Raw genomic sequence first — 72,089 nt, 5'->3', positions numbered from 1 at the left:
TTTACTTTTAACTGCGTGTAAGTTACCCTTGACTATAATGAGGTATATTAAGGATGTAAATATTACATAGGCACGCATTTATAAGCGAGTCTGTGCAGCACGTAAAGGGTATGTATAGGTTATCCACGGTTTTTCAGGGCTGCTTCTGCTGCTATGCAGGCATAAAATTGAACTGGTAGCTGAGGTGCTGTCAGACATCTTTGGAAATGTACATAAGGGGAATGTACAGGGTATATACAGGCGGCGCATCGTATAGCTGAGCTGGTGCAGGCAGCCTTGAAGGCATCTTGCTGCAGATCCAGAAAGCTGATTCAAGCGTGAACCCCAGGCTCACTCTGAAGCCAGCCCCACCTCTTAACACCCCATCTACAAAGAGTTTGGGGTCATTTTGACTTTAAACCAAAAATCGCCCAGCTGGGAGCCTCTGTGTGCCCCTTCTTTGCACATCGACTTTAAAGAGACCTCAGAAAGTATCCAAGGGCGCTTAGCCTCAGGTGGGACTTTGTTTAAATACAATGATGCTGAACACATTCTTACACATTATGGGAGGGATATTTGCAACACAAGAACATCTCATGGGACAATCCATTCCAGGACAGGTTGCTGTAAGAGGGGGATATTTTTCTTACCTGCAAAGGGCTTGGTTTGCTTTGATAGCAAATTCACGGTGCACATCAGAGCTCACCCAGAAACAGGGGTCCCCAGGCAAACTCCCTCTCTTTGCTCTCCTTCACAGAACTGGCCCCAGAGATATACAATACATGTATTTCTCCCGTGACCTGGCAGCTAGATGGAGCGTATAGGATTAGCCATAAAAGCAGCATGGTGAATCCCAGCGATATCTGGTACATGGAGCTACCTAAAATGTCTCAGATAGTTTGAACTGCGACGATGAGATCGGGCATTAACCAGCTATTGAGGAAGATCTTCCCTGTCTAGGAAATGCTGCCAGAAATGCAGTCAGCAGAAACTAAATGGTAGATGAGAAGAAGCCAGCACAGAAGCTACAGCATCCTGCTCCCAAAGGCTGCAGTTTGGGTCCCTTCAACTTGTTTTTCCTCCTCGAACGAGGCCCGGCTAATAAAGTGCTGTATATTCAGATTCCTGTGGTAACAGTGGATCTTTCTTTTTTGCATGACTTCTTTTTTTTTTTTTCAAAGTCAGCTTTATGTATATGATTCCCGCCTGCCAAATATCTGCCCCATTTGAAATCTATATCTAGCCTGAAACATTGTGTTTTGCCCTCTGGTTGACCGTCTGCGCCAGTGAAAGACATCCTTGTGAAGAAGTGCCCCTTTGCTCCTGTGGTTACCAATACTGTTCCACACAGTTTCCAAGGGTGATGCTATTATATTGCTCCAGCCACTGTATGCACCCTATTGAGTAATTTATTGGCCAAGATCCTAACAGAGGAAAAGCCTGTCTAGAATCCTGCTGAATTTTAAAAGGTAGGAATATTGCACTTCATAACAAGCAGCCATTAATGATAACCAACAATATAATTCTTATGGAATTATGCCTCGCATCTGCATCAAATTCCCAAGCATAATAAAAAGCAAACCAAAGAAGTTAACCTCTTGTGTGCTGCGCTTCCTGGAGCGTAATTACGGAATAGTGGAAAGAGCGTGACCCCGTAGCTCTCCAACATTATAATTAGCATTCCCCATACTGAAAGCCTATTGTCTGGAGGACAGTTTTGTCTCTCCTCTGTTCTGACTTGTGCAAAATTACACCCCTAAATGTGAGTTCATGGCCCTTTCTCAAAGCCAGCCTTTTGTTTTCAGTGTAGTCCCAAAATCAATGGACTGGCAGGATGTGCAGCATACACCCACAGGGTCAGTTTGATGCTCATTCACTAGATACATACGGTGCATTGTAAGGATCTATATGAGATAACAATGATTTTCCACTTTTCAAATGTAGCCACATGAGATTAGGGTATTCGGCAGAAAAAATGCTGCCAACTCTTTATGTCATCCTATTAATGGTGAGTAGCAGAGTCTGTACGTTTTCCTTGGATTACAGAGCAAAACCTGTTCAAAAAATCTTTCTGTTTCTCTTCTCATGTATAAATGAAGCTGTGCATTGTACCTCATTAAAACAAACTAAGGTACCTCATTAACACCCGCCAAGAAGTAGTTTGAATGTCAGAATTGGAAGTCTGTATAATTCTGACACGAAAAGTTTTACTGAAGAAAAGCTCTGTTTAATTAAGGAGATACTGACAGGTTTTAGGAAAAGATTAACAATCAGAAGTTCAGAATTTTGCCCAGACTGAGGTCTGGTGAATTATCACGATCCTTACCTCAGTCTAGGGGTTTTTTTTCTCCTTGAAAATTTCTGTCTGTGTTAATGAAGGGGTTTGATTTGTATTTTTTTTTTTTAAATTTTGTATTTTACTGTTATATCCTTCATCTCTCCAAGGATAATGAATGGACCTGTGCAGGTAAAAATGTAACCGTGGGGCAAGTTTTCCCAATTTTAGCACCAAAATAAGTAGTCTGATTTTCAAAAGCAATGCTCATGCAAAGTTCTTACAGAGCTCAAGTGAAGGAAATCAGCCAGGTAGCAATTCAGACAGATTCACTGTTTATAAAGCTGTTTCCACGCTGGACCCCATTCAGTGTGCTGGTTGATCATCACTGCCAAAAACCAGGCATTTACTGAAGAATCTTACACAGATTTAGGAACAAAAGCTAAGGCTCCTGCTCTTGAACATCTTGTGTGAGATGTTCATGGAGATATCATCTATAAAAACATATTAAAGAACTTCAGCTTTTTCTTATGTCTTTTATTGCCCCTGCAAAGGTGTTTTAAGAAAATATAAAACAAACACCATGTTCTCAGGTCTGCATGACTCCTTGTACTTTCATAAATTCCCAGATAAGTAGGAATACTGCAGCCCAGACAAGAGCAGCCTTCTGAAATGGAGACACGACGGCTGCCTGCTCAGAAACACAGGTGTTACATGTGCTACCACACAACTTTACACTCAGCCTGCCTGAGCTGCCTAGAATAGAAAAAAATCCAAGCTTAATCTAGTGTGAGTACTGTGAGTACCCATCAGTTTAACTTGTCTTCAATGATCTTTTTGTCCTTAGGAAGACTGAAGAGCCAGCAGCACTGGAAACTGACACTTACCAATTATTGTATCAGGGAATTAATGACAATTTACAACATGATTGTGCTCCAGAGGATGGTGAGATGGTGCACATCGTGTTAATCTAGTCCAGGGTCAGATCACTGGACCGTGCCAAAACCATCCAACCTCTTTGTGTCACGGGTATGGCACACGTCAGGAGCACCTCTCCTATGAAGCCAGGCTGAGAGAGTTGGGGTTGTTCAGCCTGGAGAAGAGAAGGCTCTGGGGAGATCCTGAAGGGGCCTATAAGGAACCTGGGGAGGGACTTTTTAGAAGGGCACAGAGTGATAGGATGAGGGGGGATAATTTTAAATTAGAAGGGGGTAGATTTAGATTGGATATTAGGAAGAAATTCTTCACTCTGAGGGTGGTGAGGCCCTGGCTCAGGCTGCCCAGGGAAGCAGTGGCTGCCCCCGACCTGAAGGCCTTGATCTGGTGAGAGGTGTCCCTGCCCATGGCAGGGGGGTTGGAACTTGATGATCTTTAAGGTCCCTTCCAACCCAAATCATTCTATGATTGTATGATTCTGGGAAATAAGCCTCATTTTTGCCTGGGATTTCCAAGTAGACATAGGGAATGTGTTAGAGGTAAAAAGCCAGCATCTGAGTGCTGAAGCTTTACCCTTATATGGTGTTTTTTGACTCATTACACGTCTTACTCATAGCCAGAGCTGAGTGAAAAATTTGCGGTAAATAATTAACACAACTAATTTAGCCTTCTTTTCCTCCTCTGCCGGAAAATGGTGAATTTTTTTCCATCCAACCTCAAATTTGACAGATGCATGCTGTGCAGTTCTTTGGTTACTTCATGGCTGAACACAGATAGGTTTAGTGGCATCTTAGATGATCAACTCCATAAAGGTGACATATGCTGCTTAATTGCCAGTTAACCAGGAGTTTTAGCCTTGCTTGCTGAGTGAAGGATCAGGAACAAGTTGTACAACCAGTTTCCTCATTTTTTTCTGAAACAGGTTCATTAATTGCAGCCCAAGGAGGTACAGTGAAATGAATTTCTCCGGGTCTTATTTTAGTATTTGCTCTGAAAAGAGAACTAGTCATTGCGTTCTAATTTTTTTCCTTATTCTGATTGAAATAAGTAATTTTCTTTTAGTATTCTTATGCAGCTAGCAGCTTTTTCTGTTGTCCTTTTCCATAAGGATGAGGGAACCCATGGTACATGCCACACTGACGTACAACCTTTCTGGCTGGCAGTAGACAAGAACTTCCATTATAAATTTATATTAAAAAATTACCTGCTCAGCTAATCACAAAAACAATTTCCAATAAATTGACCCCCATATTTCAATTTCCTCTTGATCTGGAATCCAAGATTTTTTTTTTCTGAATGGTTTCTTTATCTTCTAACAATCAGTTCTACTTTTGTATAGTTAGAGAAGTTATATTCCTTTATCAATGACAAGAAAGTTAGCATTGTGAGCTTTTCATAATTTTCTAATAACTGTATAAATAGTCTCAGGTTGTGAGAATTTTTAGCTATTGTATGCAGGGGCTTTTGAGTTACACAGCTAACTCCTCCCAGACTTGCTCCCTTTATACAGATGTATTCAAAGAAAACTGATATTAAGTTTGTTTCCATTATTGAGTGCCAAATGGAAAAAAAAAAAAAAGAGACCTTGAAAAAAAAACAAAAAAAAGACCTGTTTTTTAGCATCTGAAGTTCCCAGTCCAGTGCAGAAGTTAAACGTCTTTGCTTTTCCACTGTGCAATGCAGAGAATGTGGTGGGAACAGAATAGCAAGGCAACTCAGCTGGAAAATATCTCAGATAGATGAAATATTTGTCAAGCAGCTTTCTCATGTGAATATGCCTCTAGTTGGTATATGCCAGTCACTAGAGCATGGCATTTGTTTTATCTTCTGTCCCAAGGATTTATTTTAAAGGAAAAACTGCTGTGTAAGGCATCAGAACTGTTGAGACAACAAAGAAACACAAGTTTAACAAGAGCTCTGTCTTTCATGGGGCTAACAGAAAGAGAGTCAAGTTTTAATATCCTCAAAGGTCCTTTTTTCAGATAAGAATTTTATAACAAAGGAACCTTAAGGCAGGTTCCCTTTCTTCTTCTCTGTTAGACTCTTATTCATTATTGCCAACAAGGCATCATTTTGCATTTTTTAAAGATGCAGACATCAAATATGATGGTGCTGAATTTAAAATGAATAACAACAACTATAATATTAAAAAACATGTTTTCCCCAGATGTGCTGATGTCTCAATAGAATCTTTATGCAGAAAAGGAAACAAGGCACATATAAGTGTTTATCAGTTTTGCAGCTTACAAAACCAATGTCCTGAACAAAGACAGCAACATATCCAGTGGGTGTTATCTGATCAAAAACATTCCACATGTACAAATCAAAGCTGGAGGGGGGAAAAAAAAGCCGTATAAAGATGAGATAGCTGAGAAAGCAGCCACATTAGGAAAGGGTCTACTATTTAAACAGTTAGGCTTTAAAAAAAGGCAAAATGAGAGCTAAGCGAATCCCCCCTCGGGGTTCATGTTCTCACAAATGGGTCTCTGAATTGGATAAAGATACATAATGATTCTGTTTTCCAGCGTGATGTGGACACTAACCTCTCTACAGGGTATATTTGAAGATGTGTGTGTGGACAAAGAAGAGCGAGTTAACCCCCCCCCCAAAAAAGCACACAGGCAGCAATTCAATTCAATTAATATTACAATTAGTATTACAAAAGGAAATAATATAAAACATTATGAAAAGAAAGAGCCCTGTGGTTTGCTAATGCGTAATACCTGCACTATCCTAATTTACTGCTGACCCACATTGAGTAAAACCAGCACCTGTCTATTACTCATCTCCTGGATGAGGCAGCCAAGCAATGTAAAAGAGAGTAGGGGTCTTTTCCACGCACTGGTAACATTCCTGTGGAAAAGTTGCCCAGTTACAGGCACTTTCCTCTCTTACATGACCAACCTGGAGATTGCCCCAGTTCTTACTTGTGAGGTGCTTGTGTCTCTGGCCGGAGGGGTTCAATAAATAGTTCAATCAGTACTGAAACAGCTCATCTGCATGTCTTCTTTGAGTTGCTTTCACTGTGGAGGTGTGAATTCCTCATAAAGGTTTTCCCCCCGGGGGGGGCATACACAGATGAGCTCTCTCCCACCAATGTTCTTCAAGGGGTCCAAAGGATGTCCGCTTATGCTTATGTCCCCCCATCACCCTGGCAGCATATTTAGATGGTTTGTTGTGTATTTTCAAAAAATACACAGGTATTTGAAGGCCTTTTTGATGCCTATTCATTTTTAAGCTTTACATTTTAAGATTTTATATCCAACTATTTGGTCCTGAAAATAATTTACAGACAAGTAAAAAAAATTACGATTAATTGAATGGTAAAAAAAAAAAAAAAAAAAAGAAAATTATTTGCTATCATCACATGACTTCTGAGTTTAGGGCCTTTAAAATTAACAGAATTAATATTTGTACAAGTTTTTATTTAAAATTCAATACAGCTCCAGTGCTTTCAACACCAAGATAGTTCCCAAATTTCACTTGACGAAGGAATCTTCCAGGAGCTATTTCTACATAACAACAACCATCACCACAAAAACAACCAAACCAAAAACACACACACACCCCCCCAAAAAAAATCCGAACCCAAAAAACCCACCCCTTGCTGAGAGTATGAAGAGGGGAAATTGATAAATGTGGGAATTGAGATCAGCCCTAAGTTTTCTTTAGCCCTATTTCTTTCATCTGCCCAATATACTTTTGTTTTATGCTTTTAAAGAGTAATGGTTAGCAAATTGTTGAAGCACTTAAGGAGAGGAGCAGAAATGCATCAAATATGCTGGGAAGACCAAAAGGCTTGGGCCAGCCATTATACTGAACTCATCCATGGTCTTAAGCATGATAGCAGTTACCTGCCTCCTTGGGAAAATATAGAAGATTGTTGAGTATAGGTATGTGACTTGCAGGTGCAGCATCCTCATCAGCTGCAGAACATAAATTGTCCTTCCACAGATGGTATGGAAGTACCAAGGCTGATATCTCACATTAAAAACCTGTAGCAAATGGGATGCTTTGAATGCACACTGTGTCTGGAAAAGCCTCAGAGTTGAGACCTTTCTTTTAACAATGTCATCACCTGAAAGCAAACTAGCTTGTGCCTTAAGCAGATACCTGTGAAGGATGGGAGTTGTCAGAGGCAGGCTAATGCAGTGTGGGATAATGTAGGCGTCTCTACAGTGTTGTCAGCAACGTTGAAGAACTGGACACGGGATGTGATGGGTAGGTCTAAGGGAATCTTCTTTTGCATCTATCTCTGTAGATAGGTGCCAGATGATGGTAAACAGCCTGAGCCAAAACTTCAATTAAGCAATTACATATCCTAAACCTCGTACTGTGTCTCCAAATGCTGTACGAACTTAACACTATGTCTCCTCTAGCTCCTCTTTCCAGGACTTCTACTTTTCTAGTAATTCCACACTCAGAAAATGAGTGTGGAATGATAACGATAGAGGCTAACTCTTAAATTATTGTCTGGGGGGTTGCTAGGGACAAAATAACTTTGAATAACTTGGAGAGCAACAGAGGGCAAAGGGACCTGCTGGACAGCAGTATGACCATGACCAGCAATGTGTCTCATGGTCAAGGCAGTCAATGGCAGCCTGGGGGTTATTAGAAGTGAGGGGTTAGTAGGTCAAGAGAGGCCCTTGTCCCTCTCTCCTCTGCTCTGGTGAGACCACACCAGGAATATTGTGTCCAGTTCTGGGTCTCTCAGTTCAAGGAGGACATAGAACTCCTTGAAAGAGTCCAGCACAGGGCCACCAATGTGATGAAGGGAGTGAAACATCTTCCTTATGAAATAGGATGAGGGAGCTGGCCCTCTTTAGCTTGGAGGAGACTGAGGGGTGACCTTATTAATGTTTATAAATACGTAAAGGATGAGAGTCAGGAAGATGGCCAGCAATAGGACAAGGGGCAATAAGAGCAAACTGGAGCACAGGAGTTTCCATGTGAACATAAGGAAAAACTTTTTCACCATGAGGGTGGCAGAGCCCTGGGACAGGCTTCCCAGAGACGTTGTGGAGTCTCGTACTCTGGAGACATTCAGACCCCGCCTGGACATGTTCCTATGTGATGTAATCTAGCTGATTAGGCTCTAGCAGGGGGAGGTTGAAATACATGCTTTTTCGAGTTCCCTTCCAACCCCTAACATTCTGATTTTGTGATTCAGTTTAATTATTTATTCAGCTCAGAACATATTTGCTTTGTGTATCCCTGGTAGCAGGACAGCGTAACTACAGCCCACCACACTGGATTTGTTCTCCTGGAGGCAATTAAGGAAGGAAGAGGTATCATAAGGGGAAAAAAGAGAGGAAAACAGGGCAGGGATGAACATTCAGTGCGCAACAGGGCAATGGTAGGAGGCTCCAGCTCTGAGCTTTTATCCTTCTTCACAAAGCATTCTGCTTCGCTTGCTGACCATGACACTGTGACATCACAGGCCTGGGATCCCTTACTCTAGACCATCAGGAGGGTGGGGTGCTTATCAGGGGATAGTCTCTCTTCCAGGAGTTCAGCTCATGCCGGTTCCTCCTTCGGCTCATTCCGGTCTGGAACTGGGCAGGAGTTTTATTTCACAGCAACATTTGAACGATCACGGGTTTGATGTCCCCTCTCACTTGCCTTTGTTCCTTTGTTCTCTCACACAACGCAAAGCATGGGTAACTTGGCATTCTAACAGATCGTTTGCAGAGGGCCGTGTGATCTGATGCCACCCGCCTTCCTTTAACTGGCAGCGCCTGCCGCCTGTGTCAGACGCCTCATTTGCTGCAGGTAGGGCAGGCAGCACAGCCTAGAGCTAAGGTTCCCCAAGCCTCTGCAGCGCGAGACCTTGTTTTCAACTGTTTATAGCTCTGCCGGGTTACCTTTGCATTAAACTTTCCACTGTGAAGGAGGCTCTGTTTTATTTTCCTTGCCCGTGGTGTCAGATGAGTTGTCTGTTTGCATCTGGAAATCTTAATCAGTCCAGCCACCTTTCATAAAAGAACAAAGAAAACCGAGTTTTAGCAAATGAGAAATGTGAAGGAAGTACAATAATTGGCATCTCTTGGCTCCCAGAGGCAGCTATTACCTCTTTCTGTAGGTCCTCCCACAGCTGTAACCCCAGCCGACTCTTGTTGAACTTGGCTTGCAGTCAGTGCTGTGATACTCAATAGCTTTGAATCAGTGCTGATGACTGAGATAAGGCAAACTAAATGAAATGCTGGGTATTAAAGACAGAACTTCTCTTGCTACGAACGCGCCAAATATTGCTGATGCACCTGTTTTATGTTCAGAGTGGGAAGACGGTCAAAAAGGAAGTGGCCAGCCTTAAAAGAGAAGCAGTGCTTTCAATTTCTGAAAATAGCCCAGATACAGAACTGGGTAATAAGAATACGTTAGTGAGTAAATGCTGTGTTTGAAAAGTGCTTGGGCACTTTTGGTTTGGGGTTTTTTTCCCTTCCATCATCACACACAAACACTATACACGATGTTTTCACCCCATAGACTCGTTCTCTCTACCCCGGAGGGCTTCTCAATCTCCGTCCACCACTGTCAGGGTTAAGGTGATGCTCGGTGACAGCGGGCAAAGGTTTGAGAGAAAGTCTGCAGTGAAACCCATTATATGAATCGATTTGCCCTTTTTCCCTGATTTTTCACTGCGGTTCTCACACGGGCATAACGCTGGCGGCTCGAGACGTCAGTGTACACAAGTTAGCATCCGCTGGCATGCGGGTTTTCTAAACCTGAGGACGATTTTTCTAGGCAACGTATTAATTTCCTCAGTACTCGACAGGAACGCCGGGCGAAACTGCACTGCAGGCAGGGAAATTATAGCAGGTCAGAAACTTGTAGGAGCGTTAGAGAGCAGAGGAAAATGTTGGTCATTGGTAAAAGAAACCTCCATTAGAACATGAAAGTGCTCAATATCCTAGGATGTCAGGGACGAGGAAAAAAGCATTCGGCATATGACATATCTGCTCTCCTTTGCTGGCTGAATCCAGTTAGATGGTACACAAAAGTGTCTTATAATGAAGTGAACAAAGATTTTCCACACCTACTAGGGTGGTAACCCTGGAGCTATGAAAGAAAAAAAAAAAGAATCTCTTAGAAACCGCAGAACACTTGTTAGTAGTTTAAAAGATTGTACAAGCCGGGAGAAAAGGTTTTTATGTTGGCTAGTTGAAAGAAACAAGAGAACTTACTAAGAAGTATGGTATGAATTTTTTTATTTTTTTTTTCCCCCTTTTCAGCTTGACCACGAGTCCCTCTGAGCAAAGCAGAATCCCTGCAACCTGGGAGCTTGGTTATGGGGATAGAAAAAGAGCCCAGAATGCATGTCGCTCATACTTGAAAGGAAATCTTGATTCACTCCCACACACGTACAAAATATCTATACTACACAGTAGTACATAACGGAATCACACCGTTTTATCTGCGGGTAAATACAGATCTATAAGGTAAATGTGGCGATTCCTCTGCCTCATAGAGCAAAAAAACAGCCGTAGGGACTGATTACTGTGGCGGGTGGATGGCTTGGTGCAGGGCTTTCAAGCCCACTAAGCAGGCAGGTTTCTGAGCCTCCACACAGCACATGAGAATCAAGCAAGGGAGTGATTGTGAAGGGGAAAAGGACAAACCCCCGGGGACAGCTCTTGAATCATTAGAGCTGTTGATCCAGCATACCATTCACAGGGTAACGTCAGCCCCGTTGGGACCCCGGGAGAAGGAAAGGGCTGCTGGTTGGTAAGACTTCACCGCAGCCATTGAGTTCTGATGAGGAGTTGAGTCCAGAGATTAACACGCCAAAACAGTGTGTGTCAAACAATTGCCTCTTGAAAAACCTTATTTTTCCCTTCAAGTTAAAAAAACCCTGTCCAATTTGATATGTTAATAAACATCCATCCCACATATGGAATTTAAAAGCAAGGATCTGCTTTCAAAAATACACGCGGCATCTGGACATGCTGCATATAGAAAATCAAATAAATAGCTTTGGAGAAAAAAAAATGTTGAATTTAGAGCAGAGATATATCTCCTGTTTAGAGTACCAGGTTTCATTCTGGACTGCCTTGACTCCACAATCTGCCATCTGAGGATTCCCCTGAAGAACAAAAAGGACCAAGGGCCAAATTCAGGACCAATTCCCTCTGAGAATTTGGATGCTTAAATGCTATTCCCCATCATGCACTTAATTTCCTACAGGTACACTAACAAGTTGTGACACCATGAAGGCCAGAAGACATTCACCACCTCACCTTTGGGAGGTGCTGGGCTGTGTGCAGAGAAGGTACAACACACACACACACCCCCCAAACAGTCCAAACCGCCAACTCCCAGCACCCCTTTTTTATAACAGGACAAACTCACACTTTGAAAGGTCTTTTGTGTGCTTAACCTAAGCTCCTCAGCTTGTTCTTCCATGGATGGTGTTTTGCTAAAAGCTGTGAGCAGCTGTCAGAGATGCAGAAAGTAAGGATCACGGTGAAACTGTCTCGCCCGCATCCTCCAGCCCATATCCTCCATTCCTAGTGCCGAGTGTTGCTCCCAGCTTGGCCCTCAATGCTGTCTGCCTGCAGTATGCTAGCTCAAAAGCACGTATTCGCTGTGTCCAGGCAGCTGGAAACAGCAAGTAAAATCTCATAACTGTGCCCTTGAATAAGGTTTCATTTTTGGCTATTTTTGCTAACATGGACAAGAGGAAATATAATTAATATATACATATATATTTAAGTTTCATGATGTTTGCATTCTTTGATTTCAGGATACTTTTGAGCCTTCTGTAGTGCATGCTAAAGTGTGAGACCAAAGGCAAGATTGGCTTTCAGGGATGGTACTCACCTACAGGCAGCAAGGAAATTGCACAAAGCGACAGATCACCCATGCCCATACATCAGCTGCTTGGTACCTACAGGGAAAATTGACCCACGTTATCTAAGAATTCTGTTCCAAAATCCCCAAGGTGTCCAGCGACACTGAGAATCTGAGGTTCTGCAACATTCAGGTTTCGGCTCTAATTAACCTTTCCCCAAGGTTTTCTAACTTTCAGATATGAAGCTCCTCTGCACTACTACCTCCACCACTCAAACATTTATTTAGGACAGTCACCTGGAAAAGAATTAAGCTGCCTTTACAGAAACCTGAAACATTAGGAAGATGCTCAGTGGACTCGTTGTTGCAGTTAAAACCCAACCGCAGTAAAACCAAATATTGCCTCACTTAAAAAACAGCAACAAACATGTTGATACAAGAATCTCTGCATGAGTTTTCAACTTAAAAGTCTACAACAGGCTAGGAAAAAAGTTTCTGTCCCCTTTGAGCAGCGCAGTCTCCTCTGAGCCTCGAGAGCCTACAGAGTGCTGTACAATTTACCGACAGCCATGGCCAGCTCAGCAGATTATTGGGATTAGCTGCCTTTCTTTAAAAGCACATCGTAACCCGTCTGGATCACACCAATCACTGGCTGTGCCATGGCTTCGCACGCCAGTGTGATGAATAATTCACCCTCCGCTTTGCAGAAGACCCTTTGAAGGAGCAAGAAAAGGGAGATGATGAGGCTGGCACAGAGGGAACAAGGGGCAAGGTTTGTTCCACAGAACATGCCAGGAGTCACTGGCAGGTTCTGGCATTTTGGTGTGGCAGGGATCACACAGACCGACGCTGCACGGAAGAATAATCTTTATTAAAGATGATAGGTGGTTAACAGCTATGCAGAGTGCGGTGCAAGGGAGAGTGGAGTGGGAAAAGGCTCCCTGTCTGCCTCAGATTATTTATTTCTGGAAGCTACATTATTTTTATTACGTCTACGTATAAAATTCCTCATGAAGAGCAAGTTTAATCCTCCCCGGATCTGTGAACAGTGGCAAGCATCAAGACACTACTCCAGAAAACTCCCGTGGTACTGCTTGTTATTTCAACTGGGAAGATTTCTTTTACATTTACACTGCAAGGGTAGAATTAGCAGGGTCAGAGGAGGTAGCATGAGAGATGAGAAACAAGCATATGTGACAACCTCCAGGAGACGATTTACATGCGCGAAGCAAAATGTTTCCAAAACTAAGAGCCTTGTGAGCTTGAGGAGGGAGGATTGTGAGCGCAGTCCTTTTGGAAGCTGGGCTGCCTTAAACAGACGGGCGGCTGCCGAACAGGAGCATGGGGTTTATCTGCTGGTGAAGGTCAGAAGTTAGGCTTCTGTGGGCACTAACGGAGAGCAGAACCTGAGAGGGCATCTTTTCAGGTTGGGGGGTCATTCCCAGTCCCCCAAGTTTTTGGCCAGTTCACGTGAAGGGGGGAGTTAATTGCTGTAGTTGGCATTAGCATTAAAATGATGTTGGTACACATAGCTGTCTCTGACCTTGACACGGTCGCAGCCCCTGGCACAGCCTCTAATTCCATGGCCAGTTTTCCCAAGCAGGAGTCACCGCGAGTGGTTGTGTTCAAAGAGGATTGAAGGTTCAGACTGAAAAAAACCCCAACAACCCAGCTTTAAGGCAGTCTAATCTCATAAAGCATTACAATGTACAAGGGCAGCGAGAGTAGGTGTTCACCTGTCAGTCTGCTTCATCGAAGACAAGAGCCTATCTCCACTCTCCCATGCACTGACATTAAGAAAAAAAAAAAAGAAAAAAAAATCACATGGGGAAAGAAAAAAAAAAAAAGGAAAAAAAAAAAAACACAAAAAACCCAACATCTTTGCTACAGAGACATTTTTAACAAGTATTCCAGAAAGAGCACCAGCTATCAAAAAGGCTGCCAGGACCAGAAGGAGCCATCAATCGAACAAGTTTACATTTCAAAGTTTTTTGAGAACAGTGAAAATGTCTTTACCCTCCTTGATGGGAAAACTGCAGTGCTATAGGAAAGTAGCTATTTGCTGCTTCTCACTGAAACGCGTTTCTCTGAAGTGGCCCTTTAACCCTGCGAAGGGTGCTAGAATATATAGACACACACACACATATATATATATTAAGTAGCTCTCCTGAGAGTTCTGCTCAGAGCTGCTTTAAGACCGCAGAGTCAGTCTGTTCTCTCCTTTCCCTTTGTACATGCCATTGTTCAGCTCGAGAGCTTCTCTCTGATATTAGAGATGAACTGGTTAATTTTTTAAAACCCTTTCCTGATAGTATTTAAGAGGCAGCAGAATGCATCTGTCTAATTTTGACATTTATCAGATAATTCAGTCAAGTTCCCTCATGTGACATAGCTTTGTTCCTTCAAAAAGAACCTGCTGCAAACAAAAGGCCATAATATATTGTACGGCATCGCTGCTCCCAGATGTTACAAAATTAAACTACTAAGCCTCCCTGGCCCTGTGAAACCTGGAGGAGTAAGAAAAAAAAACAGAGTGACACTTAACAGGCTGCATTTTCTGTCTCTGTGTTCCTTATTTCATCTCTGTGCTTGATTTTTCTGATCGTTTGAAAATGATTAGGCAGCTCAAATAATTGTTTCCTGGGTATATTAGCAGCACTATAATTGTCATGTTTAGAGCTAAAGTTGGTAAAGACTGTAGTCTGCTCTGGAATATTCCAACTTCCAACACACAACGGCTCAGGGGTAAATATTTTGAAACTTTTATTACTAGTTTCCCTCCCAATTTTTCCCTTTGTTTCTTTGACGGGACCCCATGTGGATTCGGTCTGACACTGTTCTTCATTACCCAACGGCGCTGCCTGAACTCTGGATGGAAAGGTTGTCGTCTAGCCTTTGGCCAGCATCTTGCAGTCACTACCAAACGCCGGCTGTTGCGTACTTCTGGGTGGGAAGGGTAAATGACAGGCCTTTACTTCTTTGTAGATTCAAGGAGGGAAAAAAAAAAAAGGAGAAGAAACAAATGCCGTCTACCACGATATATAATTTATTTGAGCGCATTAACAGCCTCAGAATGACTTATTGAAATAAATTAGACAGGGTATAATTCATTTGGGGGGGGGCAAAAAAAAAGAAGAAAAAAGTTATCAGTTGCCATGCCAACACTCTTTGTAAATACCATTGGTTCTCAATGAACTCCTTTTGACCCACTGGTCTGAGGTTGTTGCTGCGTGATGTACATAATTCTCTCAACACTGGTCCATTACTTCTGCTCAGGGTTGGGGGTCAAGCCTGTAGTGTAAAGTCAAAGAGAATTAGCAGCCCTATCAATAACCAGCTGCAGGACTGCAGCCCAAATGATAGACCAGAAAAATCCAAGGAAAGATGAATAAAAAGTGGAGGAACATGCGTGTATATTCTATAGTTGGAGCAGCTGCTGTGGACTATCAACATCATCAGGAGACCTCGGTGCATTAGCATAAATTCAAATGACAAATGCACAGTGCTATTCAGAGACTCATTAATTTGCAATGGGTGCAGTGCTCATGACATATTAGTGAAAAATTCAAATGTCTTTGTAGCATCATGAGTTTAGTTGCGGGACCTAAGTTGCTAAAACGAAAACGTGTGCAATTTTTTAGCAGTTTATTAAATTATGAAGTGTGATGACTATATCTGTGTGCAGCTTTTTAAGCAGATGAGGTCCAGTGTGCTCCAGCACCAAATTGCACGGTTTGTGTTGAAATCTCCCTGTCAGACAAATCCCGAGCAGGATCCGACACGCAGGCAGGCGCGCTCGCTGCCGCAGGATGCAGGCTGATATCTCCCCCTTCTGGGAGAATCGCATTGCCACCGATAAAGAAGGAAAAATAAGGATGTTTCCTGGCTCGTGCTTTTTGTTACGCCTGACTCCTCTACCACTTGAGCCACCGACTTCGTTGCACCTATAGAGGAGTGGGCAGCAGCGTAAATACAAATGGCGTGGCGTGGTTACGCGCGAGTGCAAGTGGCATGTTGCGTCACTCCCTTGTCCCTCATCACCCTTACGTACACGTGTGGGACATGAGAAGCCTTCACAACGACTGCCTCCTCTTTCCAAGCAGTGGCCTCATTCATCTGGACCAAAAACGAAGAGAGGAAAGGCTTGCATTTTACACAGAGAAGGACCAGACTGGCGTCCTGTTTCGTAGCGCTGGCATCAAGCGGTACGCAGTTACAGCTGAAATGCAGAGTGTTTATTCTTAGTGCCTGGGCTCTGCCCTGCGTGTGCGGCTCCGACGTGCTGCTATGTCTTTCCAACCTCAATGAACACTCTGAGCTCCACCTTGTATTTCTGCTTCCTCTTGGACCTCTAAGTATACCGCCGCCTGGCTCCAAGTTCAGATGTTGTTCTGTCCACCTGGCTGTCATGTCTAATGTGGGTTGCCTTTACCGGGATAATATACTGTAAGATAATTGTTGGTGCTTTTTTTGAGGGATGGAAACCTTCAAGTGTAGGAGCCACAATACCTAGGTAGTAAAAAATAGCTTGTGTTTTCAAAGGCACCCGTGGTTTTAGCTGTATAGCCTCTGAAAAAAAAACCTCCAAGAAACCCGATTTTTAAAGGCAGGGGAATCAGCTGCCAGTTGCATGTCCAAAACCATTAGTTGCTTTTGAACATTTGGATGTCTCTGTAAAACACAATAATATTTTATATATACACTAGTCATTAGGTAGCACAATAACAAGAGCCTTAATAAGGTTTGCAGCATCTCCCAGCATATGTCACGCCTTGGAGTGAAAGGAAAGCCATTTCTCACTCTGCCTTCTCATCTGTGTCATGCCACCTGCCACATAGGATATGGTATGTCACAGCTCAAAAACATAAAAAACAAAAAAAAAAAAAAAGAAAAAGAAAAAAAAAGAAGGGAGGGTGGGGAAAAAAAGAGCAGAAGAGAAAAGGATGGCATGGCTTTTGCATCCCTGCAAGGAGTAGCGCTTTCCACCATGCCCCCCAGTATTCGGGCAACCATGTCACTCACCAGCTGACCTGGGATGCTGGTGAGATGGGCAGAAAGTGCTTTGCTCTCTCCATAAAAGGGGAAAGAAAAAAAAAGCAGTCAGCACATCGCTAAACTAAGACTATAAATCACTGTGAACTGGCTTAAAGCCGTAGTTTCCAAATTACACAAATGGATTAGGATGCTCAACTGCCCTCAGCTTCCGCCTCCTCCAAAGGCTTTCCAGGACGACATCTGGGGCGAGGCCATAAAAATTCCTTGTTAAGTTCAGTTGAAGCTGTGTCACACAGTAACATCATTTATTTTCGTGAACCTAGCCCCAACCTGGCAGGAACCTCCGCATCGCTTCCGATCTGAGTCCCTGCAGGCAGGAGGAAGGGGTTTGGGAAGGAGAGAGGGCAGATGCAGTGGCAAGGTGCGATGCAAGCAAAGGGTGAGTCTGGGGGTGCACGTTAGGATCAGCTTGGGGCCATGACGCTCCTTCCCTCTCCAGGTTTCAGCCGTGGGAAACACTAAAAATCTGGAGCAGCGGTCAAGACAGGACCCTCAGTTATTTTAGACACAGAAGGGCAAACATTCAGCCACGGAGGCTGCTCCAGGGGATTACAAGGAAGGAAGAGCCAAGAGCAAGCAGAGCCGTGCCTCCATGGCCCTGGCTGATGGAGAAGAGCAGCAACCACCGCCCTTGTTTCCCCTTTGCTGCTGAAATCCCAGGGTTAAGGAACAGAGTGGAGCCTTCACACAGGTCTGTCAAACATTTTGACTACAGGGTCCCTGGGCCTGACTGGGGCTGACAAGGCAGCTGAATGTCATCCTCCATCAATAAAAGCCTTTGGTGCTCCTCAGCTGGTTCTGGCTCTCCAACATTTCCTTCCTGCCCCTTTGCCCGGGAAAAGGCTGGAGCGAACAGCACAGTGCTGTGGATGATTGCCTGATGTAACTGTCGATGCCAGCAGGACCCTAAAGCTTAAATGACAGCCACAGGACCAGAGGAGCCTGGAAATGATCGAATAGCCCTTCTCCTCCCACCACACACATCAGAAGTGCTGAGCCGGGTCTCTCTGCAGCTGACGACTCAGACCGTTAGCTAAGTGTCACTTACCCTGACTTCTGAGGAGAGATTAAAGTTTATTTTGTGAGTATGTCTCAAAAGCCTTGTCAAAGGAAACAGGCACAGGCTGTTTGGTTTGGGTTATTTTTAAAGTATTCTCTGTTTCTTATGAGGAACAACTTTCCTTCGAGAGCCAGCCGCACCGGACAAAGGGGTTCGGTTTAAAATACAGTGGCTTAATCTCTGCAACCAACTGCAGAGTTTTCCTTGTATTTACCACAAATGTACTTGAGGTTTTGAGGAGAAAATGGAGAAAGCATTTTGCGAAGCATGGTGAAGGAGTTCTTTCTCATTGCTGCTAAAAGCAGGGTTTTGATTTTGCTTCAGAAGAACCCCAGCCTGTTTTTCACCTTGGGTTCAGTCAGGCCTTTTACATCACACCACCAGAGGTGAGATGCCATGGACACTGCATTTCCAGGGATGATGCTGACTTAGGGAACATGTTCCAAGAAGAGGTATCTCGGGGTAGATGCCGGGCAGCTGCCTTGGATAGTGCCAATGGGCTTGAATGGAGGAGTATCCCACCTGAAAATCCCACAGTGCTATTATCACCTGCTGAGGGGCTGCAACAAGACCAATGGAAAACCAGGTTGTGTCTATAAGCTGCCAGAACCAGTAACCTCCCCCTCAAAAAACCCCCCATAGCCAGTGGGGAAAACTGCAGTCTGAACTACACCAGTGAAAACCCCGTCAGTCTAACGGCTTCAAAAGTAAAACTTAGTCCAAAGTGGTTAGGAAGAAAAAGGTGACAATATTATTAAGCTTGTGACACTGTTTGTGTTAACATCTTTTTTTTCTTTCTTTTTTTTTTTTTTTTTTTTGTGCAGAACATGTTTGTATTTCAATTGGCAAAGTATTTACAATGAGACTAGATATACTCGCCACCAAGGGCAATTAATTCAGGGTTATACAGCTTGTGTTTCAGAACAGGCATGAATAATTCAGTGTTAGGTTGTTTAAGTGTGTTTTGTAAAATAGAGCTGCAGCTTTTGTTTTTCTTGAAAGCTTCTGGAAAAAAAAAAAAAAGAAAGAAAATAAAATCCCACAACGGTGATTTTTTTAAAATTTTTTTTCTTTTTTCTTTTTTCCTCTTCACCCCTGGGGAGAGCAGTGGCCTTTTGATGTTCTACACTGACCTGCATTCCTTGCTTCTTTCCCACTAACTTGAAGAAAACATGGCTTAAAATGGGAGGCTTGCATGTAAGGAGCAAGGAGTAGTACAGCACTAGCCATGGGTGTCAGAGCCTGTCAAACGGGCTGTGGTGCTTCAGACTGCTTTAATCATTACCAGCCTTGCCAGATTGTGAACTTTTACAATGCTGATAAGAGGAAGTGCATGCACACACACACATCCTCACTTTCCAGTGCAAGCCTAACCTGATACATGGATTTAGAGTGCTGAGAGGAAGGTGCCCGTACCCTGCTTCAGGCACACCACATATTATCATCACAGCACTCCATGGGCTACACGTGCAAACCTAAAAACCAGGCCTGGGTATTGGCTGGCTGACAGCTAAATTTCTTTCCCCCAAATGGTCTTTAGCACCCAGACTCGAGACACAGCAAAAGGGAGGAATTTTTTTACAGCCTTTGCAAACTGTTGCCATGGTTTAGTGTACATAGAAACCTCTTGCAAGCCCTGTTAGGGTGGTCAGAGTTGTACCAGGGGGAGTAAGTGTGACTTTTGTGATGGGTCCATCATGTTCCTTGGAAGTGCCACATTTGAAAGCCCTCACTGGGAAGTATTTATAATCAAGAAATAGCAGAAAGCCAGAAACTATATGCCTGTGAGGTGTAGACTGCCTCAGAAGAGCAGTAATGCATTAGCTCAAATAATTGATGTTCATATTGTAAACCTAGCTGGCCTTCTGTGTCCTGGCAGAGCCTAGGGAACTTGAGGGACTCACCAAAAATGTTCTTACACAACAGAGAAGGTACAGTTAATCGCATCATTCTTGGTAATCATCATGTGCTGAAAAGCAAACCACCTCAAAAGGTTAGTAAGGGAGGCAGCTTTGGCTTATTCACTGACTACTTAAACTCTCTTCAAAGGATGAAACCTCATGGTACTTATGGAGCAGCTGAGCTGAGTCTTTTCAGGATAATAACCACTGCTGGCTGCAGGTAAAGCTGCACCTGCCTCCACAGCCAGAGAAAAAGCGATGCCACAGCTGAAATGCTGGGCTTTTGCAGTTTTCTGCCCAAACTCCTTTGCAACAAGCAAGCCACAAGACTTTGGAGAAGGAAGGAGAGTATGTGCCCATGCTTACCATCACTCAGACTGTGTCATGCTCACCTACAGCTATTCTTGGGGATCTCCACAAGAGGGATGATGTTTGCTCCCACAAGAGCACAGCACAGGAAGATTACAAAGAAGTACTGAACCTGCCAACTCAAGTGTTTTCAAGGTGGTCTTTCGTGTTACTGTAATTAATAAGATGACATGGTAGGAGATGGGGCAAACACTGCATCAGTTCTTCCCCTGTGGGAAAAAGGACGAATGGGAAAGTCAATATCAAATATTTGCAGTAAATTTTGTAGCTTATACAGGTTGTCTGCAGGGTTGGTGTGATTAAAGATTATTATTTAAAGGGAAACAAATGCGTGCCCCAAACCAGCATTTCTCTTCAGAAAAAAAAAATTAAAAATAAATGAAATTACATCTTTACTTCGTACCTCTACGGAGCTCGTTATAAGGTCGATTTATTGTTTTCCCCAGAGTGATGAATCTTGAACAAATACTTGGATGCCAATCGTGCATGGCAGTGCATCACAGATTTATTCTCCAGTTAGCATTCTGTATTTCCCTCTGCTTGTGGAGTGGCACAGAGTGGCTGAGTGACACGTCCAGACCTTGTGCATCCGAGGCGGCTGGATTAAGGAGGAATACACCCAGCCCTGGAGAGTGTGGGAAGGAAACAAATTGACAAACAGCCAATGGGAAACAGAGAAGAAGGCATTTTTTACTGCGCTATGTTTACAACTTGTACTTTCTCAGATCCTAAAAAAAAAAATGCTGTTTTGCCTACATGTCTGCAAGACATTATAGCTCAACTTGGTAAAAAACCATGCGTGTCAGTGCACAGTTATTAAAGTAATAGCTTCCCCAAGCTAATGCGTGCTGAAATTCAGGTTTAGAATTGCCTGTATATTCTGCCAAAATGGAAGGTTTAATGAAAGGATCTTCAAATTACCAAACCTGCACAGCGAATTTGCAGCCTACCCCTTCGTACCGCTTTTATTTCTGTCTGACAGTACTTTAGCCTCTCAAGTTGCATTAAAGATCTCTAATCTGGGAGTGAGCTAACATAAAAGGGAGGATACCCTTGTGAGCAAATGCACATGTATGTGTGTGTGTGTGTGTGTGTGCTGCACCCGCTTCTCAAGCTTGGGAAAGAGCTGCTGTACAAAGCAGCCAGCAACTTGCAGCAGAGGCAGTTCCAGATATGCCTGGGTACACATGTTTTGGGGGGAAATAGGATTTACAGGAGTCCCTGCCGTGCTCCCATAGCTCATCAGGGATCACCGGCCATTGGCATTCATCACCAGGGACATGCAGCCAGTTTCAAACAGTGGCACCCTTGCTCTCTCACATCTTTAGACTAATTTTTAATGTTGGGGTAAGTTAAGGCCCAAGCCTCGATGGCAACAAAGTGCATTCAGAGAGGTTAACTTACACCCATCACATTTTCCAAAGACTTGTGATGGATGATTTGTTAGACGTGTTCAAAAATACCAACCCTGGGCTTCCTTAAGGCCCTTTTATTACGTAATAGCACGTTTTCATCTGTCTTATGTAGCCTTCTCAGCCCTTGCTTCACCAGCAAAACCACTGCCTTTGTTTTCATCATGCCTGCTTTCTGCGTGAATTATTTCCTGACATCCTTTACCTGTCTTCTGCTGTTAAGAAACTCCTCTGTTCTTTGCAGTGTGACAGAATTGTCAGAAGTTCTGCATATTTGGCTTGCTGTTGCCTTGTTTAGTCAACATGAACTCCTAGACAGTTCGCAATATTGCATGTCCTGGGCTCTAAAGCATATATGGTGAAAGAAGTTGTGTTAAAAAAAAAAATCAGACCAAACACTATATTTGCAATATCTTGAATAAAAAACCCAGTACAGAGCTCACATGAGAGCCAATCTAAACATTACAACACTTAAAACCTGAAACACAAAACATAATCAGCCCAAAGTATACTGCATTACGAAATGTTTGGGATATTTACCATTTTCTGTAGCCCTGCTGCTACCAACTGAATTATGGCTGAAAATGTTGAAATCTGTTACGGATTTAATCAAATAAATTCCATAAAATAAATTTAAGGATGCAACTGTACCTTTAGTTTGATGTGATCAGTCATGTCTCTTGTCTTTTGGGGTATAAGTAATTATAAATCTAACAGTACTAATATAACCTAATAAATCAAAAGGTATTGAGAGAGAATAGACAACTGTGTTCTTAGGCTTGGTGTAGGTAAGATTTTTGTCAAGACCCAAAGGCATGAGCCCAACAGAGTTTAGCCAGAAGGTGAGTCTGGGTTTGAACTGAAAACACATCAGCTCTTCCATAGGCGCTGCCCATGTCCAGCATCTTACCCTCCCCACCACCATGTGTGCAGGAAGGCTTAATGCTTTCAAGGAAAGCTTCACCCTCACCAATCATCTTTGCTTTCGGACGTGAGGCAGGAGGATGACATGATGTCACCAGGCAAAATCCTCAGCAGATGTCTTTTGGGAACTGCATGCTGTTGCACTATTCCAGCTGCCTCCAGTCTTTCCAAGCAGACGATACACCTTCTTCCACTGGATGAAAGATGATGAATGCTGCATCTGCTCATCCAGTGTGGATGACAGGTAGCCTGAACAGCCTAGGGCTCCTTGCCAGGGGTTTTGCATGACCAGGATAGAGATGGCCTGGAGACATTGCTTGTGCTCAAAATTTGAGAATCACTGCTCTTGCCTGTGCCAGGATGCTTGAGATCATGGTCCTGTGAGAGCAGGAGTGGACAGCCTTCACCTTCTATCACAGATGAAAGAGACAACCTAGTCAGACCCAAAGACTGAGTGAGGTCAGGAGGGGGACACTTTTGTTTTTTAAGAGAATCTTCAGTGCCATGGGTAATTTTTATCTCCCTTCCCATCCAATTCTTTTTGTCTGTCATCTTCAGGACTGCACAAAGACTGTGAGAAGGCTGCATTTCTTGCTCTTAAGACAGTCCTTGATAAACAAACGCAGAAGGTGATGAAGATAAAGGTGATAGAAAATTTATCTTTTAACTTCATAGGGAGATATTGCCTAAATTGGTCACATTTTCTCATAAAAGTCTTTACTAAGTAGTTCACCAAGCCTAGTGAAAGCATTTCAAATTATGTATGAAGAGTTTATTGGTCTTTTATTATTATTATTATTATTTTCCATGCATTGTAACTGAGGTGCTTTGTTTCAGAGAGAGAGAAACAGAGATCACAGAGACACAAAGCTTCCCGATCCTCTTCTCTATTATATAGTGGAGTCCATAATTGTTCAGAGCTGCAAAATAGTCTAAAGGGACCTGATTATGCAAATACATTAAGCATCTCTTAAAATCTTCTGAAATTATACCATATTAGTCACACAATTAAAGAAAGGAAAAAAAGATCATCTTGTTTGAGTGAGTCTGCGTGTTCTTTCCTATTTGCAAAAAAAAAAAATACATTTTTCAAAATGAGAGAATGGAAAAGGATCATGATATAAGCTGAAATCCAGGTTACAAAGCTGGACTGCTAGTTGTCTCATGAGATCTAACCCAGTGACAATTGACATTTTGTCCTCTAACCTTACCTCAGCCTTCACACACTTGCCTGTTCCCCTTGAGCCAGGCAGATCTAAGCTGTCAATTAATAGATAATGTAAGTTTACTTAGATGTCATGTAATGCTGTTATCCATGTGGAAATACATCAAATGTCCTAGTTTGCTCTAAAGGCTATGGCGCTTAGTAAAAATCTTCTCCCATGGGAAGCCTAGGCTTGACAAATGCCTGAGGATTAGTCATAGTCAGCCATCTCTTTGTGATGCAAAATGACATAATCATTGACTTTTTCAAATAGTATTACACTTCTACTTTCTCTAAATAAAGAACTCAATTCCAGGTTTGCAAACAGTTTACACTGTATAAATTTGTTATTGAATAAAGACGTCTTGCTAAATCTCAGGAAAAGAAGAAATACAATAGCTGAAAGACCTGCTTAAGTTTTCAATAAATTCAAGGCTGTCTAAGAAATCAATGTTTCCCTTCAATATTTGGCATGCTTTTGTATCGCGCTGCCGCAGCACCAGACGACCAGTAACTTAGAACACTCTTTCCGAAACCACCCCGATTGTGCACCAAAAAGTTTGCACGACACAGGTGGATATTCCACGATAATAGCTGCCAACTTTACTTATGCTATCCATCTTGAAGTAGGGCGTCATCTTTAAACTAAAATTTTACGTTTTAACTAGGACCGAAAAATCCATTAAAATGCTTATTTTTCCTAAACCCCAACATCCAAAACATATGGAAAAAATTGCCTCTAGGTATTGAAAGTTGTTGCCTTTATCACACTGTGCATCTAAATTCCCAAGGATGATTGATTTAACGAGGTTTGCACATTAAAAATCTTTTTCTTTGTTACAATAGAGGAAACCACAAGAAAGATTAATGCCCTCTGCATGGTGCCACCGAATTAAAATGTCTTTCAAATGTCTTCACTCCAGGAACACTTTGCTATCCAGGCCTGTACTTAGTAAAGCTTTTCTCAGTGTAAAGAATGTATTAGTCATGGCTGATGATGCTGGTGTGCTATAACCTAGATACCTGGAATATGCATACATTAGGACAAACTGGGCACTTCAGAAGGCTTTAAAGAAGCATTCCTTTTTCAGGTCGGTATAATGGGTTTGGCATCAGAAATTCACTAGGCTACCCAAAGGTGTGACATTCAGTCTTGACATAGTTTCCCATTGCCCTGGTGTTACCTGACACGAAACAGATCAATCGCTCCACCATCGCTTCAAGACTTCCTTACACACAAACCCTCAGTGGTATTTTCTTTGCCTGACATGATAGGTCACCCTAGTACTGCTCTAATGTCCATGGCAGGGGAGTTGGAACTAGATGGTCTTTAAGGTCCCTTTCAAGCCAAACCAACCTGTGATTCTGTGATCGGAATGTTGTACAAACCAAACCCTTTATATATATATATATCTCATCTTACAATCACTAGGAGTATGATGCTGATGCAAATATTTTATCTATAGTTGTATTTTCATACACTCCTTGCTTTAGAGGAAGAAGTTGTATCCATACTGTGTCTTGACCTTTCATGGAGCCAGAGCTCTCCTATGGTTCGACACTTTCTAGCACAGCCCCAACTTTTGACTTTAGTTAGAGGGGTAGGGAGGAAGGGTGGAGGAAGAAGCAAGACCACTGAGGTGGCCTCAGAGAATCAGACAATGTGTGCTGGATCTGATGCCCATGCTGGGTACAGCAAGTGTCGTTCTTCGTGTCTGACCAGAAGACTGCCTACTGCAGAGACTGGGGTACAGATGACGTTGATGCAACATGGATGACTGAAGAGCATACCTCTGTGCAAACCAAGGAGGTAATCAGCAAACACAAAAGAATCAGCACAGAATACTAACTGTTCAGATTTACACCTTCCTCAAGAAAAGGATAGGTGCTATTGCATTAATTCCTTCTGGAGAAAGGGATTAATTCATTAGTTCCTTCAAGGAGAGTGCTTGTAAAGGCAGTATATTTTAAAAACCATAGCTCTGTCTAGGGTATAGTTGTGTTTACAGTGGGGATAATAGAAGAAATGCAGAATCACACAACCAAAGAAAACTTCAGGTCAAAAATAAATCTCCGTGGTAGATCAGATCCAACCTTTCACTGAGAGTAGTGCCTTAGGTTATCCAAGGCCCCATCAGGTCAAATCTTCAAAGTAACGATCAGGTGAGATTGCAGTACTTCACTGGGTAAAATATCCAATGCCTGAGTCTTCTCACTGTGGTGAAGTTTTTCACTATCCAGGCAGAAATTTACTTCAAGAAACTTGTGCTTGTTGCCTTCTGTCTTGGCACCATGCAGCCTTGCCAAGTGAGCATAACCTATAACCATAACAACCTTTAAGGCACTGTAAGACTGTGATTAGAACCTCCTAAACCACCTTCTCCCCAGGCTGAGCAAACCCAATTTCTCCAGCCTGTCTCCATACATTGAGTTCTCCAATACATTTGCCATCCTGGTGGTCCTCTTCTGGATCTGGTGGCCTTTGTCTCTGGAACAAGACAAGTTTTCCAACATGTGGCCTACAAAACGCCACACAGGGTGGGTAAGCACATCCCCTAATCTGCTGTTGTTTGCTTGCTGATGGAACCCAGGACACAGTTGGACTTCACTGCTGAAAAGCTGCACCTCTGTCCAGCTTGCTATGCACCCAGCCAGTCCTTTGTATTTCTGACAGAGACAGGTGAAAGAGGCATTGATGCAACACATGTCATGACCTTGGGGCTACACAGTCGTCTGAGATGTATTATAGGACTTGGTTCTGCAGATCTAGCCAACAGGTCAACAGGAACCAGGTGTCTACCATAAATTTAGGCTACCTTTCATCCACAATAAAGAATGAGAGAAGTTTCCCAAGGACACCATGGGTGATTATAATGAGAAGGCAAGGCAGAGAGAACAAATGCAGCCTTGATGCAAGACAGAGAAAAGGAAGAGTGAAAACATATAGACCCAAACTCAATAAGTGGCCAAAAGTTAATATCTAAAGAAGATTCCAATCTGAATAGTGTTGGAGAGTGAAATGCCAGGTAAGCCACTCAGAAATTGACGTATGCTTTCAACAACAAATACAGTTCTTCAGACAATATGTGAGAATTGGGTGCGCTCTGCCATCTACTATAATTACTAAAACTCATTCCTTATTTCTAGTTTAGCGATATGTCATGAGTTCCACCCAGGCAATTTCCCATTATCCTTCATATTCTACAAACATATAGTAAGAGACAGCACCTGTCATGACAAGCCTCAAATGCACAAGGTAAAATATAGGAGAAAACACGGAAATGAATCACAGAGACAAGTGATTAAGTTTTTTTAAATAATTGAAGTGATTTTGAATCCTTTCACATTTAATAACAGTACCTTTAGTGTGGTGACTGGCCCAAGGACAAACGGGAAGTCTCTTGTAGGGACAGATACTTAGAGAATGTGTTTGGAGTCACCATCCAGAGCCTTTGACAAAGGTCTGTGTACCATGAAAGACACAGACCACGGCACAAGGCTCCAGAATGACTGCCACATCCCTGGCACCGTTTTTTAGCATTTTCTGCCTTTCCAGTATTCTTGTGTTCTGATCAGCAGGGCAGAAATCCTTGAAGGGCTTAAACCACCAGCTGTTTTGGTGAGCTCTATGCAGTGCAGGAATGACCGTCCTGCTGCTTTTCTACCTGCTCCCTGACAAAACCTATGCAATGGAGAAAGTCCTGGATCATCTGCCTTGTTTGCCAGGGACTGGAAGAAGAAGATTAAAAGAGGGACAGGAGTGGGAAGGGGAGGAAGACACACAGGTGGGAAAGGAGTGGATACAAGGTGGGGAGGAGATGGGGTGTTGGTCACGGCCAACATGCAGTGAGGCATGCTTAGGGCACGGGTGCAGGAGAAGGAACAGGACTTGGTCTCTATTTTGGGGAGAGTGGCAGAGGCACAGATGAACTGTAGAAATCTGATAAACATGTGGATTGTCCTGGGACAAATTCCTTGGGCTACGGCCACAGAGACCATGTGTTGGTTCTGCGGAGGGTCCTCTAATTTTAAGCACGCTGCTGCTAAGGTCAGAGCAGTGGTGTGGGCACTTTTGGACACCACCAAGTTCTATGCACCCTGAGCCAGTCATGAAAACTGTCTGCAAGATCCCATGTAAGCCCTGACTGCTCTGCACTGTGCTCTCCTCCAGTGAGACCCAGCCCATCGCCGTGTTCACATTACCCACCTTTCCCACACCTGCAGATGGGAATGCTGGAAATAAATAAACCAGCCTGGTACCCTAGTGCATGAGTGGGGTAGGCTGGAGGAAGAAAACACACTCCTTGAGCAGCCTCAAGCTCCATGTCACCCCTTTCTAACTGCAGAGATGGGGTAGGCTTTCTTGGGACCCACCTCAGTAGCAAGATGCTTGATATGGACCCTTCAACAGAAATAATTACAGGAACATGAGCTCTTTTTTTCTCTCTGACAAAGACACAAGCCATAATTCTGCTGATACCTAAGTCACTGGAGAGCATTTGGTGTTCGTTTCTTCAGAAATGGTCCCAAGGACCATAGTGGGAAGAGTTTGCTTTTGAGTCCTTAGGTAAGTGAAAGAAAGTTGTGGCCATGTCTCATCAGATGATTTTTCAGCTATGCTTTCTATACCTCCCAAATATTCTCCTTTGCCCTGGACGTCTTCATCCTCTTGTACTGAGTGTAGTCCAACCCTTGCAATGCATGCATGCCCATGAAGCCATCTCATCCACCTCACTTGGCAGCTAATGTCTGGTTTTTTTAATGTTCCACTGTTTAAAAGAAACCTCAGAAACTTCCACAGTGTGTTTTTAACCACACATATGCATCTGAAATAAAGAGAGGTTCTTAAACTGGCAAAGTCCACTCATTCTGACCACAATTCCTTGGTATCCATCAGTTCTTCTCTTCCTCCTGGTGTTTGAAACCCATGGAATGTTATTTCCCACCCAAAGCAGTTATAATTTCTATGACATTGGACTTTTGGTCACCTCTTGGTATGTCTATCTGCAGTATCAGAGCTCTTATTTGTGTACTCCATAATCTGAAAGATTTTTTTTTTCTTCTCCTGCCTGCCTCACTCCTTTCTCCCAGCATTTTGTTCTAATCAATAGATAGCAGTGAGTTCTCTAAAAATGGAAAATTGGCTCATCAACATTAGACTATCTACAAGTCCCTCTGTTTTCACCTTCTCCCTGTTTTATCTGTGTAAAGCTCTGTCACAAGCACTTCTTATTTCCTTGGGTTCTCAAGCTTTGTGACAGCTCCGCTGTTAGTAACTGCTGTCTTTGTGAAACGTTTTTACCAGATAATGTTCTTCCAAACCAAGTGGTGTCAGAACAGTGCAGCCCTTTTCACTGCACTCTGTTCTGGCAGCACCCACAGAGAAAAGCCATTACCACTTTACTCATATACACTCAATAACTTGAGGTCCGGCCAGGTGCCCCCCAAAACCACACTGTCACTGCCCTCCTCAGCTGAGCAGGGGAGAGAAGAGATAAGGAAAGGCTTATGGGTCAAGATAAGGATGAGGAGAGATCACTCACATCATGGGCAAAACAGGCTCAACTTAGAAAAACCTCATCTAATTTATTACCAATCAAATCGAAGTAATGAGAAATAAACCCAAACCTTAAACCCCTCCCCAATCCCTCCCTTCTTTCTGGGCTCAGCTCCACTCCCCATTTCTCTCCCCCCCACACAGGGAAATGGGGATGGGGGTTGGGGTCAGTCCATCAAATGTTGTCCCTAGGGCCACTCCCTCCTCAGGGAAGGACTCCCCACACCCTTCCCCTGCTGCACCCTGGGGTCCCACCCACAGCAGACAGTCCTCCATGAACTTCTCCAATGGGAGTACTTTCCCACAGGGCTTCAGCTCCTCACCAGCTTCCCCAGCGTGGGTGACTTTTATGGGGTGCCAACCTTCAGTCTCAGACTGCTCCAGCCTGGACCCCCATGGATTCACAAGCTTCTCACAGAAGCCATCCTTGCAGCTCACCCAGCTAACAAACCCTTGCACAGCAAATCCAAAACATAAGTCCAGAGGGTTTTAGCACTGGTGGAGCTCTGTGTTTTTCCATCTTTCAGTCAGGGATGGAACAACTTTTGCCTTTTTCCACTCCTGGTCTGTGTGTACTTCCCAAGTCACTAAAGCAGATGCCACAGGCGTGAGTGGAGTACATGATAAGCAACATGCAACACACGTCTGCTCATTTGTACTGACTTTTTTCCAGCTAGGAAAGTGCTGCCCATCCCATGATTTCCAGACCAGGAGCCAAGGAGCAGTCTGGGATTTCATTAGCTCGTCTAACATTTGATCCAGACCTGAACTGAGCCTGCCTGAGCTGGTGTTAGTCTGGATACCTCATGTAATGAGGACAGAGCTGCCAGGGGCACACTGCAAGCGCCGTGCCACCTAATGTAGCAGGGAAGGCGATTCCCAGGACTCTCAACTGGGACAATTTGGAGGAAGGGAAGTGTTTCCATTATTTAGTTGCTAAATGTAATTCCCCACTGCAGCTCTGAGAGCCGCAGACCGGTGATGCAGAGGCAGAGGGTCTCTCTGCTGTCGGAGGGCAGGAGAGGAGCAGCTGTGCCAGCTGCGAAACCATCTTCGGGATGCGGCTGGGCTCCCATCCCCAGCTGCGGAGGGCCCTGCGCCCCGAGAGCTCTCACCCTGCAGCACAGCTGGGCAGGGGCAGGGGAGCCGCAGCCGCCACCTCCCATGTCACACCTGCAGCCCAGCACCCGACAGCAAAGATGCCCCAGCAGCTAGCGTGGCTGGAGGTGGGAACCAGCTGCTCACCACGCTGGGATGGAGCACCTCGCCCCGAGGTCTCCCATGCTGCTGCCGCCGCTGCTGAGAAACCCAGACTCCAGAAGGAACTCGAACGCCCTGTTCCTTGTGCTGACAAACAAATCTATCTCTTGCCACAGATGGACTCCTCCGCTCAAGCTACCGATACTTACCTCTTAATGACGGAAACAACAGCCAAGGGGAAGTGGTGCTGCTTCCTCAACCGTTCAGCACGCTTTAAGGTGGTCGCCGTTTTGCAGCTCGGCACAGCTAACACATCACGTGGAGCAGGGAGCGTGCTGGGCTTGTATGCAACTGCGAGGGAGCACTGACCAGGCAGCTTTACCCCTTCCCTCTCAACATGAGATATCGTCACGCCTGAACTAATTCCTTTATGGCAGCGATCATATCTAGCATCCTGATAAGTGACTGTTTGCGAAGCCAGCTCTTGCATAGATCCTCATGAAGATAATAAATGATATTTATCTTTTTCGGCGTGGATGTGTACTACTTGTCATCTTATCTGCGATGTATCTAGCTAGAGATCAATGAATCCAACCATGACACTAAGCAGCTAAACAAACCATCATACTCAGTGTATGACAAATCTCTTGTTATCTCCTGCTCGCTCCCAGTCTCAAATCCGCCTTTGTGTCAAACTCTTTGTGGCTGGAAACGCTCCTTCTGAAGAATGGATTTTAAATCCTACCTGAGCCTGTGTGTCTCCACCAACACTGCTCTGTGATGCAGGCCAGAGATAGAAAGACGACAAGTCTTCAGTCTGGCTGGCAAACACAGAAAAGAGAAAAAACATCAGAAAGGAAAAAAAATATCATCTTCTCCTAAACCATTAATTTTCTGTTAATTTTACTATTCAGTCTTCCACTAGTAGAAAATAACTTCATCAAATCATTCAGAAAGGAAAAAAATCCTTTTATATTCCTGCTTTTGTATTTTCTATTTTCATTTGTCCCCTTAGACAGCACTGGTTCTTACCCTGGAGAGAGGTCACCCATGTTGGAAGAGACACTTTTCCTGTAGGTAACTAAGTACACATCCTCTCACCTCCTCAGATACCCAAGTTAAGTCCCAAGACTTAAAAGGAAGAGAATGTTGTCTGACTTCCTCTTCTGATGACCTCAAACCAAGGCCCTTCTGCTTTGAAGCGGGGCACTAGATGCCTCCTGACAGAAGACTGACAGGTTATCTAAGGAATGCATCAGCAATGTTAGGGAACAGCAACAGCTTTTCTGAGGGAGAAACATAAAACTGATCAAACTTGCTGGGAGACAGGTTTCCCTGTTGCTCTTCCCCGTGTGATGCCCTGCAAGAGGAAGATAAATGCAAAGCTTCCAAGTGTAGATAAAACAAATCTGTTTCACCCTGTGGTTAATGGGCAGATCTGCTGGACAGCTGCTGTGACTCATCTTTAAAACACAGGGTTTTGTCCTGTCTGCAAGCTGCCAATCCTGTTACTGCTCTTTTCCCAGAAGCAGCACATGCCTCACCCACTTAAACTCCACGGGACATTGGATCGATGAGATGAGACCAACAGGATGAAGTTTAACAATGCCAAGTGTGGAGTCCTGCACAGGGGACATAACAACCCCAAGCAATGATACAGGCCTGGGGGACACTGGCTGGAGAGCTGTCAGGCAGAGAAGGACCTGGGGTTGTTGGGTGACTGCAGACTGAACATGAGCCAGCAATGAGCCCAGGTGGCCAAGAAGGCCAATGGCATCCTGGCTTGTATCAAAAAGAGTGTGGCCCATAGGTCTGGGGAGGGGATTGTGCCCCTGTACTCAGCATTGGTGAGGCTGCACCTCAAGTGAGGGGTCCAGTTCTGGGGTCCTCACCATAAAAAGGAGATTGAGGTTCTGGAGTGTGTTCAGAGAAGGGCAACCAGGCTGGGGAAGGGGCTGTAGGGCAAATCCTATGAAAAGTGGCTGAGGGAGCTGGGGTTGTTCAGCCTGGAGAAGAGGACACTGAGAGGAGAACTTATCACTGCTTACAATGATCTGACAGAAGGGTGCAGAGAGGTGGGCGGTGGTCTCTGCAGCCAGGGGACAGGAGATGGGACAAGGGGAAATGGCCTCAAGCTGTGCCAGGGCAGGGTCAGATTAGATTTAGGAAAAATCTTTTCACTGAAAGAGTTGGTGGAATGTTGAACAGGCTGCCCAGGGAGAGGGTTGAGTCACCGTCCCTGTGTGTGTTTAACAGACAGGTAGATGAGGTACTTAGAATTACGGTTCATTAGAGGACAGGAATTTTTGGACTTGATGATCTTATATGTCTTTTCAAACATTGTGATTCTGTGACTCTGTGATTCTGTGACATGCTCCTCGCTCTTCCCCTCATCTTACCCCTAGAACATCCTCAAGGAGCGTGAAGGCAAGATTTGAAAATTCAAGTTATTGAGGGGCCACGAACCTTTGCTATGTCACCTGAGTATTTTAACAAACGATTTACTCTCCCTGGGGCCAGGTGAAGTGTCTCCCTGGGCTGTTGCAGACCCCAGCAAAGGCTTTTGCCTAATATCAGGCTTCTTTATTCAGTGCCTGATGCTTCTCTGTGGCCGGTTGGGCTGGTGCTTGTGTGTGTTTCTGCCACGTCTGTTGCACAACGCCAGCTGAAGCCAGGTAGCAGTAAGTAGGAGCCTCCAGTAATTGCTGTGGGTTTTTATTCCCTTGCTGTTGATCCTTTAGCAATTACTCCTAGGCCACTGCCAAACAAACTACATATTAATGCTGCTGTAAGTTAAAACAGCAAGCAAGGAATTTCAGTGCTTAACATGTTCTTAGTTTCACTTGAAAATGAGTCTTTTTGCATTCCTTGTAATTAAATAAATATTTTTTTAAAATTTAACATTAAAGACTTTTCCTTCTGTTTGTCAAAATCTGGGGAGACTATGGAAAAATAATGTCAGCAAATTACCCAGTTTCCACTGAGGAGTGGTAGTGTACAGGAGGCAGTGAGAAGTGTTAGGAAGCTTCATCGTGTTAATGAGAGGAATTCTTGTCCTGTGATACGCAGGCAGGACACATCAGCATTTCTTTTACGGAGGGGACAGACAGGGAGAAGACCAGACATCTTACTGTGATCATATGTGAATTCTACGCTAGGATTTTATTTCAATGTCTGAGCCCCTCACAGAATGAAATATAGTCACAGCTCAGTTTTGAACTCAGGTTTTACAAACCTGACAAACAGCTCCCAGCAGTCTAGAAGTTGCTGGAGGTCCATTCCAAAAGATGAGGGGATGGTGCTGGCGTTACCTGTCAGTGGCACAAGAGCCTAACAAAGCTTTACCCAGCTCAGACCTAACCACTTATAGCTCAGAGGTCGTCTCCACAGAGGAAACACAACCCTTAAGAGTGAGGAAGTCACTTTGTAGTAGGTATTTTCAGCTTCTTTAGTGGTCATCAGAAGGGATGGGTCAGTTGCACTGGTTGGAAGAAATAACAATCTGGGAACTCAGTGAGGTTTGACAGAGTAACTACCTTTTTAAGAGCTTTTTTTTTTTTAAACATCTGAAATGTTATGGCTCATTTTGAAAGTAGAAATTTTAAAAGGATCTAAGAATAGTTGTTTCCAACCAGAAGCAGTCACTACTAGACATCTCCTGAGATCTGGGTGGAAAATTTTCAGTCGAGAGATGTTCTTTTTTACCAGAGCTTCATTGTCTGAATGGTGACTGTGAAATGCATATCTGCCCAGAGTTTGCATAAGTAGGTTGAAAGAGTCGATTGTCTCTGCAAATAGGCACCTCAGACACTCAGACGCTAAATTTGCAAGCACAGGTGTGAATTTTGGGCATGGTTTGTGTGGGTGGAAATGATCCCCTTCCATCAGCACTGAGTCTTCCCACTGCATCCCCCTCCCATAAAGGATGGCTGAATCCCAGGAAGTCAAGAGATCCTTATGGGTCTTCCTGGGGAAAGTCACATAATGAGGTGGTGGGCAATGAAGAAGGTCTCCTCCCAATTTCCAGAAGCACTGCCTTTACAGACTCACTGTGCCTCCTGTTTATTCAGAAGGAGCAAAACGCCAGCTTGATGGTTCTTTCTGACTGGTGTCAATCCATGGTAATACACTCAGAATAACTGGGGAGGGGGGGAAGAAAAAAAATATCTGGCTAATTCACCTCCAAATAAGAAACTTCAAAGATGGTGGATGTTCTGTTATGCCCATAGGCCAGCTCCTGTTGCCCATCAGGTATCTGAATTTAACACTGAATACCATCGAGTTGTGTTAGACTGAACCTGCAGGAGACATCGTTTTGGAAACTCCCTCCGGGGTACTTGGTTGGGGTACATCCATGCTGGATGCCAGCAGCTCCCTCAGGGCTGGTGTAATTCAGGGGAGGTTTGTTGCTATTTTCAGTCTCCCTTCTTTGGGAGTATGGAGGGCATGTACATTTTTTCCTAATCACAGAATCGTAGGGGTTGGAAGGGACCTCCAGAGATCATCAAGTCCAACCCCCTGCCAAAGGAGGGTCCCTAGGACAGGTCACACAGGTCGATGTCCAGACGGGGCTGGAATATCTCCAGAGAAGGACACTCCACACCCCCCTGGGCAGCCTGTCCCAGGGCTCCTTCACCCTCTCTGGGAAGAAGTTCTTCCCCACATTGGTGTGGAACTCCCTGGTGCTGCTACTTGAAGCCATCGCCCCTTGTCCTGTCCCCACAGACACTGAGAAGTGGCTGCCCATGTCCCCCTGTGTCCCACACTTCAGATATTGATAACCATTGATCAGATCCCCTCTCAGTCTTCTTTTCTCCAGGCTGAACAGCCCCAGTTCATTCAGCTTTCCAGTAGGAAGCTATAGTTGCCTCCTTGCAACCAGGGTACCTTTTCACTGACAACAGCCAAAGGAATGGTGGCCATTCCCTCCTGCCAGCTCATCCACTGCAGCAACATTTGGGAAAACAGTGATGCTTGGATGTAATCTCTCCATTATTCACATGGAGAAACACATATTTAATCTGGTTTGATTATTTTTTAAATAATAATTATATTAACAGTAAACCCTTGTAATAACAAAGCACTTTACCTTTTTCTGTAATCAAGAGAATAAAATGTGGAGAAGAAAAGCAGCAACCTTCTCCTGCCTCCTTTTTTCCTCACAAGCCAAGAGACAGGGCGAGCCAAGGAGACTGGAAGATGTCCGAAAGATATTTTAAGGCTTGAAGGAACAGTCAGCTAGTAATGCAACCATCATTAGCATAACCACTGATACAACAATAATTTATAGAAAAATCACAGGTTGCATAATCTCCCAAAAGCTCCCTTTGAATGGAAAGCAAAGACTCTTCAGTGAAAACTTCCCCTCTTTTCAAGGGTGGGTACCTCAAGGCAGGGTTCAAAGGATTTTCTTCATGGGGTTTTTTGTTGGCTTTTTATTTTTTTTTGTGGTGGTGTTTTCTCAATATATAATTTTATAATGATGTAACTTGCATCTCTGTAAATTATATTCCATGTGTCAGAATCAAACGCTCCTAAAATACCCTCGAAAGACACTAAATATATTTCATACATTCCTTACTAACTCTATGTTATAAAGTAATTGATACACAGCCCACAAAACATCTAAAAATAGTCTTCCAGCTTAAGAGATGCCTGCAAATTCCTTCTGCTGTGCATGGCTGCAGACCACAGAAACCAATTTGAAAATCCAGTTAGAGTAACATTCAGGAAGTTAGAAGGAGAAAACAACTTTTCACAACCTGAGTATTCGCTTTGTTTTGTACTGAAACACCAGCATGTTTGCAGAGCTCAGGGACAAAATAAATTTCCAGTATGTCTTCTCCTAATGAAAAATATTTTTCCACAGTTCTTGACATTATTGGTCTTTCTACAGTTAATATTGTATAAATCTAAATAAAAAAGGAGATACAATTATGTCTAAATTGCTATTGTGGAAGTTTGTTTATTTCAAGCTGTGTGTAATCTGTCCAGGAATATTAACACTATTTCTAAAATGAATAGACCTCCATCATTTATTTTCTGAGTGTGCACAGGGTTGATTTGGTTTTTTGGTTGTTTTTTTCCCCCCTCCCTTCTTTACAACAGCAGAAACTGTTGGCATGTCCATCCTAATCCACAAGTATCAAAGAAGAGGACCATGAAAATGGTTTTATGAAGGCTTTAAACACCACAGGATTCATTCTTTCCAGCAGTGGACTCTTTCCACAATCTCAGATTTGTCTCTGCTGTGGCAAGTGTCAGCAGAGACACTGCTGGGGGGAGGAAAATAAGCAAAAGGAGGGGGAAAAAGAGTGAGAAGACTCTGAATTTACACCAGATGCTCAAATCATTTTAAGATGTAGGAGAGGGATAAGGGGAGCATTTCAGAGGCTCCCAAGGGACCTGATCCCATGTAGGTAAGGTGGGGAGCATCTCCCACCAGCAGCGTGGCAGCAGCTGGTTGGTCCCTGCAGGAGCAGAAGGTGGGGAAGGAGCTTAAGGTGCCCAACCAGGACAGAATCATGCATGGGTACAGCTTCTCCAGCACCTGCAGTTATCACTTCACAACCATGCTACAGGCCAGAGACCATAACGTCCTTCAGCTCATTATGGCTCTTCTGCTCCAGGAGCATTGTCATTCCTGGATATCACAGGGGGAAAGGAACAACACAGTTGTTACTTCCATATCAGTATTATTTGCAGGTTCATATCACCATAGTGGTAAACAAACAGGGTGAAATCATATATTTCCCTAAAAAGAGGAGAAAGAGGTGCATCCTTTCTTCCCTCTTCTCCATCTTCCCAACCCAACCCCATCCTTCAGTGTCATGTGCACTGCTTTATGGGAGGCTCCTGTGTTTAGTTCTTTACAATTGGATGCTAACACAGTCTTAGCCAAGCAGCAATCACACTTTGTCCCTGTTAAAAAATTATTACCTGTGGCAAATCAGGTCAGAAAACAAAAATCCTTCATGCAGAGGGTCACTGTGTGGTTGTGGGCCTGTGTGCTACAGATGAGGGACCAACACTTTTTGGGGTGGAGATCCTGTGGGGTCAAGCCTGGAAAGGCAAGGAGGGATGAAGGGGCACTGTGTGCCAGACAGAATGGATGCCTTCTTTCACAGGAAGCAGGTGGGAAGATGAGTTCCAGGGGTGACCTGGAATTCCATCGAAAGTCATAATGGCTGGGTAGAAAATCCAGTGTGTAAGGGAGCATGAGACCTACAGTTATCATTGGAGGGGCTCCAGGGCCACCAACACAGCAGTAAATTGGAAGAGAGTGGTTTGCACTTTCTTTTTGATTATGTCCTTACCTCATGTGCTGGGGATTTTATTTTCCTGGAATCACAGAACCCCAGACTGGTGTGGGTGGGCAGGGCCCTCAGACCTCCCCCCAGGGTCCTCCCTTCCAGAGTGCCCAAAGCCCCATCCAACCCGACCTTGAATCCTGCTAGGGATCCAGGAGCAGCCTCAGCTTCTCTGGGCATCCTGTGCCAGGGCCTCCTCCCTCCCTAGGGAGGTTTTCTGTCTCCCAGACCCTCTCCAGCTGCCCTCCTGTAGCTGAAGGCCGTTCCCCTGGGCCTGGCCCTCCCTGCCCTCAGCACCAGCCCCTCTCCAGCTCTCCTGGAGCCCCTTGAGGGACAAGAAGGGTCTCAGAGCTCTCCCCAGAAGCAGCCTTCTCTTCTCCAGGCTGAGCCAGCCCAGCTCTCCCAGCCTGGGTCCAGAGCAGAGGGGCTCCAGCCCTCTCATCATCTCCTCGGGACTCACTCCCACAACTCCATGTCCTCCTTGTCCTGGGGACCCCCAAGCTGGAGACAGCAGTGCCAGGGTGTCTGTGTCCCAGAGCAAAGCAGAGGGGAAGGATCCCCCTTTCCCAGCCCGGCTGGTCCCGCTTCCAGGGATGCAGCCCAGGACACTGGCAGCTTTCTGGGCTGCTGGCAAGCATTGCCAGCTCATGTTGAGCTTCTCATCAGCCAGCACCCCCAAGTACTTCTCAGGGCTGCTGTCCATCCTTTCTCCACCCAGCCTGTACTTGGGCTTGGGATTGCCAGTTTTTTTCTTGGTATTTTGATTTTGTTTTCTCCCCAATAAGCAGTCGCTCCGAAAAATCCCTTTGCAAGCTGATGCCATGCTGCCTGCGACAGACACAGCCCAGCCTGTCCCAGTGAATCACAAATTCATGTACATTCACAGTCCCAGCCAAGGAATGGGAGCTCCACCAAACCACGTATGGGAAGAGCCATGACCAGCAAACAGCTCAGCCTTCTGCGTTCACCCCTCCCAAACCACTGATGAATGGGAGGAGGCTTATGGCTGCATGCACAAGCCTTTGTTCCTTGGAAAAGAGAAAACATCTCTTTCCATCGTGCACAGAAGAGAAAACAAAACAAACAAAACAAAAAGAAAAAGGGGGGGGAAATCTAGGCTTTTTCCTTCCAGTCATAACTCTGAGTGAATGGATTGCTGAGGTTAAAAGATATACACAGCTGCTCTATTCAACAGAGGGAATTAAAGATCCCCTGTCCCACAAAGCCACTCTTTCTTTTTTGTTGTTTTTGTTTTTATTGTGAGGAATGACTCATTTGGGGGCATTATCCCAGGAGTGATACCCACATGAAGTGGCAGGAAGCGGATGGTGCAGTTTCAGAGGATGCTAGCATGAGCTAGATCTTGGGGCTGACGAAGGACTCTTAAATCAAGAGTGGGAAAATCTCACTTAAATCAAAGTGGGAAAATACTTTGTATTTGTCATTCTGTCTTTTTGCTTTTTTTGAAAATAAGGATTTGTGTTTTTTTTTTAATTCTCCAGAAAATACAGCAGAGCAGCTGTATTTTCTGGATAACTTTAGAGAAGTTTTCTGCATAATTTTAGTGAAAACTAATAATGAATAGGTAGTGAAAACTATAAAGGAATAGAAAGAGGGAAAAAATCCCACTAACTTTAAGAAAATGGATGTAGTCTTGTATGTTAAACTCTGATAAAACAGTTAAGGTCATACTGAATGGAAGCAGAAGGAACATCTCAGCACAGGCTGTTGTAAAACCATCACGTAAATGGACAGACACCACTTGTCCAGAGACGCTTTGATACATACTATTTTGAGAAAACTCTTTTGGAGGTGATGATGTACATTTTGTTTAGAAGACCAAGGTTAAGAGGAGGCTGTTAAAAAGCCTGTCCTGGCAAGCAGCTTCACCTGGAGCTACTGAAAGCACAGCTACTGAATGCACAGCTACTGACCATGAGCACTAATAGAGAAACACAGTTCTACTGGGAAGGGAATAGAAGAATGGAATAAGCAAACCCAGAAAACTTGTCAGCACAAGACCCCCTATCTTCTTTTCCCCCGTTAAAGCCTCACCAGAGGAGGTAGGGCTCAGGAAAACAGGACTTTCCCTAAACCTTTGCATCCCTACCAACTGGAGGCACGAAGCAGCAATGTCTCCTCCTGTTTCTCTTCATAACCTTCCAGTTTCATGCTGAGATGACTTCTTGGTTGGCCTCACTGATGGATAACACACCTCCTGACCTGGCTGCAGATGAGCCAGCTTTTCTATGAAGGCACTTACAGAGGCAAAGACCATTAGGAAGGCAAGGTGGGGGCTTTGAGAAGCATTTGCCACCAGCTGCTGATTCAGTCACCTGCCCTTATTTCTTCACCACAAGCAGCTATTCAAACTCATCCTAATGACATAATGAAGTCTCATTGGTTTTTTTTTTTTCAATAAGAAGCATCCAGAAGAGCACATCTGAAATGTTTGAAGTTAATAATATTCCTATAGCTTCTATGAGTGGTCCAGTATCAGTCTGTGACATGTCTGTCAGTATAAATGTCACCTTGGCATCGCCGCTGCTCTCTCAGAGGTGAATGCCATCAGGAACAGTCACTGGATGTAAACACAGTCCTAATGACCTGGCAGTCAAACCTGTGAAATCTCAGTGGAAACCCTCGAAGGCAAGAGCATAAGAACCAAGTAAACAAAGTCACGGTTGAAATCTGAGTAATTTCTTCAATTCTCTCCTTTTCAAAACCTTCTTAAGCTTACATTTTAATATTAGCTGCTTTTAAGCTGTAGTTACCTTAAATCTCCAAAGAAGTTGTTGGGATTGGGATGCTGAAAAGGGATTTTTTTTTTAATTTTAAAAAATGTCAAACTGATTTAGCCCAGCAATTTCCATCAAAGGCATTTCTTAATCAAAATGTAACCAAAAGAGACCGTTTTCAGAAAATGGTTTTCTTCTAAAAGCACCATTTTTTGCTTTTAAACTGGCCTTAAGGAAAGAAAAAGAAAAAAAAAAACCAAAAATCAGAAATTCCCAGAGCACTCTATACTGGTCTCTGTCTGCTGTGTTGGGTGTGTCATATGTTATGTGTGTGATGCTTCCACCTATCCGCATGGAGCTCCTTCCCACCTTGCATGCTAGATGCCAAGTAGGTGCAGGGTGACAGTTACATCTGTGCTATTGCTCTGGATTGCCCAGAACGTCACAAGTGAGACAAAGGCTCCCAGGGATGTTTTATTCAGGTTTGCACCATCATCCACAACTCAGTAGCGAGGAAATCAAATCGAGTGACGTGTGTTTCAGAGAGAACACAGCAAGTCCACCATTTAGGAGGCTGTAACTGCTGTGCTTAGAGACCTCCAGGTGATGCCACATCAAAACGTTAGACACTTTTAGATGAAAAAATAATCCCTCCACCCAGAGTTCCAGCAGTAAATCAAAAAGCTTTAGCTGTAAAATAAAATATTTAGAAGATAATTCACAGGTACTTGGGCCAAACTGGAACAACAACCAACAACCTTTGCCATTTATTATAGGTTAGACCACTAGGTTTTGCTGCTTTTTCTCATGCGATGCTGTTTTTCCCTTGTTCTTCCATTATTTAACTTTTTATCCTTCTCTGTAACACTGCACATCGGTGTTTGGCTCTGGCTACAGCATCTCTTTGCTAGTAGCCTCCTCTCTCCCTTCCTGGCTTGTCCCAGGTCACCAGATCCAGACACAGGTTTGTATGATCTTAGCGGGTTGTTTTATTTATACGTGAACACACACACACCAACTCAGGTATTCACTCAACCAATAACAACAAAACCAATATGAATAGAGAAATGTGTATATTAATGTGTAACTTTTGGGTCTGCACAGCAAGGTTTTGGTAGCAGGGTGGCTGCAGGGGCAGCTTCTGCAAGCAGCAGCTGGAGCTTCCCCCAGCCCCCACAGAGCCAACACCAGCCAACTCAAGGCCGAGCCCATCAGCACCAGTCACAGGCCTCTGGGAATCACAGTGAGGAGGGAAAACACCAGCAGCCACTTTTTGTCCCAGAGAAGGGAGTGAGAAGGTGGGAGAGACTGTGCAGGCACCAAGGGCAGGGAAGGAGGGAGGAGGTGCCTCAGGTGCTGGAGAGAGAGATGTCCCTGAGCCCCTGGAGAAACCCATGGTGGAGCGGGTGTCCCCCCACAGCCCATGGAAAAGGCCCAGACCTCACCTGCAGCCCATGGAGAGGCCCCACGCTGGAGCAGGGGGAGACATACAGGAGAAGCTGTGACCCACACTGGAGCAAGCCCCTGACAGCACTTGAAGCCTGTGGAGAGAGACAGAGACACAGAGCTGAGTGAGAGAGAGACCCACTCAGGAGCAGGGTTGCTGGGGGACTTGTGACCCCATGGAGGACTAGGCTGGGGCAGTCTGGGCCTGAGAGACTGAGAGACATTCTGTGATTGATGACTGCACCCAGAGCAGTGACCCACGCTGGGGCAGCTGGGGAAGAGCTGAAGCCCCATGGGAAAGGACTCACGTTGGAGAAGTTCATGGAGGACCCTCTGCTGTGGGTGGGACCCCAGGGTGCAGCAGGGGTAGGGTGTGAGGGGTCCTTTCCTGAGGAGGAAGGAGAGGCAGAGACATGTGATGGACTGACCCCAGCCTCCACTCCTGATCCCCTGTGCTGCTGGGGGAGGTGGGTGGAGAGAAATTGGGGTGGAGTTGAGCATGGGAAGAAGGAAGAGGGGTGAGGAGGGGTTTAAATTTTGGTTTATTTCTCATTACTCGACTCTGATTTGATTAGTAATAAATTAATTAGTAAAAAGTAGTTAGTGAGTGATCTCTCCCCATCCTTATCTTGACCCTTATCTCTTCTCTCCCCTGTCTAGCTGAGGACGGCAGTGACAGAGCAGCTTTGGGGGGCACCTGGCCTCCATCCAGGGTCACCCCACCACAGTAACATAATATATGATATGTGTACATAACACATATATTATACATGACATCCAAAGGGAGCAATGAATGAATGATACACAGACAAGTGAAAGCTCCAAGACAATGGACATACCTCAACACATATCAGACAATATGGGTGGCCTCAGATTTCCTTGTACAGTGGAATTAAAAAAGAAAATGTGGCGCCAGCACCCAAAGACCAGAGCGAGACACAGATAAACTGTTTTCCACTGGTATGAGGTTCTTCCCCACGTTTCAGCAGATGTTAAAGCAAGGTGGTCTATCAGTAACATGAAAAGCTTTAAAGAGCTGTTAGTCTCACAGCGTGAGATGCTCTGTATGCAAAATTACAGAGTTTATAATACATTCCTAGTCTGCAAACCTGATTGGCTCGGCAGACCTAAGTGCTTTATAATAAGATTGCCTCTAAGTGCACATATAAATACATAGGCTAAAAATGCTCCAAGTAGACCATGACACAATAAACTTAACTGCTGTGTTATGGGATAATGTGTCAAGAATTCCTGTTTTAATAACTACTTGATTACCTACTTACTCAATCTGGTGAATATTATGTGTTTTCTGGTAAGAACCATTGGGTAAATACATAATTAAATAATCCCTGAAATATTCATTCTGGGGTTTCTTTTTCCACAAAAAATAAAAAAGAGCATGAGAAGACTAACTTAAATGCAAGAGGTGACACAACTACAAAAGGCTACACCCCAACAGTGCTGAAGTATCTATGCTGACACAGAAGTTGCTTTCCTTAAAAAAGAAGAAAGCAAAATAAATGAGGGAAGCAAGAGAGAGAGAAAGGGAATAAGCTATTAATTAGTGTTAGAAATTCAACCTGGATATTTAAACTTAATTCTAAGTGTCCTGAATTATGTCAATTTAAACACTATACGCTCTGTATCTATAAAAATACTATTTTGTTCTTCCTGCAACAGTAGCCAGTATCTCTGTTGACCCACACAAGGTATTTCAGTGACATCACCCTGGCCACGTGCGTGGAACAGCGCACCGTGATCCTCTTCCCTACACCCTCTCCAGCAGCAACACCACAGTGGGACGGGTACAGTCACTTTCCTCCAGCTTCCCAGGCTGATTCAGTGATAGAATAAAGTACCTCGCAGATTAGCTTAGTCTGCAGCACTTAAAGGTCAGGATTTATTGTAATGTAAATCACAAAGCAATTTTATCTTGACAGAGATTACATACTGTTACAATATTTCTCACCGAATCTAGTGATGCGTTTGCTTTTTCTTTGCAACTGCTGTGCAAAATTGGACTTTAGCCCAGAAAAGAAAAAGGGGATGGCAGCCTGTTTGGTTTCTTTTTTTTTTTCAGCAACAACTTAATTTCTCTTCAGATATATTTTTTTTTCAGCACTCCGAAAGAATGGTATTAAAAAGAAACCAACCCCCCCAAAAAAAAAAACCCAGAACCAAAAGAAAAACCAACAAGCCACCACCAAAAACCTTCCATAAACACAAGGAAAGTTTGCAGAACTGAAAAGCTGTTTGTGTGGATGTTAGGCAGGACATCCATGGAGTTACCCTGTGGTATAATGGGTACTTAAATTCTGTTAGCTGGAACCAGATGATCTCATTACACGATGCTGAAGCAGCAGCCTGTCATGTCATTGAAAATGCACTTATTAAAAAAAAAACAAACCCGAAACATAAAAAAATTGATGTTTGTATTATAGCTAAGACTGCAGTAGTAGAGAGGTGGTTCTCAAGCATCTGTTCCACCTTGGGTTGCCTGGTGCCAGGACAACAGTGTGCCATCCCCTTCATGCGGGATAAATCAATTTGTAGTGACAGAATGAGGGGGACTGGTTTGAAATTGGAAGGGGGGAGATTTAAATTGGATGTTACGTACCTGGAGGTGTTCAAGGCCAGGTTGGATGGGGCACTGGGCAACCTTGTGTAGATCCAGGCCTGGAGGTTGGTGGCCCTGTCTGTGGCAGGGGGGTTGGAGCTCTGTGATCCTTGGGGTCCCTTCCGTAGAACCCATTCTATGATTATATGATTAGGAAGAAATTCTTCGCTACAAGGGTGGTGAGATACTGGAACAGGGTGCCCAGGGAAGTGGTGGATGTCTCCTCCTTGGAGGTGTTCAAAGCCGGGTTGGATGGGGCCTTGAGCAGCCTGGTCTAGTGAGAGGTGTCCCTGCTCATGGCAGGGGGTTGGCACTTGATGATCGTCAGGATCCTCATCAGAAGGATAGAGCCAGGCTCTTCTCAGTGATGGCAGCGATAGGACAAGGGGCAACGGACGCAATCTGGAGCAGAGGAAGTTCCATGTGAACATAAGTTGAAACTTTTTCTCTGTGAGTGTGACAGAGCACTGGGACAGGCTGCCCAGAGAGGCTGGGGAGTCTCCTTCTCTAGACACATTAGAAACCCTCCTGAATGCGTTCCTGTGCGATTCAGTCTGGGTGATCCTGCTCTGGCAGGGGGGGTGGACTAGATGATCTTTTGAGGTCCCTTCCAACTCCTAATGGTCTGTAATCTTTAAGGTTGTTTCCAACCCAGACCGTTCTATGATTCTAAATACATTTTACCATGTTTATGGACAGCAAACATTCATAATGTGCATCACACAGCCACAGCGTTCATAACCACACCAACTTGCACTTGTCTTCAGAGCAGCATCAGAAGCAACCACGGGTGGGTTCTCCATGCCTCGCCAAGGCACTTCTCAGCAAGGACTCCAGGGCTGCCCTGGGTACCAATCCCAGGCATCCCTCTGGTGAACCCAAGCCTGCACGTTCCCAGAGACAGGACTGTAATGGACCAAACCCACCTGGGAAGTGCAGGAGGCTGCGTGGGGAAGGATGCAGCACCCGTCGAATGACTCCTTCAACACAAGGTTAGAAACAAGGCCAGTACCTCCTTCGTTGGAAAGTCTCCCTGCTTCCCCAGCCCTTTGCTCAGAAGTTAGTAGTTTGGGGGCAAACCAGGCATTTCCGTGAACTCCCTTTTGTGTGGAGAGCAGAAGGGAGGAGGACAGCAAAACACAATGCAGGGTGGAGGCGCTCGGAGAAGGGCAGCAGCATTTTTATAGTCCTGCACACCACAGCCCTGGCTTGATGTGGTGACTTGATAAGATGTTGAGTTACGCAACCGTCCCCACAGATGTCCTATCACCCTGACTCCAGGCCCCTTCAACGTCGAGAGAGACGTGCTGACCTCAAACTGAGTCAGGACAAACAAGCTGCTGTGCCAGTGCACAAATCGAATCTGGAATTTGAGAAGCCATTAAGACAATAAACATGATGCTAAGTTTACAGATTCACTTTTCCAAGCAAAAATCACACTTTGGGCTATATTAGGAAAGCTCTCTTTTTCAGTCAAAAATGCAGAGCTGCGTATAAACATACAGTTGTACAACTGCTGTGTGTATTTTATATTTAGATGAAAAGGCAAGTTAGTAGATCCTGGTGGATTTTTCTGGATTCCTTTCACTGCATTCCCACCCTTTACCTTTGTCACTCTTTTGTGTGGTTAAGATTTCGAAATGCCAAACCAGCAAAGAAGTAAAATCCACCAGACACTCCTGAATCAAGCTGTGGGGCTCTGTCAGGATGCCAATTAGTATTCACAAAGCTTCCTTCTAATGAGCAGGAAAAGCAGGTGTTCATGGAAAACAGCAAATTTTAAGTAATTTTACAGTTTATGAAACTTTGTATTTATTTCAAATGCAGTTAACATTGAGGTAATTGAAAGGAGTGATTCTTGAGCCGTATTAATACGTGTCACAGAGTATCAACTAAGAGTAGGAAATTGTCAGACACCAGGAAAAGTTTGAAGAGAAACAGTAAGAACTTGGCAATAATTATGTTCTTGTTTGTATTAGTTTTTTAAATTGTACACGCTGGGCTGCGTAAACAGTGCTGTTGACCTGTCTAGTTTGGATTTAGGGTATATTGTTTATTTACACAGGGATTTTGCAAGCTATGAAAACAAGCAAGCAAATAAATAAATAGTGAAATAAATCTTCCACACGAGTTGGAGACCACTCTTTTGGCACCAGCTCAGTTCTAGCCAAAGAGAATGAATTTTAATCAATTTCAGAACACACAAGTTTCTTTTGGTCCCTCCAGAGCAGAGATTCCTTAGTTTATTAATTTTAGCATCATTACCCTTCCATGTAAATACTTCTTCCCAAAGCTGAAGAGAAAAACAGCCTCAGCAGCAGCCACTGGATTCCTGGGTTTTTTTAATTTTTAAATTATTTTTTAAAGCCCACACTTTGCAGGCTGTGATCAGAGCCAGTTAACTGCACATCAAGGCAATTCTGATTTTTAGATCTGCTAATGCAAATAAATAATAACCTTTCAATGATCACAAATGAAATCTGATAGAAATACCTACCCCCTGTGTGTTTTAGGGGGTCATTTAGCAATCTGAAGCAATAAGAAATGAAATGCTACTAGCTTCTGCTGAATGAAAACAAGGTCATTTTACTATTACTGGGGTATTATAGCTTGTTTACTCTTTTATATCTCATTTCTTATTGATCACAGATCTTCACAGTTAGTAATTTCCTACTGGATTCCATAGGTTGTCCTTTTTTTTTTTTTTTGCTAGAACAGAAGCTGAATTAAACACATTTTTTGGCATTTAAGTGTCTGTCCTACCACAAACTAGCCTGATGTGCTCTGTGCAAGGGCACAACCTCCATGGGACATTGTTCTGCAGAAGGATCCCATGGGGGGCCCCCTACAACTACCCCAACACAAAACTTGAGAGTGCACAGACACCCTCCACAACTCCCTGGGGCTGCAACAGGAGGTGCAACTGCTCCACCACCTCGTCTTTAAGAAGCTACAGGTATCAGCTCAGACTTTAATTAGCACTGCACAAGGTTTCAACACTTTTCAGGCTGGTGTGACATGATGCAATAATTCCTGAAGTCAAAATCCCTTCTGTCTCTGAATCCCAGTGCCAAAAAACTGAGTCCTTCCACGTCAAAAGATGCAGGAGGGTGAGTTTGAACCTTGTCTGGTTTAATCTACCAGGAAGGTTCTCCTGCCCCACTGCTCTGCTCTGGTGAGGCCTCATTGGGAATACTTTGGGCAGTGCTGGGCTCCCTGGGTCAGAAAGGACAGGGAGGTACTGGAGATGGGACAAAGAAGGGCTGTGGAGATGCTGAGGGGACCAGAACATTTCTGAACAAAGAGAGACTGAGGGACTTGGGACTTCTCAGCCCAGAGAAAGGAAGACTGAGTGGGGATCTTATCAATGCTGATAAATCCTTGAGGGGTGGGGTCGGGTGGGTGGGTCAGTCTTTTGTCAATGGTGCCCAGGGACAGGACAAGAGGTGATGGGCACAGACTGGAATAGAGGAAGTTCCACCTGGACATGAGGAGGAACTTCTTTCTGGGAGGGTGGTAGAGCTGTGGGCCAGGCTGCCCAGAGAGGTTGGGGGGTCCCCCTCCATCTCTGGAGACATTCAAACCGCATGATCCTGGGCACTGTCCTGTGCAGCCTGCTCGAGGGGATCCTGCTCTGGCAGGGGTGGGACTGGGTGATCTCCAGAGGTCCCTGCCAACCCTCATCATATGGCGATTCTGTGATTATGTGACAAGGTGGGAAAGAACTGAGGTAGGAGACTAGGGAACTTGCTTTGGCAGGGGGGTTGGACTCGGTGATCCCTGGAGGTCCCTTCCAATGCCTGCAGTTCTTTGATTCTGTGAACCTGTGACTGCACAGCTCCAGTAAGAAGATGATTTCCCAAGATGTCCCTTCTGGTGGTGTCTGCTGCAGAGCCAGCAGCACCCAGTGGCACAACACCCAGCGTGCTGCGCTCCACCCTCACACCGCCCCTCCAACTGCTCCACAGTGGCTCTGTGGGACAGGCCTCTGCAGAACTGCAGGAATTAGGTGCATTTGATTTCCTTTCCATTTGTAAAACATTCCCCGCGCTGAAAACACCTTTTTTCCATGTTTCTGCCACCGGTGATGCATTCCTCACTGAAGGACAGGGAGAATTCCCACCTTTCACACCTGCATTTGACCTCACTGTCTGTGCTGGATGCACCACGATCAGTGCAGAACACCCGACATCAGGTTCATCACCGCCTGGTACCTTGACATCACCAGCAGCAAAGTGGATGCGAATTCACCCTTCAACCTCCTCACAACCTCACTAAATTGTCTGCAGCTTAATTGGGCTTACCCCCTTGTTTTTAAACCCACCTGCACAATAAACACACAGCAAGACAAAGCCACATGGAGGTCTGCCGCACGTAGGATATCACGACTCCTGCACAGGATGAGGGTCAGCAGTTGCCAAAGCCCCTAAGAGATTTAGGAAGTTGAAGCCTCTCCTGAGGGTGTTTGTTTTCCAGTGGCAGCAGTGGGGTTTTTCAAGTCCATTACACTCAAGGGCCGAGACCCCAGTGACGGAGATGCCCACCTCCCGTGGTTCGCTGTGGAAATCAAGCTGCAGATCCATTAGTTATACACAGATGTGATCTGAATAGTTCATCCCGTGCTCAGAAAGGGGCTGCTGGAAGGGACCAAACAGGCACTTTGCTGAAACTCTCTTTTTTCTTTTTTTACTCAGTGGTTGTGCAGTGCAATCGCTCATCAGTCCCTTCTGCAGGGAGAGAAAATTTCACTTAAGTAAACACTAATCCAAGACAAATTTTCGCTCATTTTGGCATATTTAAGCTGAAATGCTCTTTGTTAAAAAAATGGGAAAATGTGCTGCAGTGTATCCCCATCACACCTGGGAGGGGAATTCGAATTATTAAATGTGTGAAATAACAAGAAAAAATGAAGCTTCACATTATTTCTGAGGGGGGGAAAAAAACACATGGTTACTAGTAGCATTAGAAACAATATTAAACCAACTTCACCCTAGGCAGTAAGCAACAATTTCCATAGATTTTTCTTTTGGCACACCCAAGAAACATGCTGTCCCCAACTTTTCAGAGCTTGGGTGCCAAATTCGTCTTGACAGAAGACAAGAGAACAATGAAAAGAGGACCCAGATGGGGGCAGAGGAGGAGGAGGAGAGGCATAACACCACCAGATGAAGCAAAAAAAAAAAAAAAAAAAGAAAAAAGGAAAAAGAAAAGAGTTGTGTGCTGAAATCTCCAGATTGTTTTGTTGCTGTTTTGTTGGGGGTTTTGGTGGTGGTCTTTTTTTTAGTTTGTTCTCTCCTCGTTAACCTGCATGAGGTGAGGGCTGTAACAGGGCTTAGAGAAACGAGGGGGGGAAGAGAATGTCCTTCACAGAGAAGCTGAGCCTGGAGATGGCATTGGGAGGTGAGAGGGATGCTGAGAGTCGCACTGGGCAGGGCCTGGTCATGAACGAAGTGACAGGGGTGGGGGCAACCACAGACAGACCCTGCCTGTGGCAGCAGGATGGAGACAGGATGAAGAAGAGTGAGTCCAGCACAGGGGACATGTGGGCATGAGGGGTGATCCTGTGAGCAGCTTTTAGAAGGGCAAGGCAATGCCCAGAGCAAAGGAGGGTACATGGTTGAGGTAAGAATCTCACATGGTTGCCAGGACTGAAAAGGAAGGATTGTATCCCCCTGCCCAGGAACAAAAGAAAACAAAATGATCATTCAAGGCCAGGTTGGATGGGGCCCTGGGCAACCTTGTGTAGCTCCAGGCCTGGAGGTTGGTGGCCCTGCCTGTGGCAGGGGGGTTAGAGCTCTATGATCCTTGGGGTCCTTTCCAACCCAGACTGGTCTGTGCTTCTATGAGCCCATCTCTGAACAGGTATATATTTTCTCAGTAAATTCTGCACATCACGAGCAATTAAACCCTTTTTCTGCTTACTTTTATTTCAGAACACAGCAGTAAGGTGGTCCAGCAGGGAAGCATGAGCTTCCCATAGATGGAAAACGCTCTGTCCTTATTTTGTCCTGCCCAGAAGTGGCACCTGAGTTGGAAGATGGTGATGAGACGGGTCGAGGAGGCCCACAGGCTCCCAAGGCGTGCGAGCGCGCCCAGAGAGACAAGGGTTCTGGCGTGAAGATTCCACCTGGCCGTTGGGTTGTGCTGGCTTTGTTTTTGCAAGTTGAGTTTTTAGTCATAACAACGGGTCCCTCTAGTGGGTAAAAGCGCGATCGACGCGTTTCGTCCTGGACATCTCAGATCTGGGGCCCTCAGTACAAGAAGGATGTGGAACTGTTGGAGAGGGTTCAGAGGAGGGCCACATGGATGATTAGAGGACTGGAGCACCTGCCCTACAAAGAGAGGCTGAGGGAGCTGGGCTTGTTCAGCCTGGAGAAGAGAAGGCTGCGGGGGGACATCATTGCAGCCTTCCAGTACCTGAAGGGAGCTTATAGGCAGGAGGGGATTCGACTTTTTAAAAGAGCAGATAATGGCAGGACAAGGGGGAATGGACTAAAGCTAAAGGAGGGAAGGTTTAGATTAGATATTAGGGGGAAGTTTTTTACAGAAAGAGTGGTGAGGTGCTGGAACAGGCTGCCCAGAGAGGTAGTGGATTCCCCTTCTCTGGAGGTGTTCATGGCCAGGTTGGATGGGGCCCTGGGCAGCCTTGTGTAGATCCAGACCTGAAGATTGGTGTTCCTGCCTGTGGCAGGGGGTTGGAGCTCTATGATCCTTGGGGTCCCTTCCAACCCAGACCATTCTATGATTCAATGATTCTATGATCTCCTCTTGCCACCGCGACGTGTGGCACACGTCTGGTCACGACCGTGGGAGCTGCCAGCTTGCAGAGACGTGAGCAGGGGGAAAGTAAAGCTAACTTGAGTGCAGCCTTGTTTGTAAAACATGGAGCACGGCTGACGTGGTAACACGGTGCTGTTGAGAGCTGCTTGGTTAGACGACCGAGCCACAAACCCTCCCGGCGCGTCGCGAACGGGGCACAGAAACTGCAGCTCATAAACACAGAATCACAGAGCTGTAGGGGTTGGAAGGGACCCCCAGAGATCATCGGGTCCAACCCCCCTGCCAAAGCAGGGTCCCTAGGACAGGGCACACAGGGCGGAGTCCAGATGGGGCTGGAGTATCTCCAGAGAAGGAGACTCCACACCCCCCAGGGCAGCCTGTCCCAGGGCTCCCTCACCGGGAAGCAGTTCTTCCCCACATTGGGGGAAACTCCTTGTGCTCCAACTTGAGCCCATCGTCCCTTGTCCTGTCCCCACAGACACTGAGAAGAGGCTGCCCATTTCCCCCTGTGTCCCACCCTTCAGATATTGATACCCATTGATCATACCCCCTCTCAGGCTTCTTTTCTCCAGGCTGAACATCCCCAGCTCACTCAGCCTTTCCTTGTAGGGGAGATGCTCCAGGCCCTTCATCATCTCTCTGGCCCTCCACTGGACTCTCTCCAGGAGATCCCTGGCTTTTTTATACACCTATGTTTGTTAAAAAAAAATAAATATAATGTTTCTGTTAACCAATTTTTTGGAAAGAACTGTGTGGGAAAAGGCAACAGATACTACTTTTTTTTTTTTTTTTTTTTTTTTTGCAAAAACTGAGTCACACTAACACTTTTCCAAGTCATGATATTCAGTGTTTCGTGACGTAATGAGTGAGATAATTAGATGCTGTTAGCACTGCAACTGTTTTTATAAACGTGGCAGCCATTATAAACAGCTATAATGAGCTCACTTGCACACCCCAGACATCAGTACCTATTTTGTTAGCTGAAGAAGTCTCAGGTAGGGTAGCAGGAGTCACATTTTGCTCTTTCAAAAGCACCAGGGAACTATGTGATGTTTTCAGTGAGGGCTGAAGAACTGACTCATTAAAAACATCCTTCAAACTGCAAAATTCTGAGTGGGATCATTCCTCAGCACCAAGGAACCCTGGAGATACAGGGAGAGCACAAACCATATGCTTACAGCTGGCACCTCAAAACAAAGAATTTCTTCCTAATGTCTCATCTAAAGCTGCCCTGCACTAGTTTAAAGTCACTGCCCCTCCTCCTATCACTCCATGCCCTTACAAACAGTCCTTCACAGATTTCCTGCAGGTCCCTTCAGGGACTGGAAGGGGCTCAGAGGTCTCCCTGGAGCCTTCTCTTCTCCAGGCTGAAAAAAGCCAACTCTCAGCCTGGCTTCATAGCAGAGGGGGTCCAGCCCTTGGATCATCCTCATGGCCTCCTCTGGACCTGCTCCGACAGGTCCATGTCCTTCTTGTGCTGAGGGCTCCAGAGCAGAACATGACACTGGAGAGGGTTGTCCCCAGAGCAGAGCAGAGGGACAGATTTCCCTCTCTCAATCTGCTGGCCTCACTTCTTGTGATGCAGCTCAGGATCACAGAATCATAGGGGTTGGAAGGGACTTTAAGTGATCACTGGGTCCAACCCCAATGCCATTGGCCTTCTGGGCTGCGAGTGCACATTGGTGGCTCATGTCCAGCTTTGCATCCTTTTCTTCAGGGCTGCTCTGCACCACGTCCCCCCCAGCCTGTGCTGGTAGTGAGGATTGCCCCCACCCAAGTGCAGGACCTCGCCCTTGGCCTTGTTGAACTCCATGAGGTGTGCACAGGCCCAACCTCTCCAGCCTGTCCGGGTCCCTCTGGATGACATCCCACCATTCAGCTTGGTGTCACCCATGAACTGCAGGTGTGCTCCATCCCACTGCCCATGCTGTTGATTAATTTATCAAACCACTGGCTTGGTCAGCATTTTATGTCTGAAGGATTATGCCTGTAGCCACGTACCAGCCTTGGTGTCTCCCTGTCAGAGCCCCTGAAGGACTGCCACCAAGACAGTTTTGTAAAGCTGAAACAGATAAAAACTTCTTTAAAGCAACAGATATAAAGAGTTTGGGCTTTGTGTATAAATGTACATCCTGCAGTAGCCCTAATAAACCATTATAATGCCAGCCAAGTGCTTTATCCCAGCTATTCTCACCAGAGGTGAAGGCCCAGTGCTTACCAAGAAGGTGTCCCTGTCTTGTGTGGAGCAGAAGCAGCACAGCCTTTTCTGGGTCTTCAATCTCTTCTCCCCCTCCAGGGCTGCTTCTTCAATCCCCTTTATGTATTGCTAACCTGTCCAGTTTGCTTCACAACACTTGCAGAGTAGATGAGCTACGTGTGCTGTCACAGAAGTAAGACACTTACAGATTGTCTAGATTTTTATGGTATTTTGACTGATCTTTGTCCAAGTGGATTTGTCCAGATTTTCCCTTCAGTGTACCTTAAGGAAAGCAGAAGCAATGCTGACCTCTTCTTCCCTCTCTGGTATCGTGTTTCTTTTGTTACTCAAGGTTGCAAACATCCTCAGCGTCCCTGCAGACTTATTTCAGTGGCAATTAACCCTCTGCAAGAGCACTGCAGAAAAACAGCATCTTTCACAGAAGCCATTTCCTACAGACTCTTGACCTAATGAAACAGTCAAAGGAAAACACAGCTCTTGCTTCAGATACAGTTGTGTACACAGCCAGGCAAGCTGCAGTCTTTATCTGCTTAAGAGCAGGACCCAGTTTGATGAAAACAAGGGGTTGCTTATGCAAGCAGCACATCCATCAGGTATGAGTCAAACCAATCCTCCAACCATGTGAGGGTACCACTGTCCTTACCCTCTTGTTTTCATGTAATTGGTGACAAAACCCTCTGCCAGCAAAGTTTACTGTGACATCTCCCTCTACACCACCTAGACTGAAAAACCTGTTTAGGAAAGTTCAAGCAATTGAAAGATTTGTCCACACTACCCTGGTTTTTTGTCCCCCAAGGGCTCAGTCCTGGGTCTAATCTTGTTCAACATCTTTATCAATGACCTGGATGAAGGGATTGGATGCTCCCTCAGTAAGTTTGCAGATGACACTATGCTGGGAGGATGTGTTGATCTGTCTGAGGGTAGGGAGGCTCTTCAGAGGGATCTGAACAGACTGGACCCATGGGCTGAGACCAACCGGATGAAGTTTAACAAGGCCAAGTGCAGAGTGCTGCACATGGGACAGAACAACCCCAGACAGCGCTACAGAACTGGGGGAGGTTGGCTGGAGAGCTGTCAGGAAGAAGATCTGGGGGTGTTGGCTGACAGCAGGCTGAATATGAGCCAGCAGTGTGCCAGGGCAGCCAAGAAGGCCAACGGCATCCTGGCTTGTAGCAAAAACAGTGTGGCCAGTAGGTCTGGGGAGGGGGTTGTGCCCCTGTACTCAGCATTGGTGAGGCTGCACCTTGAGTACTGTGTCCAGTTCTGGGCTCCCCACCATAAAAAGGACATTGAGGTCCTGGAGCATGTCCAGCAAAGGGCAACCAGGCTGGGGAAGGGGCTGGAGGGCAAATCCTATGAGGAGCGGCTGAGGGAGCTGGGGGTGTTCAGCCTGGAGAAGAGGAGGCTGAGGGGAGACCTTATCACCACCTACACTGACCTGCCAGGAGGGTGCAGAGAGGTGGGCGATGGTCTCTTCAGGCAGGGGACAGGAGGTGGGACAAGGGGCAAAGGGCTCAAGCTGCACCAGGGCAGTTTAGATTGGACATAGATAAAGACTTTTTACTGGGAGAGTTGTCAGGGCTGGAACAGGCTGCCCAGGGAGGGGGTTGAGTCACCTTCCCTGGATGTGTTGATGAGGTACTTAAGGATATGGTTTAGCTTAGGAGAGGAATGGTTGGACTTGATGATCTTCAAAGGTCTTTTCCAACCTTGTGCTTCTGTGATAAGGTTAATTTTCACCAGAAGCTGGGAGGGGACACAGCCAGGAGAGCTGGCCCACACTGACCAAAGAGCTGTTCTCTACTGTATGGCCTCATGCTCAAAGTATATGGGGGGAGCTGGCCAGGACAGTGGGGTCACTGCTTAGGGATCATCTGGGCATTGAGCTGTGTGATCAAACAGCACTGTGTATCACCCAGTCTGTTTATTCTAAGGCTTGTTGTTGCTCTTTCCCTCTCCCTGTGCAACCTGTCCTTATCCTAACCCACCAGTCTTACCTTTATCTCCAATTTTTCTTCCCATCCCACCATGGGAGCAGCCACGTGGTGTTCAGGTGCTGCCTGGGGCTGATCTGTGACACAACTCCTCTTCATAAACACCACACAAAACCTCCCACACCAGGCTCAAGCCAAAGGTCTCCCTGAGCTGCAGCTGTGGTGCAGGTGAAGATGCACCCATGAAGGGGCTTGTGGTGTTCCTTGTCCTCTCTGCAGAGGTCCAAGGGCATGGTAAAGCAAGGCTCTGCTGCAGTGTGGTGAGCAATGGCCACGTCACCAGAGGCAGAACTTCGATGCGATGATGTCTATGTTACCCTACATGTAGGCATTTTCTGACTTTTGATGACTTCACTGTGCCACAGAAACTTTCCTGTGAACAAACACAAGCAAAAATTGCTTGCCACAACAAACTTGGTATGGGAACAACTGTTCTAAAGAAAGTCACAACTTATAGTTACGTATCAGAGCAGCTTTTGGCATACACTGCACTCCGACATGGTATTTTATGTTTGGAGGTTCTCAATCTCCTCAAAGTTCCATGGCATTGATTAGGGAAATGATGGACTAGTTGGCAGGGACACTGGTATTACCACAAGCTGTTAATGAGAAGCACCAGTGTTTTTTAGTGCAATGGGCTGTGTCATTCCCATTTCTGTGCTTCTCCCAGACACCACTGCCCTCCATTGCAGAGGCAACACAGAAACATTAGTGCCAGGTACTCCAGATCAGTGTTTTAACACTAAACCACCTTCACAGTTCTAGAAGAGAGGCACACTTTCACAATGCAGTTTTAGACACATAATGATGGCTGTTGAACCTTGATGATGTTCTGCAAGATTTAAATGTGTCACCAAACACCACTCTTCTCTGATATCAGGTGAAGAATGATAAGACAAAACTTGGGCATCTGTACCCTATGATACACCAAGGGAATCACAGAATCACAAGGTTGGAAAAGCCCTTTAAGATCATGGAGTCCAACCATCCCTGTCTTGTGCTAAACCAGATCCCTGAGCAGCTCATCTCCCCACCTGTTAAACACACCCAGGGGTGGGGACTCAGCCCCTCCCTGGGCAGCCTGGGCCAGGCCCTGACAACTCTGCCAGGGAAGAACTTTTCCCTCCCAGCTGAGCTGACCCTGCCCTGGGGCAGCTTGAGCCCATTGCCCCTTGTCCCATCTCCTGTCCCCTGGCTGAAGACACCATCGCCCACCTCTCTACAACTACCAAAAAGCATCAGGACAGGTGTGAGTCCCACAAGACACACACAGTTGATGCTGGGCCCAAGCAGACAGTTGCAAGTTGTTCCCCCATTATATTTCACAATTAGTTTTGATACCCCATTCAGGTTCCACATGAAGTGCCCAACTGTAACACTTACTTGGTCATCTTGAATTGCTGCAACTTTTGTGTAAGTGAACCAGCACTGATGGCCTAATAGCATCACAGTATTTCACAGATAAGAACGTCACAATACACACTCGAAAAATAATAGGGGAAAAAAGAAAATCTATTAACTCTGATGACCTTAACTTCTGTCTCCAGTAATTCCAAGCTCTGATTGTTTATACAGGGCAAACCTGTTCACAGCCCCAGGATTACTGACGGTTAAAAAGCTGCTTTGCTGACAGTAAAGAGGAACACAGTATTAGCCAGGATTTAAAGATACAATTTTTAAATTTCACTCTCCTTATATATCAAAAAAGAAATTACAACGAACACGTGGGTAATCTGCAAGGTCAAACCATAAAAACCTCTTCTGGGAGACACATGGTGAATTAGAAATACATCCAACCTCTTCAACTACTTCAAGAGTTCATTCCCTGTGATGCTTTTCTTCTAAATACATAGTGCAGAAAGAGCATCTTTTGTCTCCACAGCTATCAGAGCTGTGGATACTGAGGAGAGAGCTGCTGGCTGACATCTGGATGATTTAAGCACATTTCTGATAGAGTTTATCATCATGCCTGCTTGCCTGCCCCTTGCTATAGAATACGATCTTAAGGGTTGGAAGAGACCTCTAAGATCAAGTCCAGCTGTCACTTCAACCCCACTGTGACAACTAACCCATGTCCTGGAGCGCCACGTCTACATGTGTTTTGAACCCCTCCAGGGATGGTGACTCCACCACCTCTCTGGGCAGCCGTGTCCAATGCCTGACCACTCTTTCAGAGAAGATGTTTTCCCTCCTATCCATCCTAAACCTGCCTAGGCACAGCTTGATGCTGTTTGTTGCCTATTGCTTGTTACCTGGGAGAAGAGATTGACCCCCACCTGGCCACAGCCTCCTTCCCAGGAGCTGCAGAGAGGCATCAGGTCTCCCCTCAGCCATCTCCAGGCTGAACAGCCCTAGGTCTCTGAGCTGCTGCCCGTCACACTGGTGCTCCAGACCCTTCCCCACTCAGTCACCCTTCTCTGGACCCACCCCAGCACCTCAACAGGCAATACAGATTTAATGATCTGCATCTCTGAGGATGCAAATACTTGTCCATTTAATGTTACCATTCATCTAGAACAGCAAAAGTACAAACCCATAAATGAAACTAACAAAAAAACCACCCCACCAAACTGTCCCCCTCCAACTCTTTTCCCTGAAGAACTTTATGTTATAGTTAATTTCTGACTAAACTATAAAAAACCAACACTTTCAAGTAGCAATAGGAAATATTTTATTAAAATGGAAGTTTGCCAAACCTTATGTATCAAAACTAAGGCCACAGCTAATGCTAACACAGAGTCAATCCCCAAATGTCCTTATGATACAATTTAGAAATCCTATACAAAGCTATTTTACAAATGAGTACTCGAACATTCTGAAATGCAGCATCACTTGTTCTAAAATGATCTACCCATTATTCTACTGATAATATTAAATGATACAAAATACTGAGCTATCAACTGCATATAACCTGTCCTTTAGCTCGGCCCTGTGAGGAAAGCAGCTCTCTGCATCGCTCCAGCTACAGACAAGAGTGTAAGCACAGAACATTGTAATCGGAGCTGCCATCGACTCCTCCCTCTTCGAGCAGAGTTTGTTCCTTTCCTTCCGATGCTAAATATCCCCAGTCATAATAGCAATGAACTCCTCTTGATTGACTGTAGGAAAAGATGAAATAATCAGATTTTAAAGGTTAAAAACACACATAAACTGTAAAAGAAAATCATGTGCATCTGCAGTATACTTGGTACTGAAAGGTCTCCCCGGTTACCATACGTTGTGCCTCTTCCACTGCAAATCAGGGTTCGTGTGTTTAGGTTTTTTGGCTTCTAGAACAGAAATCTTGCACTCTTTCTTTTCATGTGAAAGGAGAAGCCAGAATTTAAGCCTAATTTTCTAGAATACTTGATCCAGAAACTGGCTGGTATATAACAAGCTATTATTTCTAATTACAAAAGTAAAAATATTCTAGAAGTAAAACAAGACAGAAAAAAAAAATCAACCCACTAAGCATGTCAAACAATGGGTATGCAAAACTGCAGCACTCTGTTATGATTTGAAGATTTATGGAAATGGTAAAAATGGTAGATCAATTTTATTTAATTACTGCTTCTCAAACAACAGTGCTTCAGCTCCAGTCACAATCAAATTTTGTTTTCTTCTTAATATTGCCATTCAGACATTTATGCCTCAACCATCACACTCCACCACGGTATTCCTCTCTCTCAAACCTGAAACACTTGCCAAATACTAAATGATTTCTAAGATCATTTACTAATGATTCCATTATTAGCTAGAATTAAAATGGACTTTTGACAAGCTTTGCTGCATCTGAACTTCCTTCATTCTTCAGTCATAATTAACAGAAATTTTACACAAATGTACTTGAAGAAATTAAGCCATAATAATAAATTAATTAGCAGTCATTAATTATTTTGCTGCACTTACACCTGAGCTATTGACCTTGCTCATATGTTAAAACAGAGCTGCTGTAAAAGAGTTAACCAATGAATGTGTTCACTCTGCAACTAATTACTGTAGTGGGGAACGATTAGAGTCAGTCACTGATATGGAAGAGACCAGACAGATATGAAGAATTCTCCCTGACAACTATCTGTCCAAGCCAGGTGCTCAAGCTACTCCTAAACAAAATACTACTAAGTAGCAGATACATTTACAACTAGCTGAAAATTAAACTAATTCATCTAGGTTAAAGTTGAATAAAGAAGAACAATTTTTTAAAAATCATAAATCTGCCCTATTTGGGGTTTTTTTTTTAGTGTCACAAGATTTAGTCTAGTTTAGGACTCTACAGTCTGAAATATCCATTGTATATCTACATCCTGTTCTACTATGCACGAGCACTATGTTGTCTGTATGAATTTAAAAAGCATTTCCACAGCTTTACCACCCCGACAGCAATAACAACACAAACATCCTTCCCAAAACAAGCCTCTGGTTTAAAACACCTTTGTTAAGCAATGCTGCCAAGTGGAAATGCAGTATTGTAGTAAACAAATTCTGTAGCTTTTAAACAAACTGCAGAGAGAAGCGCAGTTCCAATTCCCTGTAACCTCCTCAATCCTCCTCCCACTTCACACCTGAAGCACAATGGGATGTCTTTCCCAGGACCACATCCTGTGAAATCAGTGATCATAAAAGAACGAACCAGTATCACAGTGAACATGAAAAAACCCCACCTACTTGAACTCTATAAAGACAGGTGGTATTTCAGTGAAGGGTTTGGGGTTTGGTTTTTTTTTTCCCCCCTAATTGTGCAGCAAAATCTGAGACCTAAAACTGGATGGTGTTTCCTACAGATGCATCCACACAAGGCAACAAAAACTGCATGAAAGAAAGAACAACACGGAGTTTCTCAAAACAGTCATACTCCAGAAGTCATTCCTAAAACCAGAAATACAAAAATAAAAGGCTACTTACCTTTTTAAGGCAGATAGAATTATGTCAGAAAGCCTTTATTCCACAGAAACTTAAGTACAGTCTGCCAGTACAGCTCAGTGGCTGCGCTGGAAACTGTACAAGGTTTCAAGTATCCTGTCACACAACAGACCTGATTTCACTCTGATCAAAACAATCTCTCAGATTGAAGAAGGTCATTAAATGAAAAGTGGTTATTATTCCTATATTTGAAGTATCAATTAAAAATGCTACCAACTAAGAGTTTCATATTTTTTTTTCTTGGCAAGAAAAGAGGGAGAATTAGATGACAGGAAGATTTTGCTACATGACCCAGATGTTTGAAGCTAAATGGAACAGTGATTCACAGGATTATTTACTTTTTCAGAATGAATCTTAAAAAGCTAGAAACAGCATCAGTTTTCTTTCAGGAAGAGAAAACACACAAAACCTTAAGGATAAACAGCACCACATACAAACATTATGCTGTCAATCTTCCCCATTCGATCCTGTGCTTGACTGCTCTAACAAAGAGGATGAATGGATGAATAAGAGGAAACTGAGCCACCCACTCTTAGCTGATCAATTTGAGTTAAAAAAAATTTAACCCTGACCCAAAATAATTCGACTCAGTAACCTTCCTGAAAGGAGCTAACGGTCTACAATCAATCTGTAGTGACCAAATAGCCACGTGGCAAAACCACTCGTGATTCTGACATCCCAGCTGGCAGCTCCAGGAGAGCAACACAGAACAAAATGTGTTTTCACTCACCTCTGCAGCTGTACCTTAGAAAAAAAATAAAGAAAAATAGTATTTTTTTTACTTTTAGTAAAAAAAGGTAAAGGTAGCAATGCCATGTCCTTACAACTCTTCCTTTTAAAAGCAAAACAAGCTCAGAATTCAAGTATCTACCTAGACTAGCAAGTGATCTACTGGACTAGGAAAACAGGCATAATTCCTTGCCTGCTGCACAGCTACTGAAAAAGTACAATTCCTGTTGTCTACAGGAAATTCAATGCTACAGTCCTTCATGTCCCAGAACACAGACAGGGTGTCTGAGAACAGCATTTGCAGCTTTCACTACACTGGCCTACTTTGATTGTCCTGTAGGAAACACTATGGAAAACCAAAGCCTATTTTCTCAGGGTGCAGCTCCAAGAAAATCTGATCAAGCAGTGAGACAGTTCAGGGGTCTAAGGAGCAAGAAAACTAACACTTAAAATCCCAAATAAATAGCTTTCTTATAGCTTAACTCCCTTAAACATCTCACCTGTGGGATCAGATGCTGTCAATGCAAGAAACAGGTGGGAAGACACAGCAGGGTATGTGGAACATGGGAATTATGCAGCATGGATTTAACTAAGGAGCTGTGGCCTCAGACCACAGAAAGATACCAGAAAACAACAGTCCCAAGAGGAAAGTAATCACAAGTTGTTATCAATGCTTTCTTTAGTACAAACACTGTCAGCATTAACACTCTCCTGTTAGACCTGTCACTAGCTTTGCCTCCGGGTACCCTATTTACACCACTACAACAGAACAAAACATTCACATTTCCACACCACTGACCATGTTTAAAATGCCCCACTCCTCCTCCTCTGGAATGAAAAGGGCTTGCTTCACTACTTGAGTGATTGTATTCCCAAGTACAGATTAACATCTATGTCAAACAGCACAGAGAGCAGTATCTGTCACAAGACTGACAAGAATCAATTTGTTTTTCACTGGTAGTTTTGAGTCCAACAGATGCAGCAGCTCACAGGTAGAAATACTATTGTAACTGAAAAACCTGGTAAACTGCTAGTGAAACCTCAGACACCAGTCACTATCCTGAAATAAAAAACTCAGAAGTAGGTTTAAATTACTATTAAAAAGGGAGTATTATTGTCTCAAGTGAGTAGTCCCTGAAATTCAGGTAGTACAGTTTCTGGTGTAAACATAAAGGTGTTTTCAAGTTAATGAAAAAAACCCAGAAATTTCAGTGCTCATGATGAATAAATAAGTGTAATACCAAACTGGATCTGCTAATTCATTCTTTACCTAGCTAACAAATACCTTCTGTAACCTGCTCTGTATGGCCCTTGACAACTGCCCCACTGAGATCACAACACAGCACTATTTAAGAAATACTGGCTTGGTGCTCAGAAGAGCTTCTCTTAGCACTTTAAACCTCCTTCTGTATAATGTAGGTACATTGTCTCTCCCAAGAGCTAATTCAATTACTTCCACCTTCAGCTTCACCCATCACAACCAAGACACTGGCTGAGTAAGAGGTAGTGGTGAATCAGCCTCAGAAAGTCAACTTGATTTTCAGACTCTGCACCATGTTTCCAGGACCAGCAGCTTCCAAAAACCAACAATTTCCATTATTTGAACATAAATTAAGTTTGAACTGAAAGTTATTTAGAAGGAAACCAAAGAGGATGTTTTCACAACAAAGCCACAGATAAAAAGGGGAGGAAATTAAGACCAGACTGAATGGGGTTTTGTTTGCTGTCACTTACTTTCTCCATCTCCATCCTTATCAAATTCTTCAATCATAGCCCGTAGCTCTTCATCAGACATGTTTTCACCCAATTCTCTAGCCACCCGGCGCAGGTTTCTCAGACTTATTTTACCAGAGTCGTCATCATCAAACAATTTGAAAGCCTTGAGTATTTCTTCTTGTGGGTCTCTGTCCAATATCCAGTCTGTCACTGTAGGAAGGATACTTAATTAGACTAATAAAAAATTCTGAAGGGTAAACTCTGAATGACCTTAGCAGACTGAGGCAGTATGAACAACATACACTTCTGATTTTGTCTGTTATTTTATTGTTATTTATTTCAATTCAGTGTGCATACTTGTTTGGCTGTTTTCTGACCTCTCTGTCTCAACTCTCTCTTCCCAAGCAGAGTTTCTCTTCGGGACAAACCTGTTGCAGTGGAAAGCTACATGGCAATTTAGATACAGTCAAGCTTTCAATACACATCTCAACAGAAATTAAAAGAATATACATGCCTACTTAGCACCAAACCTACCTTTAAAAAAGAAAAATAAAAAATCAACTCTGACAGATGCAGACTTGTGATTTTTTAATTTTAATTTACATGTTTTGATCAGAACAGAATTCTGACTTGGAAACAATAATGAAAAACATGCTCATGGAACCTCTCTTTTAGATACAAAGCCAAACTAACAAAAACTCCAAAAAAACCTGAGCCCAGGGGTTATGAAAAGGACACTGCTATGAACTGCAAGATGTTAATTCTGAGAGGATTCATCAGTCTTTATTACTCCTTTTATCACAACCATGTGTCAGTTTCTGTAACAGAAAAGGCAAACTCGCCACATAAAATATTTTCCCTAGTAATTATTTCAGACATTTCTGGAACCAGCCATAAATATCTTCACATCTTTGTACCTGCTAATCCTGTATTACAGGGCTTGCTATTTATGACTTTCATCAAGCCATTAAAAACACATCCACCCTGTTTCTACATAGAAAACCACTTATCATCTGCTACTGCCTGCAGATGGAATGCTGCCCTGGCTTAGCCAACTCGACAGGAAAAAATCAGATTGAATAGCTCATATAAGCTCACTACAGCAATGAAGTTTGTATGTCTACATAAATCCCTCAAATTTATAAAAAAAGTAAGTATTTTTATTTAAGACAACTATGCTGCATGATGATATCACATAATTTGAAAAATTCTACGTTTTCTGGCATATCAGGAGGAGCATGGCCAGCAGGTCAAAGGAGGTGATCCTCCCCATCTGCTCTGCCCTGGTCAGGCCCCACCTGGAGTATTGTGTCCAGTGCTGGGCTCCCTGGGATAAAAAAGACAGGGATCTCCCGGAGAGAGTCCAGAGGAGGCTACGAAGATGATGAAGGGCCTGGAGCATCTCCCCTAGGAGGAAAGGCTGAGTGAGCTGGGGCTGTTCAGCCTGGAGAAAAGAAGACTGAGAGGGGACCTTATTAATGTTTATAAATATCTTAAGCAGAGGATGCAGGGGGAAATGGCCAGCCCTTTTTCAGTGTCTGTGGGGACAGGACAAGGGGCAATGGCTGCAAGCTGGGGCACAGGAAGTTCCACACCAACATGTGAAGAACTTTTACCCAGTGAGGGAGCCCTGGGACAGGCTGCCCAGGGGGTGTGGAGTCTCCTTCTCTGGAGATATATTCAAGACCCGTCTGGACGCCTGTTTGTGCAAGATGAGCTGGGGAGCTGCTTTGGCAGGGGGGTTGGACCCAATGATCTCTGGAGGTCCCTTCCAACCCCTATGATTCTATGATTCTATAAAGACAACTGCAATGTGAGCTGAAGAACAATAAAACACTGTCTCAGTACTACAGGTAACATGACTGTATAAAAAAAGACTGAATGTAATTGCATCTTTAGACATTTCACATGCCCCATTCTTAAGATTTAAAACCATAAATAACATTGCATTACAAAAACTTGATGGCCCAAGAATTGCTTTAGGTATATTCAACATCTCTTCACAATTAAAGCCTCTATAACCCATTTTCTCCTAGGATCTTCCTGCTAGAAACAGTATCGTGCTTAATTCTGCTTCAAGTGCAACTTCCAAGTACATACTGTGCACGAATTTTCCTGTCACTCAGAGCACTTATGGCCTGCCCATATTGATAACCAGAGGAGAACCAGGAAACAATGAACAAGGACAGGACTGAACATCAGGAATTAAGAAAGAATTACACGATAATTATAGTATATTCAGTCATAAAGAATTAGAGCATAAAGATGCAATTATAATATTATCATTGCTATTAAACTAATACTTTCAGGTTTTGGGTGGGTTTGGGATTTTCTTTGAAATTTAATCAGGACTGTCCACATATTTGCCCATAGGCTCTGGGTTTTTTTCTTTTCTGAACTGTAATTTGCTACAACCTGGAATACAACAAGATTATTATTTGCCATTAACAACATGCTTTGTCCAATCCTAACTTGTTAAATTGTTAAATTTTGCTATATTTTGATCAGTAACTGTTTCGCCAAAAGCAGCTACACATGTACTACACTGTCTTTTTGTTTTCTTGGCTTCGCTTCTCCCCACTCCAAGAAAAAAAAAAAAATAAAATGCTGAAGTCTAAGCTGTTGGAACACATGGAATAATAGAACAGAGACACAAAGCCACACATAGAGAATTCCCACACAGCTTTTTTCCTTTCTAAACTTTCTATTACGTGTACCAACGACCAAAAAATCTTGAAAGAAACATCAAAAATCTTTACAAATTCAAGTCCTTACATACTCGAAGTATATCAAACTGCACAATAGACAATCTGTGGATGAAGGGAACAGCCTAATGAAATTCCACTGTTTTTATCAACAGCTGAAAATCCTTGAAGTACCATATTGATCTTTGTTATTTAAGAAGTCTGCATTCAGTTTACACTTTGTCTGTGTACACACTCCTCACCGTGCAATTCAGTGCAAACATTTTTTTCCACAGCAGGACAGAGCATCTTACAAAATCCATAAACAACACAAGAATATCTACATTTTAAGTGTAAGTTTGAAAACAATTAGGACTGAGCATATAATTTCCTGTTATATTGTAGCTATCATTCATCTCTGTATATCAAACTGAGTATTCAGAATACAAACAAGTTATTTTCCTCCACTACTGGCTTTGATTAAGAAAAAATCTCCCACTTCTATGTCTTAATACTACCAGGTAAAGGAGAAAGTACACACAGTGCTGATTCCCACTTGTAGTCACTACAATAAGCTAAATTTCTCTCAAGATAACACGATCAAACACTTACCAACTTCATTAAAATCTTCAAAGGTGATCTTGCCTGTCGCTTCTCGATCGTAATCTTTAAGTATTTTCAGTACATCAGCTTTTTTCACATCAAAACCCAAGGCTCTCATTGCCACCTTTTGGAATAAAATGGAAGTGCAACCATACGTGATGATTAAAATACAGATTTCATTGATTTCTTTCTATTTTCAATAATTGCTTTCCTGCCTAAGAGAAAAGGTGCATTTAAGTGGTTTAGCAACAATAATAAATAAAATTAATAAAAGGGAAAACCAATATTTGGACATAAAAATCACCTAAACTATTACTAACAAAAGGAACATCAAGTTACAGTGGAAAAAAAAGAGCCTTTGCACTTTAAAAGACTTTACAGGCTGGACAAAATGCTCCTTAATGGCAAGTAGATACGTTTTCCTCACTTCCAAAAACATCCCAAGTACTGACCCTTTTTCAAAAAGCCAAAAATCATTCTTCAAATTATTCCTCTTCAGTATTCATACAAACTGTGTGTATGTTTATTTGATTTTTTTAAGGTCTCCCTCAAGTGACATTTTCAGTTTCACATTTCATCCAGAAGTTTCTCAGCACACCCTACCTTGACTTCCTCCAAATTGATGAACACACACTAAACCAGAACTGGAAAAATCACTGATCTGCTTGATGTAGCAATTAAATATATATACATATATTTAATATGTATAATATATATATATATTCTAAGCTATATGCTGATTTTGTAGAGGAGGAAATAGTTCTTTATAGATTTCTGTTCTTCCATAGTATTATCTTCTGGACCACAATATTAAATAAGAAACAGCTTTACCAGTAATCATGACAGCTGTGAATCCGAAGCATACCATAACTGGAAGAAGTGTATTAAAAGACCCCAGTACTACTCTACTCACTGTGGCCTCTCACAGGATAAAATACCTGAACTCTGAAATGGAGAGAAAGGAATTATTACACCTAAGACATCCCTGCAACAGCAATTGAAGTAAAAATAAGATATTTCCTTCCTCTCCTTGAGGCAGAGGCAGAATAAGGAGCTAGCAGGTTGGACTAGGTATTCCTTCCCAAAAGAATCTCGCCCAATATATGGCAGAAATGCTGCCCTCAGCAAAGACACTTTTTGTTCTTGATACAGTAATTAAAATATAAATTCGTTAGAGATTTAAGGAGACTTCAATAAACTGCATGTACTACTTCTAAGATGCTTCCAGACAGAAGGACTCACTGGGAAAGACTGCCATGCTAACTTCCATTTTTCTGACAGCTATCAGCAGAAGCCTTGTTTGGGAAGGGAAACTACTGTGCCTCCCATGTGCACAGCAAATGCATACCTTCAGTCCATAGGGTCCCTGCTGGAAAATGCATGTGGGTAAGCTCTGCCTTGCAGTCAACAGCTTCACAGGTTTGATTTACATCTTCTACCTAAGCATCTGAAACCTCTGGATTTCCACAACACCAAACTTTAGATTGTATAGTGCCTTTAAAAAGTACCAACACCTTTCCAAGAGCTTGTCCAGGTAAATCCTGGGGAGCATTCAGACCAGGGTTGTTCAGGAGGCTACAGCAATTCTGTTACTGTGCCAAGTGTGAGAAGAAAAGTTCATTCTTACACCAATGAAGTATGCCCTTCTCCCCCTACACCCTCTCCCCAAATATCCTCACTCCTTTAGCCCAGCAACAGATCTTGAGTAAGGAACATTTCTAGAGACACAGACGACATTTTTAAATCTCACTAAGGCTTATTATCTGCCAGAAAATAATTTAAACTAAATAAACTTTTACCTTTAACTCATGGTAATTTATTGCTCTATCTTTGTCTGTATCAAACAACTCAAAGGCATCTTTAATTTCTTGTTTCTGTTCCTCAGTCAGTTCTCTTCTTTTCTTCTTTTTAGTTTTGTCTACTGAAAGCTCATTCCTATATAAGAAGAAAGAAATTAAGTGTAATTCATTTTTACTGGGAAGATACAACTGTAGATAACACTTTCAGCCAGTAAGAGCCTTGCCATAATTGCAGAGATCACTGCCTTCACTATTCAATCTTTCCTCAGCTTGTCCTCCCAGCTTAAAATAACACTTGAAAGAGACAATTCCTTTGTGAAAGCTGAATGATATCCCTACTCGCCCACAGAAAATAAAACCAGCACAGACATTTTAGTTAATAAATAAGAACAACAGGGGGAAAAAAAGAAAGGATAGAAAAGCTGCCAGTTATAAAGTGTATTAGGGGTTACAAACTAGATTAGCAACTGAAATCTTGTATACAACTCCCTGACACTTTATTTCTAACCTATAGGTTAGCAGAAAGAATTTTGAAACTGACAGACCGCTGGAGGATTAACTAAGCCAGACAGCCAGGTTGCCTGGCTACTAAAGCTGGTGTTAGGTGCCACAAATCCGCTTTGTTGCCAGCAACAGTTCTTAGATAAATGGCATTTACGGGTATTTTCTAAAGGCTGTAAATCACACACACTGCTCTAAAGACTTTTTGCTGTGGTTTTGGTATATTCAAAAGAGACAAGTCCCCCAAACCAACAAATTTTACTCAAAGGCAGCCCTCTGTCCCCCAGCAAGCCTAGAAACCAGACTGGATCTTCAGATACATGATTTGTATAGTGGGAACAACAGCTGAAACAGAAATGGCACTGATAAAAGAGACTTTGGACCAAGCTAGGAAAGGGTAATTTTTGCTCTAACTGTACTCTACTCATATCAAGGAGATTGAGGACTGTATCCAGGGTAACTGCTGAAAGATGTCCATTTCAGAGCAAGAACTCTAAAGCAAAATAATACAGTCTGTCTGAGATAACAGGCGACAGCAACTGTTGCAGTACTCAAGGTACAGCCTGTGAGAAGCAGGCATGCGTGAAGCTCAGCAGCACGCTGTGATGAGCATGGCTAATTGCAGTGTAAACCCCCTCCCTGCTGTGACTGTGAGGCCACATCAGATGGACCAGATGTCCAGCTGAGGACACTCCAGTACAAGCCAGACATGGATAAAGCCTAAGGGCAGACCACTGTGCCCAGGGGGGCTGCAGCACAGGGTGCTGAGAGGGCTGGCTTTGGCTAGAGCACGGGTGAGAGGCAGAGGGATGAGGAGGGGAAGGTCTAAGGAGAGGAGGTCTTAGAGCTGTCCCAAAAGGTTATCTCACAGGAGACAGGTTCCCCTTAGAGGAGCACGGTGTAAGGCCAAGAGACAACAACTACATCATAGAAGGTGTAAGGATGGAAGGGACCTTTGGAGGCCATCTAGTCCCACCCTGCAGTGAGCAGGGGCATCTTCACTAGATCAGGTCCCTGAGAGCCCCATCAAGCCTGAGCTTGAATATCACCAGGGATGGGGCCTCCACCACCTCTCTGGGCAACCTGTGCCAGCGATGTGCCAAATGCAAGAGAAGAAACTGTAGCTGAATCTATGGGGAAACATTTTCCCACTACAAGTGCTGATGTGCTGCAATAGGTGCACTGGGGGAGCAAGGAGTCTCCACTGCCAGGCATTTTGGAACTGCAAAAGGTGCTCAGCAGCCTCATTCAGTTTTGAGTGGGACCTGCTCTGAGCAGAAAGCTGGACCTTCCAGAAGTTCTTTCTAACCTAAATTATCACAGAATTTAGGTTATGCTCTCATAAAGTCTTTTGACACTCATTTGCTTCAGAGACAAAACAAGTACAGTGTCACCTGCTGTAAAACTGAAGTTCCTGATGAGTTGTGGGTTTGTGTGGCAAGGTTTTGGTGGGGGTGGGAGGCTGCAGGGGTGGCTTCTGCTGGAGAGATTTGAGACAAGGACAGGAACTGGAACCTCGCAACACAAACCCACAACATGAGTGAAACAGAAAACTGCTTGCCAAGGGTATTTGTTCTCCATATCTCCTACAACAAGCTTGGCTTTCCTTATTCTTTACTAAGGATTTGCTAACTTTAATCAAAACCAAAGATTAAACGCACTGCTGGGATTTAGCTTTCATCCAAGGTACACCCATAAAAATTCCAAATATAGGCAAGAAAAGAGCAAGCTATGCAACCTGGACCTGCCTCAGGCCACAATACCCTTAAAGAGTGACAAGTCCCCAGCAGACCAGTTGGGACAGAGTGATTTCACACAGGCTTTGGATTACAGCAGCTTTTGGAAGGACCAAAATAACTCCTAGCTGGCTACATAATGAGGACTTGGGAGAGCAGCTCAGATCCAGAGACATCACATTTTGTGCACTGCAATGATGAAATCCATTTAGAAGTCTGAAAGCAGATTAACACCAGACTCTTCTGGAAGAAGGATCTGTCTGCCCAAGTGTTTATTTAGTGCTCAGCACAACAGACTTTTTTAAAAAATATGCAGCAACACTTAAATATTTAGGGCCCATTCTTCTACAACCATTTTTACTATATGAAGCATGAAGTTCTCAGACTTGAAATTTAGGAAGATGTGTGTCACATCACCACGTTAATTACTGCAGAAGACAAAGATTTGCCAGGTATATAATTTATAAGCCAGAGAGTCCAGTGAAGGGCCTGAAGCATCTCCCCTAGGAGGAAAGGCTGAGTGAGCTGGGGTTGTTCAGCCTGGAGAAAAGAAGACTGAGAGGGGGTATGATCAATGGGTATCAACATCTGAAGAGTGGGACACAGGGGCCATGGGCAGCCTCTTCTCAGTGTCTGTGGGGACAGGACAAGGGGCGATGGGCTCAAGTTAGAGCACAGGGAGTTCCACACCAATCCGGGGAAGAACTTCTTCCTGGTGAGGGTGAGGGAGCCCTGGGACAGGCTGCCCAGGGGGTGTGGAGTCTCCTTCTCTGGAGAGATTCCAGCCCCGTATAGATGCCGACCTGTGTGCCCTGTCCTTTCCGCGGCAGTTAATGCGCAGAACACCGTTAAAAACACACAAACCCGACCTCCGGAGCCCAGCAAGGCTTTACGAAGGGACACTCCTACCGACACCCCGAGGCGGGCCCCCCCTGCGCCAGGCGCCGCGGGCCCCGCCGTCCCCGGGTGAGCAGGTGGCTGTGGCGCCTCACGGCCCCGGCCGCGCACGGCCCCCTCGGGAGGGATCAGAGACCCGGGCCCGGAAGCAGCCGCCGACCCTCCTAAGCGCACGCCGGACCCCGCCGCTGTCCCTCCCCGCCTCAAGGCCCAACCCGGACACTGCCGCGGCTCCCCGAAGGGACAGAGAGGCCCTGAGGGGCCCCGGAGGCCGCCGCCAGTAGCCGCCGCCGCCTCCCCCTCACCCGCGCTCCGGGATTCAAAGGGGGCGAGGAGAAAGCTGCCCGGACCATACCGACCTTAAGACCAAGCTCATGCTTCCGCCGCCCCCGAGCCGGGCCGCGGCGGGCCGGGCCGAACCGGGCCGAGCCGCACCGAGCCGGGTCGGTTCGGTTCGGGTCGGGTCGGGTCGGGTCGGGTCGGGTCGGGCCGCCCACCCCCTTCTCACGACCGCGCCGCGCTCCCTTCCCCTTGGAAACGCGGCACGACGCCGGCGCTCGCCAACCAGCGCCTTCCTCACCACGCTGCAGACGCGTGATTGGGTCCTGGCGGAGATAATCCCGCCTCCTAGAGCTGAGCGCGCGTCCATTGGCTGCAGGGCACTGCCACTCGAGGGTAAGGGTGTTACTTGGCGAACGTGTGCCCCTCGGGAGTGGGGTTTCGCCGTGGGGTGCCGTTACCCAGAGTGCTGCGCGGCAGC

General features: G+C 44.4%; 1 protein-coding gene across 2 annotated transcripts; it reads right to left on the bottom strand.

Moving 5' to 3' along the window:
• Positions 1 to 41,691: 41,691 nt before the first annotated feature.
• Positions 41,692 to 71,879, bottom strand: CETN3 (centrin 3). Of its 2 annotated transcripts, XR_014617976.1 has the most exons (6): positions 71,689 to 71,879; positions 68,196 to 68,331; positions 66,406 to 66,520; positions 63,128 to 63,319; positions 44,774 to 45,175; positions 41,692 to 42,251 (listed from the first exon to the last, which is right to left on the bottom strand). XR_014617976.1 is itself a non-coding variant. In XM_084278209.1 (5 exons), the coding sequence occupies exons 1-5, from the start codon at positions 71,703 to 71,705 to the stop codon at positions 58,820 to 58,822; spliced, it is 504 nt and encodes a 167-aa protein (XP_084134335.1). In that variant the 5' UTR covers positions 71,706 to 71,879; the 3' UTR covers positions 58,420 to 58,819. The 2 variants fall into 2 exon arrangements, 1 of the variants encoding a protein (XP_084134335.1); XM_084278209.1 differs by lacking the exons at positions 41,692 to 42,251; positions 44,774 to 45,175 and adding an exon at positions 58,420 to 58,863.
• Between the last annotated feature and the right edge of the window lie 210 nt (positions 71,880 to 72,089).

This window comes from Gallinula chloropus, assembly GCF_964237585.1.
Source record: "Gallinula chloropus genome assembly, chromosome: Z".
Classification (NCBI taxonomy): Eukaryota; Metazoa; Chordata; class Aves; order Gruiformes; family Rallidae; genus Gallinula; species Gallinula chloropus.
The sequence above is the reverse complement of the archived record's forward strand: the minus strand, read 5'-3'. Positions and strand labels throughout refer to the sequence as shown.

Excerpts from the sequence above, each read along its gene's own strand:
- CETN3 (XM_084278209.1), bottom strand. Across the intron at positions 66,521-68,195 it reads TAAATTACCATGAGTTAAAG|GTGGCAATGAGAGCCTTGGG; the intron begins GTAAAAGTTTAT and ends TTATTCCAAAAG. Across the intron at positions 63,320-66,405 it reads TGAAGATTTTAATGAAGTTG|TGACAGACTGGATATTGGAC; the intron begins GTAAGTGTTTGA and ends TCCTTCCTACAG.